Genomic DNA, 72,089 nt, shown 5'->3' on the forward strand with positions numbered 1-72,089 from the left:
AGTTTCAAGAAAGTTTTGTGCATGCAAATGACAATAACCAAATCATGTGCTCTTCACCAACATTTTAGTAAAAAAATGCTTTAGACATTAATTGATACTTATGATCTGAACACATCTTCACTGATTTTTTAATTTTTTATACATCTTTTATGTTTTAAAATAGTTTTACTGACATTTTGAAAAACACTGTTACAAATTAAAGTTTTTCTCAATAAAATATTGCATTTATTACTATCAATTAAGTCTTAGTTGATAACTACTACTAATAAAATATCACTAGTTAGTTTTTAACCAATTTTTAGTATAATAATTAACAAAATCTATGTTTATTTTGAAGATCATGTCAAAATTTTGAATGATTAGGCGTTAATATTATTTTTTATGTTTGTATTTCGTTCCAAGTAAAGAAAATATATAAATGTTACACTTTCAATGCAACTTTAAATAAGTTACTTATTATACTCTTTTTAATTTTCCTCTTCAAATAATTTTTAATGCATGATAAAAGTATAATTGAAAAAAATCTAGTTACTTTTGAATTTTATTCACACTAAAATCATTAAATAAAAACTAATTTTAAATATAAAAAATAGTTAATAACTATATTTACTAAATTAGATGTTAAGTTGGAGACTAAAAAATTATTAATATCTAATTAGTTATCAAAATTTTAAGTACCAATTATTTAGATTCTAAAGTTAGTAGTTAAAATCTGAATAGTTAATTAGATACTAATTTATTAATAATAGAAACTAATTTAGATATTAATAATTTTTTTAATCTCTAAAATAATATCTAATTTAATCAATATAATATTTAATTATTTTTTATCTCTAAAATTAGTTTTTATTTAATATTTTTTTAGTATTATAGTATCACTACAAGAAAATCATGAAATATAAATCAATTTTTAGAGACCAAAATAATTAGTTACAATAATAACTAAATTAGAGACCATTTTAGAAACTAAAAAACAAATTGGTTTCTAAATTAATTTCTATTATTGTTAAATAGTTTCTAAATTGGTATCTAGTTAGCAACCAAAGTTTTAATTATCAATTATTTAGTTTCTAAATTTGTTAGAAAAACATGGTTGCTAATTAGATATCAATTTAGAAACTATTTATCAAAATAGAAACTAATTTATAAACCATTTTTTTTTCTAAAATGGTCTCTAATTTAGTTACTATTGCAACTAATTTTTTTGGTATCTACAAATTAGTTTCTATTTCATGATTTTTTTTTTAGTGTATCATATAATTACTTAGTTAGTGACACTAAAATAGTTGATTGGTTAACTAATTCTGCAGAAAAATAAAAGTAAACAGTTGAATAATGAAAGTTAATTTATTGTATAAATTAGAATTAGATTAGTTAAAAATGCAATTTGTGAATAGTAAAAGAGAGTTATTGGTGTCATAAACTAATGCCTAACAAATAATCAAAGTCAAACAGTGCTGCTGAAAAAGTCAATGGATTCTTTCACATTGTTAAGATTCCTTCTTAGGGTTCTATAATATAATATTATTATATACTTTATATATTATAATCTTAAAGGTTACTCAAAACATTCAACTTCATAGAAACTATATACATTTACTAAATGACATAAAAAATATATTTTTTCATACTTCATAGTTAATTTTTTGAATCTAGAAAAATGAAGCATCCTTTAGAATTTAGTTTATGAAGTTAATTATGCTATATTATTATTGTAAAAAAAAAGTACACCATTTAACAATATGCTATTCTATTGTTTTAAAAATTTAATATGTTGTTTAATTAATAATATAGTGAAAATTTATATTTAGAGAAATATACAGCAAAATTCAAAAGCCAAAGTTTTTTTAATTTATTCAAAGTGAGAATGCAAGGGGAAGATGTCAAATGTACGAAACTGAAGCTTTATGTATAAATAAAGTGTATGCACGTTTAAATATATTATTAGTTCATACAAATATTTTTTTATTGCAGTTAAGAAATTTAAAAATAGACCTATTAAAATATTGTTCTCCTTTTGCTGTGTATGGTTTCAAAAATAAAGAATATGGACTATAAGAATAGAGAAAAAGATAATAAATTAAGAAAAGGTGAATAAATAATAAATACATTAAATATTTAATTATTTAGTAGAATAAAATAGAAAAAAAAATTAAAAATGATATAGTTCATTACAAGAAAATCATGAAATAGAAATCAATTTTAGAGGCAAAAAATAATTAGTTGTTATAGTGACTAAATTAAGAAACTATTTTTTTTTTTTTCTAAATTAGTTTATTATTCTTAAATAGTTTCTAAATTAGTATCTAATTAGCTACCAATGTTTTAACTTTCAAATATTTAGATTCTAAATTTGGTAGCAAAAACCTTGGTAACTAATTAGATACCAATTTAGAAACCATTTAACAATAATAGAAACTAATTTAAAAACAAAATAAAAATTTGGTTTCTAAAATTATCTCTAATTTAGTCAATATAGTAACTAATTATTTTTGTCTGTAAAATTAATTTTTATTTCATAATTTTCTTGTAGTGATTTAAATAATTTAATAAAACGTCAATATAGATAAAAAAAAATAATATAGCAATCACATATATTTTTAAATTAAGTTTCCTCTTTAAAATCAACTAATTATTTTTTTTCCTTTTTTTTTCTATCTCTACCAATCAAACCCTTAATTTCACCATCAACCATTTTAAAAAGACAAAGGACTGCAATCTTTTTCTTCACACTAAACATGTTTAGTGTCCACATCTTGAAATTAAGATAATTAAAATTAAAACATTTAGCATCTCATGGCAATGAAAAAGTATTTACTTTCCATATGAAATTATTATCTGTGTTTATTGTTTTATGTTAAACTTTGATAAGAGTTAGTAAAAAATAAATTCCCATGAATTTTTTTACCATAGAAAGGAAAATAATAAGGAACATTCACTTGTTATTTTATATTTGGAGAGACAAAGATAGAAAAGGAAAAAAAAATATAGACATAGTAGCTAATATGATTTGATTGGTTGGAAGAAAAATAAATGTTAAATAATATTTAAATATTAGCATTTATTAAGAGTGTTTTAGTAAAAAAGAAAACTTTTAGTTTCCTATAAATCTAGAAAATTATGTTGATTTATTTTTAAAATATAATATTTTTTAAAATTACATACAATTTAGAAACCATTTAACAATAAAAATTAATTTAAAAATTAGAAAATTTTTGTGTATCTAAAATTGTCCCTAATTTAGTAGCAACTAATTTTTTTTTTTTTATCTGATTTTTATTTCATGATTTTTTTAGTGATAAATTACAAATTTAATAAAAAAAAAATATTACTATTTATTTTAAGAACATGAATGTTTTCAATAACCTTTTTTTATCAACTAAATAGATTTTACTAATAGTTTGGAATCATAATTCCAAAGATTTACTATTTTCAAAAATCATGATTCTTAGGGTATGAAAAAAAAACAAATCCTTAAAAAAAATCATAGAGAAACCAATTTTTAAAGAATAACAACAAAAATATTAAAAAACCCAAATCGTTAATCAAATGTACTAATTTATTTAAAAAGAACTGAAATAGTCAACTAATATACGATTTCATTAAAACCCTAAATTAATGTAGGATTACATTAAAATCATAAATTAATGTGCGAATTTATTTAAGAAATTTCGACAAACGATTTATAAAATTAAAATATGAAATTACTTTTTTAAACACAATTTCAATAAAAAAAATTTGAAAACGTACTTTGAAATATAATTTTAACCTTGTAAATGTGTATGTTTCAAATCATTCTTATTTATATTATAAAATCATATTTTAAAGCACGATTTACTTAATATTATAATTTTAAAAAAAATATCTATTTACGTAATTTTGAATATAATGGTACCAGTTTCATAAAAAAAAATCACAATTAAACATTAGTTCTGCAACATAACTTCATTGTTACTGAAGAATAGTTGTGTTTCAAATTATTCATTTCAAATTATTTTTTGAGATTGAGTTTCTAAAATTTTATATACCATATATGCTATTTTTTTGGTAATTTAAACAACTGCAATCAATTTTTGTTTTACAAATATTGAGATAGTATTTTAAAATATCTTTTTTTAGGTGTGAGTCTTCTGTTAAATGTTTGAAGAGTAGAAATTCTACCTCCACTCAAATCAATTAAGAAATAAATGATATAATAAATGTTTATAAATGTGCTATAAATGAATAATATATATATATATATATATATATTTATTGTTATCTATTTATACTTTTTTAAGTGGACTTTTATTTGTTTTAGTATTACTATAAATTCTTATAAATTCATATTGACTTTTGTTAGATTTAAATTCAACATATCATTTGTTTTATTTTGATTGTGTGGTTAAATAATTAAGTGTAAAACATAATTTTATATGTATCAAATCATTAGATATAAAGTGTTTAGTTTAGTCCGATAATCACAAATTGTGTGGTTCAACAATTGTAAATATTTTTTAATGTGTTTCATTTGACACACATAAGCATTATGCATATGCTCTTTGTCTACTAAGATTTTACTTAGACAAACAATGAATATACTTCATATGACATAAGGAATCCTAAAGTAGTTTATAGTACACATTAACCTTATAATTGTTTATTTTATGCCCATAAGAAATGTACACTCTTTATTCTTCTAGGAGGATCTTGCAACGTTTTATCAATGTCAGATCTTTTGAAAAACATGTTGAAAGTTGCTTTACACGAACAATTTTTTTGGAAAAGACACAGTGTAGACCCTCTAATTTTTCCTCAAAAGATAGAAAAGACTACATGCCTCAGCTTAAGAAGATTTATGTGTTTTAGAGGTGTTATAAAAAAAGTCACACATATTTAATGTTAAGTCAAGAGTATTTATTTCACTTGAGCTACAGGTGTGACCAAACGCAATAGGAAGAAGTACCAAAATAAGATACTCACAATGACTTCAATGGTTTTGCAACAACTCTTTTCTTCTCGAGCTCTTTATAAAAAATATTTTTTTTAAAAAGAAAGACTAACAAAACTCTTGCAACAAGAACATGCCAAATCTCTTATTTTCTTAAGCAATACTTAAACCTTGTAGTTATGAGGAAAAACAACTGTTTTTGTTCATAGTTGTTTAGAAGAGTGTGATTTATCGTGTATCTATCGTAAATATAAAATATCTTTGTGCAAATCTCTTTTCTACCTTATTTTTTACGTTTTTTCATCACATGTTACTCTGAAAGAAAACTACTTCACAAATTGTTTATCAAATATAACTTTATCTATTAAAACTTGTTAGACCAAGTTTTTCAAAAAAAATTCAAATTTCTTAAAGTAGTGTTCAATGCTCCTTATTATGTTTTTACCTCTTTTTAACAACTTAATCCAAATATATTCGAAACTCATACGTTTTTTTTACTTATATATCTTCTATAATTTCAAATTTACTTAAATTGTTATATGTTTAAATATTGGGAAAAATGATTGTAACTTTGATTGATTTTAGAGAAGATCTTAATTTCATAATAAATTCCACTATTTGTAAAATTAGCTATTTTTAGGCGGTTTTGGAAAATCACAGATAAAATATTATTATGTTAAATTATTAAATTTAAATTCGACTTAGTTATAATGTAATGAATGGGTGATTGTCAATAGGTTATTTGTTTTAAATTTTTAATCAATAATTATTTTGTATCAACATTATGAATTGACTTTGACATTTTAAATATAAATGAGTTTAATTTCTAGTATAAACTTAAACATATTAAGTATAAAATTATAAGTGTATATAATATATAGAATTTAGTGTGATTAATAATGAAAAGTGATATTTACATTTTACTTTACCAATATTATCGTACCTAACTCATGAACCAAGTATTGGTTCCATACCTTCTTTGATTAGTTAAAAGGGCAATTTCTGATTGCATAAAAGTAAACAAGAAAAAGTTATTGCTATCATAAACTACTGCCTAACAAATTAATCAAGTCAAATAGTGCCTAACATTTAGATTTTGCTACTTTATAATAATATGCAATGTTATTACAACATGTTTTAATCTTTAAGTAGCATGATTGAGAAATTACATATTTTATGTGATTATATAATAAAATTTTGTCTTAAGAATCAAAACCAGAGCTTTTAATGCATAAAAAAAATATTGAAATCCACCAACTATAAATAAAAACATTTCATAGTATATAAGTAAATCAAAACATCTTATAAATTAAAATTATTTATGTATTTTATGTTCTGAACATGCATTCTTATATTTTTATTATGAACTGGTGATATGACTTCTCATGAATATAAAGTGAAGGTAGGGAATTGTATGGTTAAGTATAATAGTATAAATTTCAGAATAAAATACATTATTAATGAGGGTTGGAGTTGTCTCTAATGGTGGTTGACTTTTTTTAGAATATACCCTCTCAAAGGATATTATCACAGTATAGCAATTTGAGATTGTAGTAAACTATAGTTTTCAACTTTAGTAATTTCACAGTTTTAGAAGTTAAATTTGCATTTTAAATAGTATAACTTTAGTAATTTGGGTGATTTTTAACATTGGAGGAGCGAAAATAAAATATGTATTTTTGACAATCAAGAATACCTAATCAACGGGAAAAAAATGTTACGTATTATCTATTTTAAAAAATTGTTTTAGTAGTAATATATGAAATAATTGTAATGAGCAAGGAGTTTTAGAGTAATTTATTAGATGAAGTGAATATGTTTAGAGGTAAAGGGGATGTTAATGAAATTGATCATTATGTCAATCATGATTCAACTAAAAATAAAATAATATAAGAAAATTGTAATGATGTTTTTTACGATAGAAGTGGTAAAACATATATATTTTTTTTAATTATTTATACTTTAAAAAAAGTTTTATATGATAATGTTGAAATATATTTTTGAAGGTGATAAAACATACTTTTTGTAATTATTTTATACTTTAAAAAATTTATATATGATAATGTTGAAATATATTTTTGAAGATAATTTTCTGAAACATAAGAGATCACTGTCAACAAAAACTTACCTGCAAAATATTGTGTAAGTATCCTAGGATACAACATGACTTTCTCGGATAAAAATCAATAATATTAAAACTAGCAAGCAACTCTTAAAAAAAAAAGCAAGGATACTGAAAATATCGTGAGAGATGTATATTTGAAGCAAAATGGAGGCACAAATGTCATGAAAAACAAGTTTATAACTTACAAAAGTTGCGTGCCACCCGTTTGTCTGGGGATGAGGGAAGCAAAGTAATTCGGCAATAAGTGACTCGTGTCACAAGGTACTGTACACAATTTCTAATAATTTTACTTTTTAAAATTTAAATTTAAATAATTATTCATAACAAAAAAATTAGTTACCTAATAAAAAAAGTTACCTACAATAAAATTAAAATAATTTATTTTTATAATTTTAAAACATACTCTTATTTTAATAATGATAGTAATAATATATTATTATTATCATTTATGCTCTTAATAAATAAAAACTCAGTTATTGATCTTTTAATAAATAATAAATAATTTTAAGAAGATCATAATTAATAATTATAAAATTATATGTGTGTGTATATATTAAATTATAATAATTTTTCTACTTTTTTATTAATTACTTATAAAAATAATATGTATTTTAACGAAATAAAAATGTGAAGAGCTATGCATGTATTTTTACTAGTCGTGAGATTAAAATAATTATAACATCTAGCATTCCCATGGTGATGGAAAAATGTATTTTTCATCATTTTTCATGGACACCACCTATTTACTGTTTTATGTTCAAATTTATTACGAGTCTGTAATAAAGAAAAAAATTGGAAAGAGTTCATGATAGGTAGATTTCAATGATTTTTTTACGTATAAATAAACAGAGATTATTAGATAACACGTCACGTCATCAGAAATTTGAATTATATAAAACATAATTTGCTATCAATAATAGTTAATTAGTATTTTAAAATTCATTTTAAAAGATTTAAATGGTTACTCACACATTTATGATGATCTTAGTTAGAAGTTTGTCCATTCCATCTTATATGGGCACTAATTTACAAAATTCAGAACTTTTTCATCTTTCCATCTCTATCAAGTATGTGACGTGCCAATTATCTTACCTTTGATGTTCTTTGAATCATAAGAAACCTTTTCTAAATGAACTAGTTGATGAGGAGGAAGTTATTGGGTCAAAAGTAGCTACATAAATTGGGTTTTCTACTCACTTCTAAGGCATCACATCATCTTTGAAGAAACTGAGTCAAAAGTAATTCATGTCAAAATTCAGGAAACATTGAAACTTCTCAACAAATGATTAGACAGCACCTACGTTCATTTACAACCTAAACTCCTAGAGTGATGGCAAAGTTAATGCCACCATTTCATGGGTGAATGTACCCAACTACTCTGTAAAGTTAACAAATGTCATTACGCTACTCACCAAATCTCCATTTAAGAGTAACGTTTCAAACCAGACATACAGATTCAGCACAAGACTATGCGTAGGAAAACTGGACCAATTTCTGAGAAAAGAAAAAGACAAAAATAGAATGGGGGAGAGTCCCATCTATGAAAGTAAGTTTCTCACACAAGAAATCTTCCTTCGGGGGTTTGAAGGCTTCCTCTGCTCCATATTTTCAGATTATTGAAGGACTAATAACCATATACTTTCTAACACATTCATTTTAATGCAATTTGAATATTATTGACATTTATTGAAAATTACAAAATAAAGAATTGTGAATAAATTTCGACTAACAAGAGGGGGGAAACTCAATGCATTATAGCTTTGGCAGCAATGCATCAGAAGGATTTATTGGGTTAGCAGAAAGGAGTATAAGGGAGAAAGGACAGGAGTCACGTAATAGAAAACAAAATTAAGAAAATATTGAACCAATAGTAATGTACATATCATCAATAGTAGCAGTAATATAAATTCTATCCAACCACCTTTCTACTCATCCACGTGTTGGTTTTTTGTGCATTGTGGACCTACACATCTTTTGCTTAAATTTTTTATTACTTATACACACACTGTTTTAATTTTCTTTTTCTGCCTGTGCGTCGGACAGGTATTGCTCTAGTTATAGAAAGAAAGAACTCAAAACATGGTGGACAGTTGCGTAAGTTCATTATAATCCAATAACATTTTCAACTGTCACGAACCACTAATTGATATTTAACATCATTTCTATTCAACAAATGCTGCAAATTTGAAAAACTCCACATACCTGCAAGAAAGTTGAGAAAAATGAAAACCTGCTCAAGTGTATGGCATCTGAGAAGCAATATCACGAAAAAGATGCTAACTACATTGTAGCATCCTGTAAAAGGTCAAGAACAGAAAATATAAAAGTAGCTTAAAGGACATCTAGAAGTGGTTACGTTGCTTATTAAAAAAAAATAGAGAACGCGCTATCAATAGCATAAACAGTAAAACACTCAGTCCACAAGTAATGGCCTTGATCTTTGAAATTTAAAAACTCCCAGTGATAAATAACTAATCTAACTGTAACACTACATTGCACGATTTGACTTTCTTTACAATGAATGTCACTGGCAAGAACAATACCCACTTGTGAAGATAGAATTGACATTGATAAATAGCATATAACATTTTGTGGCAGAGATGGCTCACGTTTTTCATAGGAAATTTTGACTTTTGTTTGTAAATCAGCAGATGAGAAATACAGAAACATCAAAAGACGAAGATCGTAGATAGATAATTCATACAAATAATTTCCACAATTCATATCTTCAAGAAACCAGGGCCGCCCCTAAAGCAAGCAAGCATGACTTCTATAAAGTTCAACAATGTATTTCATATTTAGAGGTGATAAAAATCATATATTTGCTCAACTGATGTATTTCATATATATATAGAAAAAGAGAGAAGAGTAAAATACAAGGGATAGCTATAGCATGTAACACTCCATCCTTAGGATAGGCATATACACCCAAAAAAACAGGTTTATGAAAGCTCTATAATAAAATAATAACACAATCTCAACACTTCCCTTCAAGCATGAGCATATAAATTGTATGCACCAAGCTTGAAATATATAAACTAAGGCTCTCCCAAAGACTTGGTTAGAATGTCTGCAAGCTGGTCATTAGATCTAATAAATTTGATATAAAGTTCCTGGATAACAATTTCTCGTTAAGAGAATGACAATCGATCTCTATGTGTTAGCTTCTCTCATGAAACACTAGATTGGAGACAAGGGCTGGTTGATTATCACAATACAACTTCACAAATTTTCAGCTTTGAAGGAGTTGCTTAATCCACACAAGTTCATAAGTGACCAAAGTCAGATTTATATTTGGCTTCTCCACTGGACCAAGCAACATTTCGTAGACAGTATTACCTCCAATGAGAACATATTATCCTGAGATGGATCTCCCTATTAATGGGACAAACCAGCTCAATTTGCATCACAACACCTTATAATTTGAGTATTTCCCGTGTCCTCATTTAACAATCCTTATCCTTGAGCCTTTTTGATATATTTGAGCGTTTTCGTTGACTTCATACAACAATTCGCATAAATTGACAAACAACTCCAATTGCATAAGAGATACTAGGTCTCATTATAGTAAGTGTAAGATAAATAAGTTTTTCCACTAGCCTCCTATATCTCTTTGGATTTTGAAAATTTTCACCTTGATCCACCATTAACTTTTGATTTGGTCCATAAAACTATCAATACGTTTGCAGTTTGCCATCCTTGTCTCCTCAAGAATATCAAGAACATATTTTTGTTGTGAAATAACAACACTTTCCTCTAACGGAGACACTTTTCAATACCCAAAAAGTATTTCAGATAACTAAGGTCTTTGGTCTAAAAATGGCTGAATAAGTGTTCTTTTACTTGAAAAATCCTAGTGGCATTGTTTTCTATAATAACTATATCATCAATATAAACCATTAGATGAGCACACTTTCCAAGAGAAGTATGACAATAGAAAACTGAATAACCTTCCTCACTTTATTTTAATCTAAAAGTTTGCATAGTATGATATGACTAAATTAACCAAACCAAGCTCGAGGTGATTGCTTCAGCCCATAGAAATAGTGGTGTAATTTACATATTAAACTATACTCTCTGAGCAACAACTCTAGGAGGTTGCCTCATGTAAATTTCTTTCTTAATATCACCACAAAGAAAAACATTTGTAGTGTTAGTGGTAAAGTGGCCAATGGTGAATGACAACCTTGGCCACAATAGTCAAGTCCATAAATTTAGGCATACCCTTTGAATACTAACTGAACTTCAAGACAATCAACTGTCTTCTTCCAAGGGGAAGAGGAACAAGCCTCCATGTGTCATTGTTTGCAAGAGCCCGCACTTCATTCATAGCATGTCATATTTCAAGATGATTAAGTGCCTCATGGACATTTTAAGGAATAGGAGTACAAGATAAAGAGAAAACAAAAGAGAGTATGATGGAGACAAGCGAATATAAACAAGATATGGATTACCAGTAGATTGAATACCTTTCCTAAGTGCGATGGGCCATTTTGAAATGGAGTCATGTGAAGGAGTAGATAGAGAAGGATCCATGACATGGGAAACTATTGGAGGAGGATATTAATCTCGAGAGACTTCAAGAATCGTGAGACGATCTCTCTGTGTCTTGCCCTAGAATGTAAGGAGGGGTAGTGGAGCTACATCAATTGAACAATGAAAAAGGGATGAAGGCAAGTTTTCATTGAGATTGGAGTGAGAAGAAGTCAAAATCATCAATGGACCAAGGATGAAATATTGAGAATTTGTTGAAAAGGAGTTTCCACGGGGGATGAGAAGAAAGGTGTCTCCTGAAAAAGATAACATCATCAACCAACATATAGTAAAAGTATCTCGAGCCTTCTTCTGAAAAGTATCTCTAACACATTGTGTTAAACCTATTGTCATAAATCAACACATATATGGAAGTCAAGTTTTTGCCACCAAGATTTATTTTTAGTAGGAACAACATTGACTTCCTTCTCCAAATGGTCAACATATCCTTGACCAAGGAACCATAACTCTACAAAAAGGGGGGAGACTAGACCACCTGTCCAAGGATGTTGAAACAGGGAACCAAGGGCAGAAACATGTGCAAAAGATGCTAACTAGATGAATGGCGGTGGTCCAACGGATTCTAGCCACATGAAGACAACATGTGGAGCACACAAACTGTGCAAAACACCAACAAGATCAACCCATGGAAGTGTGTCTCGGAACTTTTGGTCATGCAAACACCGGGGGTTGGGTTGCACTCCTAGGGCACACCTAACCTTAACTTTTCCAGACAAAAAAAAATTGCTGGATGGTGGCAGCGGACAATGACAGTTTGACAATGAGAAGACAAAGCAGGATCGTACCCACTCTAATACCTACTTAAATTTAGAGGTGATAAAAATAAGTAGTTATTGTGCTCAACTGATGCATTTCATGTATGCAGATAAGAGAAGAGTACAATACAAGGAATAACTACAGCCTATAACACTCAATCCTTAAGATAGGTACATACACCCAAAAAACAACTTTATGAAAGCTGTACAATAAAACAATAACCACAATTTCAACAAAAAACAGAAATTTGAGAATTTAAATCTTCCAAGAACAAGAGGATACCGTTCAATAATAGATGAATATATGAACCATATTATTTTATTATCTATATAGTCCTTTAGATTTGAAAATAGAAAATCAGAAGCATATGAAGCCATGACCTTAAATGATGAAGTAAAGTTTTAAAGAACCCTGTATAACCGTCATCAAATATAACTACCTGCCAAATTAAAAGGGCATGGTCCAATCCAATTCAAATTCACTATAGGGCAACAAGTATGCCATCTGGATCAGGCAGTACAGAAAATTTCTTGTAGTCTGTGTCATTTTAAATCTTTGATAGTGGCTAGCTCCACAAATGCTAGGTATAGTGTATAGCAGAATAACTACAAATTTTTAATTTTTTATATTGTGCATATTATATACTTCTAAATTCTAAAGAATGATAAATTGACATTAGTGATATTCATAATTAACAATAAGAAGTCATAGTTGTCTTAAACAAAAACATACAAGTAAATAGCAGCAAAAGTCAGAACAAGTTTTACCTAGATAGGAATCCCTAATCATCCTCTTCTAAATGCAAGTATTTTTTAACATTTTCACTGTTATTACATTTATATATTTCATTTTTGGAAAATAAAATATAAAAAATAGCCTTCCAAAAATGTCCTAATGTCTCTGATTAGATGGCTATTTTAGAATCAACACATACCACCTGCTGAGGCCTGCAATGGCTGCCACACTAAACTGCTAAACTGAGCAGCCTCTATGAGTAGTGGATAGGGGCAACTCTTACCTCTCTATTTGAAACCCTGAAAAAATCAATTGAACAGGTTTTCCAGAGTATTATAGTCTTAATGTAAACTGTGTGTGTATACACACACACATGTTCGTTAATTACCTAAAAATGGATTTGTATACTGGCTTGTTTTATTTGAGGCTTATTTCTCCACAAGCTTTTATAGGAGATAAAATTGAAAAGAAAAAAAAAACGAAATTAACTTCTACAAAAGCTAAAATTAGCTTATGTACAAGTTAAAAATAAAAATTTATAGAAGTTATAAGAGAGTTTCTACAAGTTAGTTCATGTATAAAACTAATTTTAATTTATGGAGAAACTAATTCCAGCAGCCAAGCACAATCTTCCACACATCCCAGTTTGTCCACAACCTACATCTCACAATCTTTTGATAATATTTATGGTAATATCTCCTCGTTCTCTTCTATTTCTTCTCCAAAAATTCCTCACTTCATAACCTTAGTCAACGGATCCAAAATTTAGAGATGTTATAGGAGAAAGTTGGTAAAGTTTTACTTTCTCCTTCTTTAAACTTAAAAATCTGTTTTATTTGTTCTTGCATGCCTCTTTAATCTTATCTCTCTAAGTCAATTAACTAAGTAATTAAATAGTTTTGTAACCTTTGATGCCAACTCATTTGTTATACAAGAAGATGGTACAGGTAGACTGATCAACAAAGGACATAAAGTGCGAAGATTGTACTATTTTGGGACCAGATCACTCATGTCTTGTATTGCATTTCCTTCTCCTAAACTTTTGCAAGATCGCTTGAATTATTCATATTAAAACAAATAGTTCTTGAACTCGGTAACCTTCAAGTCCTAGAGTATGGGTCATGTCAAATTAGAAAACATGTTAGATCCTCTTTTCTCAAGCTAAATGAGTTAAGATGTAAATTTTTTATCATTCACTTCAACATTTGGGGACCAAGTCGTGTTTACATACTCTTGGTGCACTTGAGCTTATATAATGAAAGATGATTTTGAACTTTTGTCTATCTTTATATCTTTCTCGAACAAAATAAAAAAATCAAATTGGACAAGTTATCAAAATCCTCATAAGTAATAATGCCAAAGAATATTTTTCTTCTGCATTTTCTACTATTGAATTCACATAGAATTTTACATCAATCTACTTGTCTACATACACCTTAGCAAAATGGTATATGATAGAGAAAAAATAGACATTTGGTTGAAACTACACACCTTATTACTTGTTACAAATATAGTTCATCAATGGAGTGATGCCATTCTTACAATTTTCATCTTATCAAAGGAATGCCTTCTTCATCGATTGATAATAAAATTGCATATTCCATTGTGTTCCCAAATGAACCTCTATTTCAAGTTACTCTTCGTGTTTTTGGATGTTTGTATTTTGTAGATGACTTATCTTCAGTCTCGACAAACTACCGACAAGAGCCATCAAATGGGTCATCCTAGGATATTGTGTTTCCAAGAAAGATATTGTTGTTATTCTCATGAAACAAAAAGGTATTGTATGCCTACAAATATCACCTTTTTTGAAGACATATTTCTTCCTTTTCTTCATGAAGTTGATTATGTCCAACAAGTCTTCCCCATTATAGTCGTTGAACCCTAGTTTTTCCATGCTCTTCACAACACTCCAAATTCCTCTACCACTTTAAACCCACCAAGGTCATCATCATCGCCCATCAGCACTTACCAATGCAAGCCACAACTGATTGGTCTCATAATACATGATGAATCCTCTTCATTAACTCATTCACAATTATCACTCAAAATTGTGACTACGAATAATGAAGATTCTGGTTAACCCATTTCTCTCTAGAAAAGTTCTTGTTCTATCCGTAATCCTAATTCTATTTACAATTTTCTAGACTATCATTGGGTATCCCCTTCCTATTTCTCACTTATTTTCTGTGTCTTCTATTATCATTTCAAAAATGTGATGGAAACACTTAATCATCTTGGAAGGCGACAAGCCATGATTGTTGAAATGTAGGCTCTTGAACATAATCACACATGGCACTTGGTTCCTATGTCCCCCAAAGTAGGAGACAATTGATTGTAGATAGGTGTAGTCCATTAAAGTTAGGTGTCTCAAATACTTCCTAGGCATTGAAGTGGTTCAATCAAAAGAAGGTATTGTGATTTCTTGAAAGAAATATGCGTTAAATATCTTGAAAGTTTGAGGGAGAGTGTTAGAATTATTTATATTATCATATGAGCAAAAGTTGTTTTGTGTTGTATCTATGTAACCTAGTGTCCTAGAGGTTTTTTTTTTCCTCTTTCCTTAAGCTTTTGTTGTAAGGAAGGAACTGATCTTTATAAATATATGAATCTAAAAAAGTAGAGAGATAAGTTAAGATCTCTCAAGCTATTTTACTCATATTTTCTTTAAGTATTATCAACTTGCATCTAGTAACGATCCTTTCGTGAGGATCATGTATGAGAAAAAGAAGAATATATAAGAATTTTTTCCTATTTCATTCCATTAGTCTCTCTCTATCTGTGTTACATCCCGGAAGTCTTGTATCCAGAAAATGTCATAAATATGTTTGGTATGCTTAAAATATTCTTCGGGATTAGAGACAAAATTGTATAAAAACATCATCCCTTCACGGAACTTGCCCCATGAGAAAGTTTTTATGGGAAACTTAATTAAAAACAATTTCAGGAAGCGTTTAGGTTCCAGGGAATTAATTTTTAAATTGTCCTACCAAACATAAAAATTTAACATTCTCAACCTTAAGATTATAGGGAAGCTTGAAAGAATCCCCCCACCAAAACCCCCAACAGAGTCAGTGTGTCCATCTCCAAGTAGCTCATTATTAGGAAAATATATGATATAAAATAACTGATTCTGCAATAGCAAATTTATTGAAATATGGACGTAAATATTACACATTTAATGTACATATAGATTGATTGAATAATAAATATAGACTTGTTTGTAAGAAATCCCAAAAATTAAGAGATTGGGATTAGGAGATTATTTGGTAGATTTGCTCCAGATTTAGAGTCTTTATTTCTGGAGATTTATTTCCTTTTATGAGGATTTTGTTTTTGTTAAATACCCAAGTATTGTTTCTTTTTGAAATCAAAAGAAGTAATTCCATAATTATTTCTTACCGTCTACACAAATTTTCACACATTTTTGGATTAATGTTCAAGCTGAGAGGTTTGCATAAAAAAATGACTGTTGATAATCATGTATCAGGACTTACAAGTATATATTTCATAGTTAGAAACTGCATGACCATACTTATGCATTAGAAGTATACATCATACAATAGGTTGTGTAATTAAAAGGAAATGCACAGTTTGTGAACAGAATATTTTTCATAGTAGACTTTTGTCTCTGGTGTAGCAAATGTATTGCTGTACTACGTGTTATTTTGGTATTCAGTATTACATTTTATTACTTTATCAGTTGATTTTTTATATGACAAAACATAAAATGATTTTATAGATATTTTGGCTTAAATAAAATAGGGACTAGTTGTTGGAATATAATCGCTCAGACTTCCTGAATGGCACTCTAGCAAAGTGCGGTCTGTTGAAAAAGGAAAGACCTTCAAATAAACACTTTCTAGAGATAAAAGGTTTTCTTAGTATCCATATCCTTCAGATTTAGCCAGAATAAAATAATAACTTACTTTTAAAAAATTTATACACTACTGAATATTTGGTATTGAAGGAATTTTCATGTTGCCAGACAGACAGGAAATTTTAATTTTGACTTTAGTTGAGCACTATTGACAAACTATATGAGCAGCACCAAGTTATTAACCGGACAAATGTGCTACTATTTCACAAATTATACTTCACATATTATGCCAGGGTGAATGACAAAAGCTATTTATCCTCAACAAGAGTTGATGGATGGGAGGAAGCAAAACATATAAAAAAACTTACTGAAAAAAGTATATGATAAAGTATCAAGAGAAGTGTCGTACAAGGCTCAATTTTGAGTTCTAACTTATTCAATATAGTTTTAGATGTCCTTACCAAAGATATGCAAAAGATTAACCCCAATTTAATTCATATTTAGGGATTAAATAGTTTTGATTGAGGAATCAGGGAAAGAGATCAACTCTAAAGAATTTCGGAGATAGATATTAGAAATAACAGAGCTATTACTTGAATATGACTCGGACAAGGTAGATGTCTTGAATTTTATTACTTTGAAAAATTGGTTTTTGATCAAGCTCAATGACGTCATGTGATCTATATCACCAACTTCATCTAGTGGAAGAAGACTTTTGTTGTAGTTGCTTTATATTTGTCCATATCAAAATTATCTTATACAAATGAAATCATATGAAACAGAATGCAGGGATACATTTGGTCGACTAATGGGATTAACAAGGTGGATCAAGTAGTCTACAAGTTGGATAGAAACTCCTTATTCCATTTATCCAATAAGTAGGACCACCAACTAATTAGTCATTTAACGGATACTTGATTAAGCACATTAAATATTTAACTTGGCAAAATCACATAAAAAATAGTATTTTTTTTAAGTGCTCAATACTCTTGATCATAGTTTTTTTATCAGAAAAACTACAACTTCCTAAATTACAACAGTGCAATATGGATCTCCTTGATCGCCAAGAAGTAAATCATTTTATAAAATATACCCACCTGATGGGATGCATTTCATTTGATCTTAGCATTCTAGTAGATCTTTTTCCAAGCAAAAGGAAGCATACGCCCAACCATTAGACACGCACATTATGAAAAGAAAGTTCTAATCATGGAGGTTCAAGCTTGATTTAGTAGTGGGTAGCTCCTCAAACTTATACAGTACGAGATATAAAAAGAAAAAACTGTGGCAATGCTATATTTATCTCCTAGGAGGTAAGAACTAAAGTCTGCCATAAATCATTATTTAACTCATGACTTATGCTTTTCAAGTCAGAAAAAAGAGAAACCATATTCACATCCTTTGGTCCACTTCTACAATTAACAAATTAATAGAACAAATCTCTTCATATTTTACACCAACAAAGAAACATAAAAAAGATAAAGTAGCAGCAGAACAACTACTTAGCTGAATTTGTATGTTTAGAAACGACACTATTTCATTGATTGAGGTACCTAGATCTATCTAGTCACCTAATGGCTAACGTGCGACAAATTTTAAATCATACAAACTATCCTAACAGACACCGGACAATTAAATTCAGTCGAGGAGAATCACAAAGAGCCAAAATAAACTAGCATATCACTATAATAACCCAAAGCCAAACAAAGCATAACGGAAGACTTTTATTCTAATTCATCATCTTAGCTACGCCATCAGAAACAGACAACAGCACAATGCAAAACCTTGATCATAATTTGCAAAAAGCAAAACATCCAACAGAACAAAAATTCAACACTCAAAAGAAAGAGGTAACATCCAAACTTACATATCAAACACGAGTGCTTCTCAATCTAGATCTTCCTGTCTGGTCTCCGACTCAAAATTCTGATTCCCCCTATTTCCAGAATTCGATTGCCCACTATTGTTTTCCCCACTATTGACATTACTGTTATCATCATTGTTGCCACCGCCAACATTACTTGTCTCAGCACCAGAAGAAACAGATTGCCTGAAGGGCCACAACGAAGACACCCTAAACCTCCTCCGCTGCGAATTGTCTCCGCCACCAGACGAATCCGCAGAACCACCAGGCCCCACAGCCAGGTTCCAATTCACCTGGGAAGCCACCCCACTGCCGGTACCACCGCTACCACGTTGAGCCCTCTGCTCGTAATCAGGATCATCTGTGGGCAGCTCATACCGACAAACTGGACAGGAATTATGCATTTCCAACCAAGGCAAAATGCAGTCCGCGTGATATATATGCTTACAGGGCATCTGCTTCGCGGTTTCACCGAGTTCGAACGTGTCTTTACACACTGCGCATTGTGAGGAATCCGATGCAAGCAGCTCCTCGGTGACCGAGACGTCCGGCAGCCCCTCGACGGCCGTCTTAGAAGCCGGCGGGGTGCCATAGCGGTTCGGATCGTTCTCGGCGAGGTGCTGGATCAGCTCCTCAAGGCCCGTCCCGAAGAAGTAGTCGCCGTGGGTGATTCCGGGAAACCGGAACGCTCCGCCGGGGTCGCCGGACTCAATCACAAGTTGAAGGTTGCCGCCGCCGCCACCGGCTCTTAGGGTTTGTAAGTAGTTCTGGAGGAGGACAAAGGGCGCGAGGGCAGTATCGGCGGTGGCGGCGTCAGATCGAATGCCAGAGAGCGTGGAGAAATCGTCAAAGGGCTGGCCCGCTCCTCCTGGGAAGACGAAGGGAATGGCGGTGGCCCCAGCGAGAGGGAAGTCAGGGAAGAAAGGATTGGATGGGGTAGGGTTAGGGTTAGGGATTTCGAGTTCTTCGAGGAAACCGCTGTTGCAATCGGGGCAGATGAGATCGGAGGAGGGGGAAGGGGTTACAGAGACGGTGCGATTGCACTGGTGGCAGAAGTATTGGCGAGGCTCACCGGAGGTACCGTCGCCGCCGGCAGAAGACATGTCAACGGATAAAGGAGAGAAAAGAGAAAGATAACGAGAGAAGGAAATGGGAGAAGAAATTGTATCGACACAAACAGAACAGAGAGAAGGGAAAAAGAGTGGTGGCAATATCGTAAATATTCTGAACGTGCAAAATCTGAGTCGGTAAACGGACGATGAAGTCACGCGCTATCTTAGGGAGTTGACACTAAGCGCGGACTTGGACCAGACACGACCTTTAACCAAACAAAATAAAATAATTTTTGTCTGCGTTTCCCATTTTCTTTCCAAAAATTACACACTGCTTTCCAAAATTAGGTTAACACTGCTAAATAGATTGTTGAAATTAAATTTAGGAAGTCAATTTAGTCTTTGTTGTTACTCATTTGGTTAAAAAAATGTGTGATGTGAGATACTATATATTTTGAGTTCCTAGATTACTTTACATGAATCTTAATAATTGGTTCTCATCAATAAAACATTCAAAAAATTATATGATTATAGTCATGAATTGTTTTTTTCTCCACACCAGTAGTTAAAGTCACATTTTTAGTTATGAATCAATGACTAGTTATGGTTGGACCAAAAAGGTTTCAACTTGATTTAGTCTTTTCAAAATGAGAGATACCCATGTATCTTTTTTCGTGCCTAGAATTACAAGGTTTGTGAAAAAGATGAATTGATAGAATTGGTCCACTTTAACAAATACATATTCCATGACCCTATAAGGATTTTTGATGGAATGATTCTTGAGTTGTAATGTCATTCATGTACTCTCTTCCTTCAAGCTTAGTCAACATAGAAAACAACATTAAGTTGGTGCATGTTTTCAAATTGTAGAATGCCTTACTCAACCAAAACTCTTAACTATGAAAGGAAGAGTTAAGCTACCAAGATCTTCATGTTGTGTTTAGATTTGCAGTAGTACGATTTACGAACAAGGATGAGCGTGAATGAAGCATGTTTGGATTAGTGTATGAGAACGAAAGAATGAGTGAATGAGATTTTTGCATCTTCACTCAAGTACATAGAAACTCGAAGAAATACGAGTAAAAAATCACTATCATATTCAGGTTTTACTTCATTGTCCTTGTTTACTGTGCATGACATTCATTTTTGTCATTATGTGCATGTGAAAAGTAATGCATTGAGACACTGTCATGAAAGAATCCCCGTAGAGTCATGAAAAAGGAAAGGAATCCAATATTGAAACTTGGAACCAAGTGAACCATAATTGATTATGTGCAATAGTACACTAAGGTCCTAATCAATTAACCCTTTATTTCTAGTAGATAATTGATTATGTATGAGAAAATGCATGCAAATTAACCCTTTTTAATGTAGATAATTAATTATGTATGATAAAACACAGGTAAGATAATTGATTATGTCCTATATTTTTTAAGCAAAATTGATTATGTGGTGTCTTCAACCTCAACCATAATTGATTACCAATTGTTTTAAAAGCTATAATTGATTATGTTCGGTGTTTATCTTTAGGTATGTTGGACATCCCACATCGACTAGAGATTAAAGTCTTTCATAGTATATAAGTGGGTGCAAACCTCATCTCATGAGCCGGTTTTATGGGGTTGAGTTAGACTTAAAGTCCACTTCTTAATATGATATCAGAGTCATTTCGAGCATATCCTAGCGAGTATTTGTGTTGGGCCTATTGTGTCACCCGCTATCGGATCACCCATAATATATAGTTCCACGTACGAGTTGACAGTCTCGGCGTGAGGGGTGTGTGTTGGAGTTAATAACTGATTATGTTTATATTTGGTAAGCTTGCAGTGAAGCTTGGTTTGGAGTTATGTTGAGTTGTTTTAATTAATGTGTGTTAAATAATTTGTTTTAAAAAAATATTCATTTAATAATTAGTCACTATGTAGATTTATGCTTTGTATATAATTGGTTATATAATTGATTTAAGGTTCTTGATAAATAAATTAATTTTTTAACTTAGTATTTGAAAACAGTGAGTCATTTGGTCTTTAACCCTATACCTTAAAATTTTATTGAAGTGTATTAAAATTAGTTATAAATTAAATTTTCTGCATTGAATTACATATAAATTAATTTTTTTATTATAATCAGTTAAAAATTAATTCTTGTGTATTATAAACAATTATAAAAAATTGTTGTGTATTACTGGAATTGTTATAATTTATTTTTATGTATTATATTTTGTTATAAATTTATTTATGTGTATTATAATTTGTTATAAATTTATTTATGTGTATTATAATTAGTTATAAATTTATTTATGTGTATTATATTTAGTTATAATTTTTTTTAATAATATAGTTAGTTATGATGGTAACCCTACCCCTAACCCTAAACCATAACTCTAATCCCTAATATTCTCCAAGTGTAATTTTAAGGTTAATAATTTTGATTATCCATATCTATGTTGTTTATTATGAAATTAAATAATTATCCATATTTGGTATTAACAACTTATAGTAGGAAATCTCTTGTTTATGAGTTTAATGAAGGATCATCACAACCATTTATACTATCACAACTATTTCTTAGTACATTTTATTCTAGTTGGTAGTAGATTACAAGGGAATTCTTTTTTAATGATATGGTTCATGTACTCCTATACTATTTCACATGCAAGTGTTTTATATGATAGTATCATATATATATTTATAGATAAGAATATTAAAGAATTTAAGTAAATTAAGTGAGATTTTGATTGAGAATGTGGTACTACAATCTCATTAATAAATTTATGCAAACTCTTCCTACTCAATGGGATATCAAGAAACAACTTGGCGTTCACCTAAGAATCTTGACAAGATTTTCTTAAAAGAACTTGAATCTTGAAAGTGTATGAAGAAGTGCTTCAACAAGATGCTTAGAAGTAGAAAAGAACCACATCATCCAAGGTGCCAATGGTAACTTTAATGATCAATATTTTTTATGACTTTGATGATGAGCTAGACTTTAATTATATTTATTCTGTTACTCAAGCATATTATAAGGATATTATTATGAAGTTATTTCTAATACTTCCAAAATGACTAATGTTTTTTAAATGTCTTTAAAAGGTTTAAAAAAAATGTGTCTAAGAGCTTGAGCTTTTAAAAACCAAGTTTGAAACATCAAATGATTTTATCGAGAAAAAACCTTAAGTTCAAACAGAAATGGAAAACTTCATGAAGAGAAAAAAATCTAAAACAAAGACTTGACACCTAAAGCACATAATTTGAAAAATTAAAAAAGAAAGTTATTTGAAAATTGAAGTTCTTGGAAAACGTTTTATACTGATCGAAAACACTTTCTTAAGGAAAATCCTATTTGAATCTTATATAGGTGGGAAGTCTTTTGATCTTATATATAAACCCCATGATAAAACCAGTATTGGATATGAGGAACTAAATGATTCATGATAGCAAATGTATATTTATCATCCTTTTATTGATGAATTCTCCAGTCGCATAGACGTATCAAACAAGATTTTACAATTAATGTAGTGTTAGAGATTAACTTAAACTGTATTCATAAGGAGTATTAACATTTAATCTCATTTTCAAATTCAATTTCAGAAATAGGTTTAGAGATTTTTTATGAGGTTTTAATTATTCTAAAGTCTATGATTAAAATCTATGAAAAGTAATGATTAATTAGGTTGAATATCCACTTGCAAATTAAGGTTTTCACCTTAAAGTCAAATCTTAATTAGACCCAAATGTAGTTACTTATGCTTATATTTTTACAAAAGAAATTATTAATCCTATACAAAAATATTTTATTCCTATTTACATTTTTACAAGGCTAGAAAAATGAAAATGGGCCTAATATTTTTTTTAGATCTCAGAAAATAATTAATTTTTAAAAAATCAGAAACTAAATACAAAATTAAAAAATCAAAAACTAAATACGAAATTAAAAAATCAGAACAAAAATAAAGTTGAGTATAACACAAAACAATGAAATAAGAACCAAAATACAGATTAAGAAAAAAAAAAGGACTGAAAATAGAGTTAATTTATTTCCTAAAATAGTAAAACCAAAAGACTGAATATGAAAAACGAGAGAATAATAGTGGTTTTAAAAAACTAGAAATAGAAAAGGGAACAAAAAGAAGAAAAAGAAAATAAATGAAAAAATAAAATACTCAGAAGGAGGTCCTGATATTATAATGGTTCACAAATGCATAAGAATGAAAAAAGAATTAATTTATTTCATAAAATAATAAAACCAAAGGAAAAAAAAACAGTAGTTTTGGAAAAGTACAAAAAGAAAAGAAATCCAAAAGAAAAAGTAAATAAATGAAGAAATAGAAAATCTTAGAAGGATCTTGCGATGAGAAAAGTATAAATAGTGTAATGGATGCATTAAGAACACATTAGATTAAGTTTAATACTAAAACCGTGATAGCAAGTGTTCAAACACAAAGGTTCTTAATTTGGTTTTAGATAAATATAAACCCTCTAAATCTTAAAATATTTAAGATGCGTATTAAAAATTTAATATAATTTTATTATTATTAGCATAAATAATTTAGAAAGTAGAAAAACAACTATAAAAATATAAAAACTTGAAAATGCCTAAAATCATGAAGATACATACATTATTAGAGCTCAATATGGACACAAGTTGGGTTTATGAGAATCAAAACAGATCATTGTTAATATATGGAAATATCTCACTCAAATAAAATAAAAAATAAAAGCAAGAAAACAAAAAGAAAAAAACCTAGGAAAAATTTGCATGTAGTGAACAAACCTATGCTTTGTAACAAGGAGAGGTTTTGTGATTGAGAACCATTTAGATATTTGTCTACTTTCTTGTTGCTATAAGGATCATCAAACCGAATGTCCTCCATGATGTTGTTTTCCTCTTTGAATACATGGATTCCTGTTGCTTTAATAATTGAGGTCTCTATCACACCTTCATATGTAACCTCCACATGCTTCCATTCCTTTGCTAAAGGTACTTTAAACAAACTACCATAGTAAAATCCCACTTGTAGATCAAAGAGGTATGTGTGATCCAAATTCAACGGCCTCTCTATTTGATTGAAACGATTGAATTTTGATCCTTGAACTTTGCCATCAATGAACACCATAGGTCTAATGAAACCTAAATCACCCACAGGTGCAATAAGAAGAGAAAGAACTTTGGCAGGAAACTTATTACGAAACCAGAAAGAACACGAAGGTCCACTGCTTTGGTGATCAAACCACTCTGGAATACTTGCTCCTGGAAAATTGAATTGAGTTTCTTGAGCCTCGTGCTGTTGCTGTTAGTCATACATAATTCATAAAGAACTCATTAGCTATAACAAACATAAAGAGCACTACGTATTATCAATTAGAAAAGTATTTAAAAAGCAAGACAAAACCTTATTCAGCAACATGCTTCTGCTCGAGGAACTCAAGGATATACAGTTTTTTCCCATGAAACACATTAATTTTGGTGGAATCCCTCTAATTTCCTGAAGATGCTCGCAATAACTCACATTAATAGTGTTAAGGTTGTGAAATTCTTTGATGCATTCCGGAAGGAATTTGAAATTACTTTCACTTAGACATAAATAATAAACTTGTGTCAACTGCATGAAACCTGCTGAGAAGAAGTGATCATCAAGGTTGCAAAACATGGCTATAAACAATTTTCGCGTCCTAGAAACCATTGAGCTTGTGTTATCTTCATCCTCTTCTGATTTTACCCATTGCCACTCGTTGCAATTAGCAACCTTAATAGCCAACAACTTAGGCATCATGAAAATACTACTTGGTAAGTGAAGAATTTCACATGACAAACTTAAGTCTTCGAGTTCAATAAGGTTTTGAAACGAAACTGGCAATTCTTTTACGGAAAACTTCAATTCAAGTTTCCTTATGTTTCCCATCTTTCCTAGTATTTCTGGAAATTTCTCTAGATTCGAACAATATGAAAGTTCTAGACTTTCAAGAGTGGGCAAGTTGAGAGGTGGAAAACTCATAAGCTTCCTGCAACCTTCCGCATTCAATATTTTCAGTTTAGTCATAAAACCAATTGAGTCGTGAACTGCAACTAAACTCTCACACCCTTTGAATGAAACTTCCTCCAAATTTGGAAGATTAGACATATCAGGTATTTGTGTTAAAAATTTGCAATAGTCAAAATTCAAGACAGTTAGATTCTCGAACTTCTGCAAAGAAAATAAAGAGAAAGAAAAAAATTAAGAATCTAATGAATAATTGTTTTTATCAGTTTACAATAAGGGGAAAACACTCTTTAAACTTGCCTTCAACGAGCCATGGAACCCAAATGACACAAGGTTGCTGCCAGTTAACTTGCAGATGACGAGTTTATTTGGAAGAAAATTTGATGGTAAACAAATTGAATGGTATCCATGCCATTCCAGAACGCTCAAACTTTCCGGAAAATAATTGGGACCTTTGGAAAATTTACTATTTCTAATGATAAGTATTTTAAGGTTTTTCATCCTTTTGAAGGCGTTTGCATTCCATTCTAGTGTTTCTTCTTTCTCACTTATAGACAAATTCAGACATATGATTTCAATTCTGCTAGTTCCCTGTTGATGCAAAAGTCATCACATTCACGAATCAACGAAATCCACATGTTGAGAGAAGTTTAAAAATCTATTCAGACAAAATAACTTTGCAAATTGTCAAGGAAAAAAGAATACTATGGTGTGAAAAGATGACAGAAAAATATTGAATCAAAGATATTAAAGCAAATCACTTACTGTGTTGTGTTTTAAAACATGAATGATATCTTTAGGTAACCATAATCTCCTGCGTTTCCCTGGCTCTTTGGGTGACTCTTGCTGGTCAATTTGCCTACCCATGTCCTCAATCAAGTCGTGCATTTCAACAACACTACGCCTTCCACGCCAAACCTTTATGAGAGATTTTTCTACCAACACCCCAACATGATGTTTCATGTTGTTATCATAAAGAGCACCAAGTATATGTTCAACTTCTGTCAAATTACTTCCTTTGAAGCAACAAGCAATGTCAAGAAAAACACTTTTTTCTTCTTCCCCCAAAGCATCAAAGCTTACTTTAAGTATCTTTAGGATTTCACGATCAGGAATTCTTTTGTAATGTTCAATAGCAGACTCCCATTCCTCCACACTTTTTCCAACCAAGTTGGAACCTATTACTTCTAAAGCCAATGGGAGACCAGAAGCATAAGTTGCTACACATTCCAAGACATCCTCGTAACTTGGATCAAAATTTTCCCTTTTGAAAGCATTCCATATAAGCAATTGAAGAGAATCATTCTCGTTCAATTCCTCCACCTCATAAGTTCTTTCAACCTCATGAGATTTTAGCAGATGTTTGTCCCGAGTGGTAATGATAACTCTGCTGCCGGGACCAAACCAATCGGATTTTCCAGCAAATGCTTGTAACTGCTTTCGGTTGTCAACATCATCTAGAATCAAGAGAACTTTCTTCCTACGAAGCCTTTGTTGTATCACTGAAATTCCTCGTTGCACACTTGCTAAGTTGATGTTTTTCTTTCCAAGTATGTCGAAAAGAATGAGGCTCTGAAGGTGTTTTAACCCATATTTTTCTGATTCTTCTCTAACATTTTGAAGAAAACACGAGCCATCAAAATAATGAGCAATCAAATTAAACACTTCTAGAGCAAGTGTTGTTTTTCCTATCCCTCCCATTCCATGGATCCCTATCATGTGGACAACATCATCACATCCAACATCCAAAAGTTCTTTCACTTTTAGCACTTCTGACGACAGACCAACTGGGTGATCCGCAACATGTAAAGGAACATGATTAATCACCTTAGAAACCCATTCAACAATTCTCCCAATAAAATGGTGCTGGTATTCATATCTGTTTCAAAATATTAAAATTTATGAAGTTAAACTATAGTCATTATCGAATGGAATGATTCTCAATAAGATATCTTTAAATCAGAATCAATCTAATAAAATTGAATTATAAGATTAGGTCACTCATTTATATAATATAAAATATAATATGAAATGTGATAATTTCTAATGGTGGGATCTCAACATCCAATAAAAGTTAAAAAGTAAAAAGATTGGTAAGGTGGGTACCCTTCTTTAAAATGATGATGACCAGATAAGTCAGCAACTTGACGCAGAGCCAGCTTCCATTTCTGCAGCTTCTCCTTCTCAGCTTTGAACCTCTTCTGATGCTTAGCCAGTGCTTCTCCATAGCTACCTTTCTGATGTCTTACATGAGAAGGATCCACGTTATAAAAGACGGGTATAACCAACATCCCTTTACTCTTACAGTGAAGGATGGTAGCGAGTTCATCCAAGCAAAAGGAGGAAGAAGCATAGTTGGGAGAGAGGACAACTATGGCAATCCTAGACTCTTCAATTGCCTTGAGAAGTGTTGCTGTTATTTCTTCTCCGCTTTCAAGTTTGTCATAATCAAAGAAAGTGTGAATTCCCTTGTCAGAAAGAGCTTTGAAGAGATTGGCAGTGAAAGCATAACGCGTGTCTTTCCCTCTAAAGCTGAGGAACACATCATAGGTGAATCCATGGGAACTTGGAGTTGCCATTAGAACAAAATGTATAGAGTGATAATGGTTATGCAGATGGAAGCAAACTTTGAATAAATATGAAAATGGAAGACTGAAGTAGCAAACAATAAGTAGCGTGGGTCCTGTTGTACAATAAACGCGTGAAACAATAGTCTGCTACTGTCTTTCTAACGTGCTTCACTTTTTGGTCAACAGTCAACACAATAATTATCAATTCACTTTATTAAGATTAATTGTGAGTTTTTTTTTTGTCGCATTCATTATTTACTATTGTTTTTTAGTTTTCGCTCAATCCTGATTTTTCTTTTTCTTTTTACCTGGGTACTCTAAAAAATATTACACATTTATAATGAATTTTCTACCAATTTAAAGCTTAATCTAATAAATAATATTTTTAAAATAAATATAGTTTATCTTGATTTGAAATGTGATGCTATTCTTGTTTGCTTTTCTGCATATCAAAATCTTGATATCCACAGTGTCCGTAAGTTCAATTGTAAACATAAATCCAACACTTAATCTTGAGAAACTGAAAAAAGTTTGAATAATTAAAAACCTATTATTAGTTTGTAAATTTTGTGTGGAATTTTGTTCACTTGCTTACTTTTTTTTCCCTTTATTATATGTCACACGTTTTAAAAATGTGTTTTAAAGACTACTAAATATCACGTTTACGGTTAATTATTTATATAAAAAAATTAGTGTTGCTTTTAAAATGTGTTTTTAAATAATAAATTGTGATCTAAAAGTGGTCACAGTTTTATAAATATGGTTTAAAAGTGAAAAAAAACAACATTTGTACAATTGTGGCTCATGAATCAAAATAAAACACATCTTTTAGATTATGAATGTTTAAGTCACAAATTTGTGACAATGACCTTTAAAAATAAGAATAAATCATGTGACCTCAAATAATAAAAATATAATCTTTAGTTGTAGGTATTTTAAAATCATACTTAATTAAAGTTGCATTTAATATAGGCAAAGTTATTAGAACATTGTTACTTTAATTCATGTTTTTTAAATTATGGATATTGTAAACAACATTAATTAATTAATTGATAAATTTAGAAGAAAAAAAACTATACTTTCATATTCCAAATGTACAGGATACACGTTCCCATATTTAAATCACAAGCTTCCAACAATTTACAAATTTAAATCTAAACTAAGCCTTGGTTGTAAAATCAAAATTCAAATTATTATCATTAATATATTATATTTTTATTATTATTATTAGTAATATTAATAATATTATTATCAATATTATTAATATTTTTATATATTATTGTTAATGATAATAAAAAAATTAATAATGATATTATGGTGGGTCTTGTCAATTTTTTTTACGTGATAAACAGATTTTTAATATGCGTTAGTTAGGATGTTAAAATATTAATGTTATAATATTATAATAGAATTTATGTTAATCATTCGTTTTTTTATCTGCAATAAATAAATAAAATAAAATGAGACACTTTAAGGGTGTCCTAAATCTTATATTGACACTTCAAGGGTGTCCTAACCCTTATATAGAAAGTGACTAAGGCCAACATGCTCAACACCTGATCTACAAACATTCATCAGATTCTAGAAACCACCAAACCAATCCTCAAGAATAAAAAGGAATGGTAGGCCACATTAAAAGAATTCAACATCTATCCTATCAGGGTCTTTATAACAAATCTTTAGTCAAAAGAGGGCAAAACATAATACAAACAAAACATCCCCTAATACAACCAGAAGCCCTCAATAACATTTACTCATCAAATTCCCTCACCCAAAAACAAGTCCCACACAAATCTACTCAAAAGTGAGTTCGCTTTCTTCAAACCTAGAAAACTTTACCTGCTTACTAACCTGCTTGGGAGCCACAATATCCGTTTATAGCCTCAGCTACAGTATCACAAGAACCTGCACAAAAAATCCAACCGTCCTGGACATATAGAAATTAACATTCTGGACAATGTCATTTTTTCAAATACTTCATACAACACTTGGGATCCAAGCACCAATCCGAGTAAGAGAAGTTTGTCAATATTTCCTTAACAGTAATCCAAGACCAAATTTCCTTTGAGCCATAGTGAAAAGCTCCAAAAAATCTACTCTCTCATTTTTAAAAATACATTTATTCTTTTGATTCTATATTTCACCTACAAGTACTACCCAAATCCCCCCAGCATATAATGAAAGCTTCATCCAAACCTACAGGCTTAAACAACATGAAATGCATTTTTGCATCAGAATGATACACTGAGTAGAACCCAAGTCACTCAAAATAGACTTGAGTTAAAACACTCTTGTCCCTTTATCCTTCCATACCCATTTATCCCCCATCTCCAACTCTATCCTCCTATTAGAAACCGTCTCTAAGAGTTGGCTTACTTGATCCTCCTCCCAAGTGAACAAACCCCTTCTCCACCTTAAGTTTCACTCCCAGATTCCGTTAATCCTTGATCCACATTCACATATGTTTGCTTCCTTAAGAACAGATAAAGAGATAAAGAGAATATATAACCTTGGGAATCTACTTTTCAAATCTCCAGATGTTACCCAATTATCTGACCAAAACAAAACGTCTTTCCCATTTCCAACCTCCCAATTAATACGATCTTCAAACTTCCTTCCCCGCTCCTTTGAACTCCATACCTTCACCAGATCTCTCCACCATAAAGAAAATTTGTTGTTATCATTCTGAAGTTCCTTCAGGCCTCTCCATCCACGTACTTGGATTCGATTACTTCCCTCCACAACCCTCCCTCATTGGTGCAAAAAGGAAAAACGAGTGCGGCTATTTTAAATTTATAATGGCGGCTGTATAGCCGCATTTGATCAGCACGCACTTGTATATCAAAGAGATAAGAGTGCGGCTATATAGCCGCACTTGTAAATACCATTTATAAGTGCGACTATTTCTTATAGTTGCACTTGTATATGCCAAAACATTAAAAAAAAATTCAAAAAATTTAAAACATCGCCAATCTTGTGTGAAGGCAACGTTGATGAAGAGTGGCACGGGAGCGCCAGCAACGGCGACAGCGGCAACGACGACGGACAGGGAAGCAGCGACGGAGCAAACCAAAAAACCCGCAAGAACCCACGAAGGTAATGAAAGAGTACTAAGCAATGCAAGAAACCAAACAATGTAAGAAAAACGAAAAAGATTTATACATGAAGAGTGGCACGGGAGCGCCAACAACGGCGGCAACAGATAGGGAAGCAACGACGGAGCAACGAATGCTAGCCAATGAAATAGTGCTTCGAGACCACCAAGGCAATGTAAAAAACATATATAAGAAAAACGAAAACATTTATGCATATATTTGTGAAGATGAAGAGGAAGAAAGAGAGCTCAAGAAACTTACATTGGCATAAATGGAATGCAGATGCAGTAGAAGGAGATGAACTCAGAGCGCAAACGCGAAACGAAAGCAAAGATGAGAAAGAAAGTATGAAATTGTGTGTGGCGCGCTTCAAAATTTAGGGTAAAAAAGGATTTACGAATGCGGCTAAATGTAAAATCGCATTTGTAAATCAAAACGCTTTGATTTACAAGTGTGGCTATACAAATAGCCACATTCGTAAATCAAACGCTTTGATTTACAAGTGCGGCTATACAAATAGTTGCATTCGTAAATCAAGCGCTTTGATTTACAAGTGCGACTATACAAATAGTCGCATTCGTAAATCAAAATAATTTCAAAAATACCACTGCATTTTTTACGAAAATGGGTACCGCAAAAGCCGCACTAAATAAAGAGTATCATTTTCTTCTTTTTGCACTAGTGCCTTATCCGAGTTTAGACGCCAAATCCATTTTCCCAATAAAGCAAGATTAAAACTTCTAACGTTAATAATGTCTAGCCCGCCTGCATCCTTGGAATTACAAACCTTATCCCAAGCAACCCATGCAATCTTCCTCCCATCTACCCTCAACCCCACAAAAAATTTCTCTGTAAACTCACAATCTTCTTTAACACCTTAGACGAAATCTTGAAAGGAGAAAGGTAGAACAGAAGTATAAACGATAAAACAGATTAAATCAAACAAATTTTCTCCGTCATCGATATGTAACATCCAAGGTGTAACTTGTGCGGTAACTTAACCATTAGAACAAAATCTATAGAGTATCAAACTTTGAATAAATGTGAAAATGGCAAACTATAAATAGCGTGTGGGTCCTGTTGTACAATAAGCGCGTGAAACTTTTGAAAAAAGTATTTTTTAATTTGCTTGACTTTTGGTCAATAGGCAACACAATAATTATCAATTCATTTTATAAGGATTATACAATATAAACTCACATATTTTATATATAGAAAATAGTTTTTGCAACAATATTTTCTGAAATGTAAAACATTTACTTTTAGTAAGTGATTTTATTTAGATTAATAATTGTGACTTTTTTTTGTCACATTCATTATTTACTATTAGTTTTTGCTCAATCCTCATTTTTCTTTTTCTTTTTACTTAGGTACTCTAAAAAATATTACACATTTATAATAAATTTTCTACCAATTTAAAATTTAATTTACTAAATAATATTTTAGTTTATCTTGATTTCAAATGTGATGCTATTCTTGTTTGCTTTTCTGCATATCAAAATCTTGATATCCACAGTGTCCGTAAGTTCAACTTATAACCTAAAATTTAGATTTCTAAATTAATTTTGTACAGCATATGTTTCTAAAATGTCATATTGTATCTTTATATCTCTTTTTTTTAATAATAAATAAGAATACTAGGTATTTCAACTCGTATAAAACAAACCTAATTAATAAATTTCGTATAAAAAAACCTAACACTGTGGATCAGCATGATTGAGTTTCCTATGAAGCTTCGTATATGTTTATTTTTTTCCATGTTGGTAGCACACATTTGCCTTCTGTATCCATTGGCAATTTTGTATACTTAGAACCAAGTATATATATATATATATATATATATATATATTAATTGAGTTTGCTTCCTAAACTCAATTTGTGCACATTCTAACGGTGTAAATGAAAATTCTTCTCACCATATCACAGAATTCAGAACATAACAATGATACCAATAAATAACAATCATACCAATCATTATACTTTATATTTATGTTAACAACGAAAGAAATTTTTGCATAGGTTAGTATAAACAAGGAGGTTTAATGATAGTTAGTTTCCAGCAACACTATGTGAACTAAAAATATGTGTTTGTGTCTATTATAAATCAAGTGTTAGTACACAGTCATACTGAACAGAGAACTTGCTGAATACACTAGTGCAGATAAGTTAAACAAATGCGGCTATTTTAAATTTACAAATGCGGTCATAGAACCGCATTTGATCAACACGCATTTGTAAATCTGGAATTTACAAATGCGGTCCTATGACCGCATTCATAAATCACATTTACAAATGCGGTCATTTTAGGTAACCGCATTTGTATATTATTCTGAATTAGGGAGTGGGTTTGGGGTTTAGGATTTATGAATGCGGTCTTGGTAAAAACCGCATTCATAAATCACTATTTACAAATGCGGTCATTTACTAAGACCGCATTTGTAAATGCGAATTCACTATTTACAAATGCGGTCTTGGTAAATGACCGCATTTGTAAATAGTGTTTTTTTTTTTTTTTGGTACATCCTGTTTTGTGCAGAAACCATATATTTAAATAACCTGCATAATGATTAAACCCAGCCAGACAAATACAAAAATGTAGTAACCAATTGAAATCATCAAAATGTACATTTACAAGTGATCAAATTACATATAATAAAACCACTAATGTTGTTTACGTATGCTAGAGTTATAAAAATTAATGAAGTATGTGGACCAAGAATCTCTAACATATGAAATGCCTTCCTCACTCATTGGTGTTTCTTCTGTGAATAACTGCATTGCAAAGTTGACATAAATTAGTTTCTAGATATATATATGTTCAAGAATTATAAAAATGATTTAACATATACCTCCTTCCAACCAGTTTTAACACCTAGTCTTATAATGGTAATCATCCATTGCATAATGTAATAGCCACACTCATAGCTTCCTGGTTGTTTATTACACTATATAATTCAATAAAAAGTAATATGTTAGTATATTGATAAACAATGATAATAGAGAAAGAAAAAAATTACAAACCTTTACTCTTATGTAGTTCAAATTATTTGAACTGGATCGACCTTTTAGGATGTTATATCCACGCCATGAACTGGTTAATACAAAAAACCTCGTTAGTAGATGGTTAATTAGTAACATATACAAAGTTAAGTTTATACTATACTTACGTATCAATGATATCCTTAAATTTTGTGGGCATCTTCTTGTGTAGGGAACAGAACCATACAGCAGTCTTATCAACCATTGATAAGACAAGTAACTGCCAATGATGCCTATATGATCATTGAAAAGAGTTAGTAAATATTTAAAACATGAAATAATAATAATTGATGACATATAATTAAACTTACTCATTAATGTAAGGGCATAAATAAATTTGTTTTCCCTCTTTTCCAGGATGTTAGTGATGTATGCTTGAGTCTCAGTTGAGTTTGGTCCAACGGGATTAGTATATGCAGGATCTACGAATCCATACATATTTTCCTTCCCCTCAGTGATACAGACTCTATGCAAAAACCTACAAGTTTTTAGTTAAAGCATAATCAATAATAATTTAACATAAAGTAAATTGAATAATAGGTAAAGATACTTACATCATAAAAAATTGAATTATACTTATATTGAGCTCCTGGTTCCCAGATATAAATTCTGATAAATCTGTGTTGTAAATCATCAGTGGCAGTTCAGTGTTGATTTGAAAAAATGTATTATCCCACGGAACTGGAAAAGGATCATTGCCAATCTGACTAGCAATGAGACGTAGGGAAGCCATAGGATCGTCAACTGGAACCTCACGCTTCTTTTTCGGAGTTGGTGGCTGAAAAGGTTCCTACAAGATAAACAACATTTGTATTAAATTATATGTAATATATAAATATAAATAAAAATAATATAATGAAACGAAATTATTACATGAGGTTCGGGCATAGATCGAATGAGCTCTCTGGGCCAGGCAACGAATGTCTGAAATGCATCGGCCACAGTGGTTACCTCATCTGAAGGTAGTGGAACACGAGCATCAGGAAATCGTACTTTTTCAACAGTTACCTTCGCCACATCAGGGGAGAGAGGAACGCTATGTAAGGTGGTGGCGTTTTTATAGACTTTTCCAAGTGCCACCACCCGAGGAAGTTTGCCGCCCACTACCAGTAGCTCACAATCCTCTGTCTGCCCATTGATATCATCCCCTGATGTTGGAGGAGCCGCACAACTCCCCTTTGTGCTCTTGGGAGTGGGACTAACAAGGGGTTCAATCGGCTCAGCACAAACTTGTTGCGATAGAAACTCTTGTCGCATTCGATCATTCTCCTTTTTCATCTCCAGCCACATCAAATCAGTCTCCTTTCTCATCTCCTCCATTATTTCTTCACGTAACTTAGTCTTCATTTGAGTTTCCTTCTTGGAGGAGGAGGATGGCTGTCGTTCTGAAACTCCAAAAAAAAGTTTAATTCCGACCCCTTGTCCAGCGGCACGAACACGACCAGAGTGTTCAGGTCGTCCAATTGCTTCAACCAGGATATCGTGACGACCTTCAGCAACAAATGTACCGTCGGATTCCAAGGAATCCTGCAAGAGTACACAAAAATCATATTTTCAATCATTAATATAATTAATGCTTTAAAAAAATTGAAAATAACAAAAATAACTTACAATTTTTTCGATTATAACCCCGGATTGCTCGGAACTTGGTGCACCGGACTTTTTAATTCGGGCCCTCTTCCATTTTTGATGGCGAAAAGGTGGTGGAGGAGAAGTGACCCCTGTTTCCACATTCTCAGAATACGTCCCCTGTTGAGATTTCTCCTTTTCCACCATCAGTGTTTGCTCAAGTTTTCTATACCCCGAACGAGACATAACGTGCGGGGTAAGATTCTTCAAAGCTATCTCTTGAGCTTTCTTCCGACGATCCTGTCATAATTGAAATAAACAAACTGAAGTAAATAAGATAAACTTATTAATGTTATATAAACAAAAAGTTACTTCACTTACCATCCAAGCCTCATTTTCACGGCTTTCTCTAAAAAGACGCCATGTCTCTTCATCAATATGTTGGTACTTTAAACATGGATTTTCGTCTTTAAGGTCGCCAAAAATGTATCTCGATGTCAGTCTTGACTTAAAGGTACGAAATTTAAGTGCGATATTGGATAATATCTTTGATCGAAGCGGTTCCACATCAGGAATGTCAAAGTTTGCCTGCAAAATAACATCATGAAATTAAAATTAATTAATCAATATTAAAAAGCATTATATGATAACAATAATAATGTAAAGCTTACCAGAACATCCTCCCATAGCATGTTCCGATCAACCTCTGAAACCTCATCCCATGAATTAATCAAAATGGAGAGCCTCTCACGAGAAACAACTCCAAGATAGCTCATAAACTCATCTGCCTTAGGACCAAAAGCCACTCCAGTGTTGACGTCAATGTCAACATGTGTCTTCTCACCAGCAGCACGTCTCAATGCAAGACGCTTCAATCTAGTAGGTCCTCTACTACCTCGCCCAGATCGAGGTCTGACTGGAGTCTGGTCGTCATCCATGTCTCTGTTAAAAAAATTAGGTAACAAACATTAGTTAATGTGCATCGAATTAAAATCATATAAAAATAATACATAAAATTATAAATGTTTATTTACATGTTGCATGTGGATTGAATGTTTATATGTAAATTCCTTCACTGTGGTCTTTACGGGTTGCATGTACATCATCAAGTACATCGTCATCTTTATTAGTTATCATTGGTGTGAATGAACGAGTTTCGCCATATTCAATATCATCTATGGCTTCCCCTTGTTTTTTCCCGTGTAAAACGACATACCAATGTTCTGACGTAGGATCTTTCACATAGAAAACCTGAGATGCTTGTTGAACCATTATAAATGGCTCATCTCGATACCCTATCTTTCGAAAGTCCACTAGTGTGAATCCTGATTCATCAATTTTAACCCCACTTTTATTATCAACCCATTTACACTTGAAAACTGGAACGGAAAACTTAGTGTAGTCAATCTCCCATATCTCTTCTATAAACCCATAGTATGCCATTGATCCAAGTACTGGATTTGTATCTTTCGAAGTCGAAAACTGCATTGACTCGGCTTCAAGAGTAACACCAGAATTTTGAACTGTACTCTTTTCATCCAGGGACTTCGTGTAAAATATACAATTATTCACTTCGTACGCTGTACATGAAATGACATCAAACTTCAATCCAGCAGCCAACCAAGTCAAGGTCTCTGATGCCGTTGAATCCTTGAACACCTCATCTTTAAACCAAGGCATGAAAGTTCTATTATGTTCCATCAAGACCCATTTCTCTGCTTGTCTTGGGTTATTTGCCTTCACAATGGCTTTATGAGCTTCTATGTAAGGTACAACTTCATCTGTGTTATTCAATATGTACAAATGTGCTTGCAAGACTTCTGATCGAGATTTGCTTACAATATTCACACCACGTAAACATTTACTTGTAGAACGCCTGTGGTGCCATGAATTAGCTGGAACACCTATTGGATTTGCTTTTGTCATGTACTCTGAACAAAATTCAATACTTTCTTCAGCTATGTACCTTTCAATCATTGAAGCCTCTGGACGATAATGATTTTTCACATAACCTTTCAAAATTTTCATATACCGCTCAACAGGATACATCCATCTTAAGTACACTGGTCCACACAATCTAACCTCTCTTACCAGATGCACCACTAGATGAACCATGATGTCAAAAAAAGACGGAGGAAAAAACATTTCCAATTCACACAAGATAACAACAATTTCATTTTGAAGTTCATCTAGTTTTGAGGGATCAATGACTTTACAACAGATGGAAGAGAAGAATGAGCACAAACGGGTTATGGTGTGTCTAACATTTTTTGGTAAGATCCCACGGATAGCTACCGGCAACAATTGTTGTATCAAGATGTGACAATCATGAGACTTCAACCCAATTAACTTCAAATCTTGCATTGACACTAGACTCTTCACATTTGAGGAATGTCCTTGTGGCACTTTCACACCCTTTAGACATTGACAAAAACTAATTTTTTCATCTTTTGACATTGTGTAACAGGCTGGGGGCAAATATGTACGCTTACCCATTTGTATGGGTGCCAACTCGCCGCGTATGTTCATCTCAATCAAATCTAAACGAGCATTTAGACCATCCTTCGTCTTCCCGTTAATGTTAAGAAGTGTACCAATTAAGCTATCACACACATTCTTCTCAACATGCATTACATCTATACAATGTCTGACTTCTAACCTCGACCAGTACGGAAGATCAAAGAAGATTGATTTCTTCTTCCAAATATTTGTCACAGATGACTTTTTTTTGGACTTGCCGAAGGTGTGGTCTATGTTATTTACCTTTTCGTAAACCTCAACACCGGTTAATGGAGTTGGTGGACCACTACCCTCTTGGTGTCCATTAAAGGCTTTTTTCAACCTCCGGTAAGGATGATGACTTCTAAGAAACCTCCGATGCCGAAGATATACTGTTTTCCTTCCATGTTTCAATTGTTGAGAAGCAGTGTCTTCTTCGCATATTGGACACGCTTTGTGACCCTTAACACTATAACCAGATAAGTTACCATATGCCGGAAAGTCATTGATGGTGCAAAATAACATGGCATGAAGCTTGAAAGTTTCATTAGCAAATCCGTCAAATACTTCGACACCCTGGTCCCACATTAACTTCAAATCTTCAATTAGGGGACTTAGATAAACATCAATATCATTCCCTGGTTGTTTCGGACCGGATATCATCATAGACAACATCATGTATTTTCGCTTCATGCACAATCCAGGAGGTAAGTTGTAAATAACTAGTAATACAGGCCATGAACTGTGATTTGTACTCATATTACCGAACGGATTCATTCCGTCTGTAGCTAAACCAAGTCGGATATTTCTTGATTCTTTACCAAATTCTGGAAAGTCATCATCAAATTTCTTCCATTGAATAGAATCAGCTGGATGTCGGGACATGCCATCGCATTTCCTCTCATCTGCATGCCATCTAAGATTCTTAGCATCGTCTGGGTTTGCAAACAAACGCTTCATCCTTGGAATGATGGGAAGATACCACATAACCTTCATTGGGGGTCCATGCTTTTCCATGTCATCAATAGAATCATCATCTTTTTGTTTCAACTTATAACATGATAACCCACACCTCAGACAACTTTTCAACAATTCAAAATCTTTCCGGTATAATATACAATCATTAGGACATGCATGTATCTTTTTGAACTCCATACCCATTGGACAAAGAATCTTTTTTGCCTCGTAATTACGATTAGGTAGACTATTTCCCTCTGGAAGCATATCCTTCAACAGCTGGAGCAATTCCGTGAAGCTTTTATCAGTCCATCCGTTTATTGCCTTCAAATTCATCAATCTTAACACCGCCGACAACCGTGTGAAGTTAGTTGATCCAGGATACAAAGGAGTCTCTGCATCTTTTGACATACTTTCATATCCATGCGCTTTTGCAAAACACTCAGCTCCCACATCACGAATCATGTCCTCCAATCGATCATCATCTCCATCATCGTGTACTGCTTCATCCATGGTAGAACCCACATATTCTTTAGTTACGGAAACACGTGGTAAATTTAATAATTCACCATGCCATGTCCAAGTTGTATAAGATCGAAGAAACCCATCACATAGCAGGTGTTCCCTCATGATATTCACATCCAGTATCCTTCCATTCAAACAGTTAACGCACGGACACCTGATCTTTGCTCCATCATGACCACTAATAATCGCGTTACGCTGTGCAAATTGTATAAATTCCTCTACTCCCCTTTCGTACTCATCACTTATACGAACAGCATTAATCCAACTTCGATCCATTATATATTCTGGAATATAGTTAGGATTTTCTAATAATTAGTATTCTCTTCAATCTCACACATTTGCCGAGGGTCGAACACCCCCGGACTCAATCCAAACACGATATTTCTATTCTAAAAGTAACAATAACTAACATAACATAAAACTTTTATTAAAATGTAATTAACAACTAACTAAATATTTCACTTCTAAAATTAAAATTCTAGAACAAAGTTTAATACACTATAGAATTATAATTCCATAAAGATTAATATCATATTCATTTTTATTTAAGTAAAAGTAGTTTAAAGTGACAATTATAAAAAATAAATGATGCCAGGGAAAAAAAGAAAGATATGCAAAGAGAAAGTGCAAAAAATAAAAATAATTACAAAAATAGAATTTATATATAATATAAATTTAAGAAAATAGAAATTATATAATACAAAAATTCAAAATACACACAAATATATAAATTATTAGTTATTAGTTATATACATTCCAAGTTATATTAGTTATTAATTAAATATATATTATAATACAGAAAAATAAAAATTCAAAATATTAAATATGAATTCAAAATTTTAAATATAAATTCAAAATATTAAATAAATACAACACCAACCTTTAGGTTGATGGTGATCGGAGACGAAGACGAAGGCGGTGGCGGAAGCAGTGGCGGTGACGGAAGCAGTGGCGGTGGCGGAGCAGAAAAAACCAGAGAACCAATAGAACAGTAACCACCTATATGCAGAAAACGAGTAAGGAAACGAAATGACAATGCCAAGGAAGTGAATAATGAGAATGACAAAAACGAAAACGAAAACAAACGTTGAAGAAGAGAGAGCTGAAACTTACAATGCAAAGCGGAGAGAGCTGAGAACGTTGAAACGAAGAGCGGAGAAGACGAAAGTGAAAGTGAAAACCAGTGGCGCGCTTCTATTTTTAGGGTAAAATTGATTTACAAATGCGGTTCTAGGGTAAGACCGCATTTGTAAATCAATTAAAATGAATTACAACTGCGGTCATAGTAAAGACCGCATTTGTAATTCATTTTAATTGATTTACAAATGCGGTCTTACCCTAGAACCGCATTTGTAAATCAATTTAATTACAAAAATGCCACCGCGTTTTTTACAAATGCGTTTAAACGCAAAGCCGCACTAAATAAATAGTCGTTGTTTTCAAATTTTGTACTAGTGATAAACTTTCAATCTAACCAACATAAATATTTACTATATATTCTAACACAGTCAAACATTTCTTACTCATGTCATACAAGATCACAAATATAAGATGGTCTTCCATATTCAAAGGGATATTGGCTTTAATTTTCAATGACACAAATCCACTAACAAAAAAGACCCCACCTACTTCATCATGCAGATACATATTTAGTAGTTTTCATAATCTAAACTCAAACACTAAATCCTTCAAATATAGATACATATATAGTTTCTGCACTTAACATATATAAATACACTATTTTCTTTTTCTATCACAGAATGTACTTAACATACAACATCAAAGCCTTCCAATGAAGAGGAACACGATAAACATAAAGGGTGGAAATAAAAACATACAACATGTGATAAATAAGACTATCAAAACAACTAGTACTGCAATACCACAAGAAACAAAGCTACGTTGTTTCATCAACAACCAATTGATCACACCCACCCAACTGCAAAATGACTACTGTTTTTAAATCTCTTTAAAAGGTTTTAAAAAATGTGTCTAAGAGCTTGAGCTTTTAAAAACCAAGTTTGAAACATCAAATGATTTTATGGAAAAAAACCTTAAGCTCAAACAGAAATGAAAAACAGCATGAAGAGAAAAGAATCTAAAACAAAGACTTGACACCTAAAGCACATAATTTGAAAAATTAAAAACGAAAGTTATTTGAAAATTGAAAGTCTTGGAAAACGTTTTAAAGTGAAAAATACTAGTTAGAGAATAGACGGTCTACTGGCTAAAAAAACTTCCTTAAGGAAAATCCTATTTGAATCTTATATAGGTGGGAAGTCTTTTGATCTTCCTATAAACCCCATGATAAAACCAATATTGGATATAAGGAACAAATTGATTCATGATAACAAATGTATATTTATCATCCTTTTATTGATGAATTTTAGGTTTTACAATTAATGTAGCGTTAGAGATTAACTTAAACTCTATTCATAAGGAGTATTAATATTTAATCTCATTTTCAATATACGGAAATTTTTCACTCATACCCTAGGTGAGGGTTCTCAAGCTAGTAAATAAAAAAAAACAAGAAAACAAAAAGAAAAAAACCTAGAAAAAATTTGTAGGTGGTGAACAAACCTATGCTTTGTAACAAGGAATGGTTTTGTGATTGAAAAACATTTAGATATTTGTCTACATTCTTGTTACTATAAGGATCATCAAACCGAATGTCCTCCATGATGTTGTTTTCCTCTTTGAATACATGGATTCCTGTTGCTTTAATAATTGAGGTCTCTATCACACCTTCATATGTAACCTCCACATGCTTCCATTCCTTTGCTAAAGGTAATTTAGAAAAATTACCACAAACATGTGGCGCTTGTAGATCTAAGAGGAATGTGTGATCCAATTCAAACTTCTTCTTTAGTTCCTTGGAATAAAAGAATATTGATTCATGAACTTTGCCATCAATGAACACCATAGGTTTAATGACACGTGACTCATCACACATAGGTGCAATAAAAAGAGAAAGAACTTTGGCAGGAAACTTATTACGAAACCAGAAAGAACTTGAAGGTCCACTGCTTTGTTGATCAAACCACTCTGGAATACTTGTTCCTGGAAACCAGAATTCAGTTTTTCCAGCCTCGTGAAGTTGCTGTTAGTCATATATAATTCATAAAGAACTCATTAGCTAACCAACATTAAGAGCACTACGTATTATAAATCAGAAAAGTAAAAAGCAAGAGAAAACCTTATTCAACAACATGCTTGAGCTCGAGGAACTCAAGGATATACAGTTTACTGCCGTGAAATGCTTTAATTTTGGTGGAATCCCTCTAATTTCCTGAAGATGCTTGCAATGACTCACATCAATAGATTCGAGGTTGTGAAATTCTTTGATGCATTCAGGAAGGAATTTGAAATTATTTTCCCTTAGATATAAAATATGCACTTGTGCCAACTGAATGAAACCTGCTGAGAATAAGTGATCACCAAAGTTGCAAGACGAGGCGAAAAACCAATCTACCTTTGAAGAAACCATTGAGCCTATGTTATCTTCACCCTCTTCGGATTTTACCCATCGCCACTCCTTGCAATTAATAACTTCAAAAACCAACAACTCACGCATCATGATAATGTTACTTGGTAAGTGAACAATTTCACATGACATGGATAAGTGTGTGAGTCGAATAAGATTCTGAAACGAAACTGGCAATTCTATTATGGGAAGATCATCCAATCGAAGTACCTTTACGTTTCCCATCTTTCCTAGTATTTCTGGAAATTTCTTTAGATTCGAACAATATGAAAGTTTTAGACTTTCAAGAGTGGGCAAGTTGAGAGGTGGAAAACTCATAAGCTTCCTGCAACCTTCCGCATTTAATATTTTCAGTTTAGTCATAAAACCAATTGAGTCGTGAACTGCAACTAAACTCTCACACTTTTTAAACGAAACTTCCTCCAAATTTGGGAGACCAAACATATCAGGTATCTGTGTTAAAAATTTGCACTGGTCAAAATTCAAGACAGTTAGATTCTCGAACTTCTGCAAAGAAAATAAAGAGAGAGAAAAAAAATTAAGAATCAAATGAATAAATGTTTTTATTAGTTTACAATATGAGAAAACACTCTGAACTTGCCTTCAACGAGCCATGGAATCCAAATGACGCAAAGTTGCTGTCAGTTAACTTGCAAATGACAAGTTTATTTGGAAGAAAATTTGATGGTAAACAATTTGAAGGGTATCCATGCCATTCCAGAACACTCAAACTTTCTGGAAAATAATTGGGACCTTTGGAAAATTTACCATTTCTAATGATAAGTATTTTAAGGTTTTTCATTCTTTTGAAGGCGTTTGCATTCCATTCTAGTGTTTCTTCTTTCTCACTTATAGACAAATCAAGACATATGATTTCAATTCTGCTAGTTCCCTGTTGATGCAAAAGTCACATTCATGAATAACCGAAATCTACATCTTGATAGAAGTTTAAAAATTTAGTCAGACAAAATAACTTTGCAAATTGTCAAGAAAAAATAATACTATGATGTGAAAAGATGACAAAAAAATATTGAATCAAAGATATAAAAGCAAATCACTTACTGTGTTGTGTTTTAAAACATGAATGATATCTTTAGGTAACCATAATCTCCTGCATTTCCCTAGCTCTTTGGGTGACTCTTGCTGGTCAATTTGCCTACCCATGTCCTCAATCAAGTCGTGCATTTCAATACGCCTTCTAGGCCAAACCTTTATGAGAGATTTTTCTACCAACACCCCAACATGATGTTTCATGTTGTTATCATAAAGAACACCAAGTATATGTTCAACTTCTGTGAGATTACTTCCTTTGAAGCAACAAGCAATGTCAAGAAAAACACTTTTTTCTTCTTCCCCCAAAGCATCAAAGCTTACTTTAAGTATCTCTAGGATTTCACCATTAGGAATTCTTTTGTAATGTTCAATAGCAGACTCCCATTCCTCCACACTTTTTCTAACCAAGTTGGAACCTATTACTTCTAAAGCCAATGGGAGACCAGAAGCATAAGTTGCTACACGTTTCAAGACATCCTCGAAACTTGGATGAAAACTTTCCCTTTTGAAAGCATTCCATATAAGCAATTGAAGAGAATCATTCTCGTTCAATTCCTCCACCTCATAAGTTCTTCCAACCTCATGAGATTTTAGTAGTTGTTCGTCCCGAGTGGTAATGATAATTCTGCTCCCGGGACCAAACCAATCGGATCTTCCAGCAAATGCTTGTAACTGCTTTCGGTTGTCAACATCATCTAGAATCAAGAGAACTTTCTTCCTACAGAGCCTTTGTTGTATCACTGAAATTCCTCGTTGCACACTTGCTAAGTTGATGTTCTTCTCTCCAAGTATTTCGGAAAGAATGAGGGTCTGGAGGTGTTTTAACCCATGTTTATTTGATTCTTCTCTAACATTTTGAAGAAAACACGAGCCATCAAAATCATTAGCAATCAAATTATATGTTTCTAGAGCAATTGTAGTTTTTCCTATCCCTCCCATTCCATGGATCCCTATCATGTGGACAACATCATTAGATCCAACATCCAAAAGTTTCTTCACCTCTTGCACTTGTGACAGTAGACCAACTGGGTGATCCGCAACATGTAAAGGAGCACGATTAATCACCCTAGAAACCCGTTCAACAATTCTCCCAATAAAGTTGTGTTGGTATTCATCTCTGTTTCAAAACATTAAAGTTTTATGAAATTAAACTATAACAATTGTATCACTGGAATGACTCTGATATTATATTTAGAAGTAATTTTTAAATGTAAATCAACCTAATAAAATGCATTATAAGTTGAGTTTGCACTTGTATATATAAAATGTCGTAATTATATAAAATATCCTAATTTTATAAAATGTCCTAATTTATAATAGTAGAATCTTTAACATCCAAAAGTTAAAAAGTAAAAAGATTGGTAAGGTGGGTACCCATCTTTAAAATGATAGCCAGATAAGTCAGCAACTTGACGCAGAGCCACCTTCCATTTCTGCAGCTTCTCCTTCTTATCTTTGAACCTCTTTTGATGCTCAGCCAATGCTTCTCCATAGCTACCTTTCTGATGTCTTACATGAGAAGGATCCACCTTATAAAACACGGGTATAACAAACAACCCTTTAGTCTTGCAGTGAAGGATGGTAGCGAGTTCATCCAAGCAAAAGGAGGAAGAAGCATAGTTGGGAGAGAGCACAACTATGGCAATCCTAGACTCTTCAATTGCCTTCACAAGTGTTGTTGTTATTTCTTCTCCGCTTTCAAGTTTGTCATCATCAAAGAAAGTGTGAATTCCCTTGTCAGAAAGAGCTTTGAAGAGATTGGCAGTGAAAGCATAACGTGTGTCTTCCCCTCTAAAGCTCAGGAACACATCATAGGTGAATCCATGTGAACTTGGAGTTGTCATTACAACAAAATCTATAGAGTGATAATGGTTATGCAGATGGAATCAAACTTTGAATAAATGTGAAAATGGAAAACTAGAAATAGCGTGTTGGTCCTGTACAAAACTTTGAATAAATGTGAAAATGGCAAACTATAAAAAATCTAATAAATTCGTATAAGACTTGATCAGCATGATTGAGTTTCCTATGAAGCTTGTATATGTTTATTTTTTCCATGTTGGTAGGACGCATTTGCCTTCTGTCTCCATTGCCAATTTTGTACACTTAGAAGCAAGTATATATATATATATATATATATATATATATATATATATATATATATATATATATATATAGTATATATTAAACTGAAGAAGATACATTGTTTCCACTATTATTTAATTAAGATTTTTAAAATGAAAACAAAGAAGTCAAGTCAATAAATAAGGGAAATAAAATATAAATGATTCATCCATATTCATGTCGAAATCATATAATGTTTTTTTTGCAATAAGCAGGGAAAGAAAAAAAAAGTTTAAGAAAAAATAAAATGCCAAGGCATCTTAATGACTGCATTTTAGACCATAAGGACAAGTCATGGAAATTGCAAAGTTGAAAGAGAGGACAAAAAACCTCAATTTTTTTAAAAAACATAATAAATGAATTATAAATATGACTTTATTTTAATTATAAAATATTTCGAGTCTATGGGAGTTTATTATATATATATATACACGTGATTTATAAATACAACACAAAATTAATGAATGGTTAAGGTGTCTTTCTTGAAAATTCAGATCATTGACTCAGTAAGATGTGAAATAATTTTTAAACTAAACTAGGTCCACATTGTTACATAATAAATAATTGCATATTCATTGAATTGAAGTTTATAAACTTTTGTTTGTTATGTGGCTGTAACATCATCACCTTCCCAAAAAACCTTTTTTAATAATAATTCCTTTTAAAAAAATAATATTGTAAAAATGTTACTAATGTATGTTAACGACCATGAAGAATTTTTTGCATGAATAATTGGTTAGTATAAACAAGGTTAATGATAGTTAGTTTTCAGCAACACTATGTGAACTAAAAATATGTGTTTGTGTCTATTATAAATCAAGTGTTAGTACACAGTCAAACTTTGTGAACAGAGAACTTGCTGAATAAACTTTCAATCTAACCACCACAAAGATTTCTTACAAGTCATACAAGATCACAACTATAAGATGGTCTTCCATATTCAAAGGGATATTGGCTTTAATTTTCAATGACACAAATCCATTAACAAAAAAGACCCCACCTACTTCATTAATGGAGATACATATTTAGTAGTTTTCATAATCTAAACTGAAACACTAAATTTTTTTTTTTATCAGCAATGAATAAATAAAATTAAAGGAGATACTTCAGGGTATCCCAACCCATATACATTATCCAGAACTGGACTTCCTAAAAATAACCAACATCGGCGACCACCGACTACACCTATGGGTAACGCCGTTTCATCGATCGGCGATCATGTTGACAGAATGCCGCTTCATCAACCGGCGATCATGGTGACCTTTGCTTACCTACGGCGATCACCGACTACACACATGGAGATCGCCGTTTCATACCGGCGATCATGTTGACCTTGTATAGCTTCTGCACCCTCCGACTACACACAACCAGCGATCATGTTGACCTTTACATACCTACGGCGACCACCAACTAAGCACATGGAGATCGTCGTTTCATCGACCGGCGATCATGTTGACCTTGTATAACTTCAGCAACCTCCAACTACACATAACCAGCGATCATGTTGACCTTTGCATACTTACGGCGACCACCGACTACACACATGGAGATCGCCGATTATGTTGACCTTGTATAACTTCAGCAACCTCCGATTACACACTTATGGAGAGCGCCTCTTCTTTGATCGACGATCATGTTGAATGGAGAACGCCGCTTCATCAACCGGCGATCATGACAACCATACAAGAGGTCACTAAGCTTAGAAGATGTCACTGGTCTCCTCTCGCTTAGAAGAGGTCACTACGCTTGACGTGTATGAACGTATTTTCCTGCATCCTCATCCACCCCTGCCACAACCGAGTGCACACTATGCCCTTCCTACCCAACTGAATACTTCAAATATAGATACATATATATAGTTTCTGCACTGTAGGCTCCAACACCATTTTCTTTTCTATCACAGAATGCTCTTAACATACAACATAAAAGCCAGGAAAAAAGCCTTTCAATGAAGAGGAACACAATATAAACATAAAGGGTGGAAATAAAAACATAGAACATGTGATGAAATGGCGAATGAATTTACAAATAGGACTATCACAATGCTGCAATACCACAAGAAACAAAGCTACACTGTTTCATCAACAACCGATTGATCACACCCACCCAGCTGCAAAATAAATCACCTTACAGCACCTTACAACATGCACATGACTGGTAACAGTTGCATTTAAATTATTAGCAGAAGAACCAAATAACCTGAAAGTTGTTATCCATTAATCAACACTGTAACAATGTTCTGATATAAACAAAATCTGACATTAAACTAAACCATGGATTCAAATAGTTCCATGAGAAAACTCAATAGAAATACTTGTCAATACAATGCAACAGTAGAACTATTGGCATTACAAATTGCAAATATTGTGGACAATGTGAACTTTTGGTTTACGTTTTCCTATTTGTTTCCTTTGCACTGATTTCTCTACTGGTGTCAGATGGATTTCATTAACAAACAATTAAAATAATAAAACAAAACAAAGGAAACAAAATACTTATATAGAATCAACAATAACCAAAGAATTCTTATGAATGAAAACTATGACCTTATAATAGATTACAAACTCATGCTTATGCTGAAAAATATGTGATAATTACAGATAAAATTTCACTACATAATTTATTTTCATGCTAAGATGAGATCATGGAAAATAGCTAACAACTTTTGCTCATAAGTGTCCACAACAGCATACAAAACCCATAAGCTTTATAGAATAATAGAAATAATGAATGGGGAAAGTAAACCTAAACACAAAACAGCTATAAAAAATAAGTGCATGACTAAATGGATATATAAAGATAAAATAGAGATTGCATACATGCTTGTTAAGATCTAATTAACTGAACATAGGACACCACCTATAATTATGATATAAAAGTACTCTAATAACAAATAAAATAAAATAAAACCATTCATGCATGTTGTATAACTCTGCCAAGTGATAAATGGCATCCAATTCAGAAAGAGGTCAAAAAGTCAAGGAATTTTCCTGAGTCTTTTATTTTAGGGCGATTAGGACTTGGGAAAACGTATACTCTATTACTTCTCACCCTTCATTTATTTCTTTTCGTATCATCAATTAAACTATTTTCTATGTTTTCTTTATGATTCCCCATATCTAAGAGTAAAGAGAGTGGTTCTGTTTGAGAGTATTGCACATACATATACTCATGTTGGTTTTGGTTTTTCTAAATGAGTTCTAAAATGATGAATGAAAATCTATTGTGTTGATCTTAAACTGTTGAGACTCAATATTCCTTACTGGAATCAGACACACAGGTTTTGATCTTTTGGTTTGTATGTATTCAATTTATTTAGTTTTGATATGAGGATTGATCCTTGTTATTCTTTGTTATTTTGATAGAGATAGGTTTGACTTTAGGAGGTTTTGTTGGTTGATTTGTAGTTGGAAAGGTAATTTGTGAACATCATTTTACTGGTATAAGGGTTGGATCATCCCTGAAGTGGTCCCATTTAATTTCATTGCTATTTGTTAAAAAAAAAGTTTTGATCTAACCCAGTAGAGAAATCAGTGCAAATCCTTTATGATGCAGGTATTAGTAATATCAAGAAGACACAAGTTTAAAGAGTCAAATACCTCATTAACTTCAGCATGTTTCATTCATATCATGCTATTGGGAACTGTTAAAAAATCTGAGAAATATCTAACATCTTTCTATATCTGAGACTATTTAAGAATGTCCTAGATTATCTATTTGGATTTCTTTTTATTTTATGTTTTATTATTTAATTGGGATCTTTGTAATTATAGGTCAATTTTATATTGTAAATAGGAAAATTATCTCCAATATTTATCGCATTAAGTCTATACAAAGCAGAATCTATTTGTTGTCATGGTTTTAGCACCTCTGCATCAGTTTTTCTCTCTTTCAAATAGAACAATTGTAATAAAATGATCTAATGGATCATAATTTATTCAGGTTCTTAGCTAATAACTTTATTTTTTAGTAATAATTCAATAACACAGAATAGAATGGTACATATGCAGCAAAGTTCCTCAATTTCAGAGGTTTAGAAACACGTCAAGGTTTTACTGGCTTTCGCCACAAAGCTCTTCATGACAGTGGAATCCACGTTTTCATTGATGATAAGGGCATTCAGAGTGGACAGAAAATTAACAGTGCCTACTAATACACTTTTTTGAACCTACTAATTGTGCCTTAACTTGTAAGGATGCCAATGTATGCACTGCAGCTTGCATTTTCTTGAGAAGTGTCTCTCTCTCAATCAAGTTATGTTCAATTTCTCATGAAACTATGTACAGTTTAATTCTCATGAAACTATGTACAGTTTAATTCTCATGAAACTGTGTTCAGAATTTGAGTGCAAGTCATTTTATGAATGAAAGAGTTTTTTTTTTTTTTTTACTTTGGTATGCACAATAATATGGAAAGAAAATAGAAAAAAAAAGGAAAAATGCACCTCTAGTTATAGATGTGTTTCCAAAAAGAAGCTAGGAGTTGTTAAGTGTATTCATCTCCATTTTTGCTTTCATACCAAACTTGTTTGCACATGTATTAACTAATCAAATATTAATGATCAAACTAAATTTTAAGAAAAAAGTTGTCACAATTTCTAAAACAAAAATACAGAGAAGTCTTCCAAAAATTTTCCCATAAATGCTAAACCATTCATTAAGTAACATTTAATGCATGACTACAGGTTCATTAATAATAGCATAATCAGTTTCTATTTTCTCTGCACACATCATTGCACACCATCCTTCAAAACTGCACTTGAACGAATTCATACAGTAAAATACTTAACATGTTTTGATACTTTCAATGTGAATATGGGTTGTGTTTTTAGGAGGTAGTATGTTGAAAATCCTAAGTAGAATATAAACATGACCAATTTAGGTTGTGTTTTTTTTTTTAAAAAAAAATAGTCTCATTCACAATTAGAAATTTTATGATGTGCTTCCTTTTCATATTATTGCAATGCTAAAGCTGATGTATGCAGATGAAAAAAAATTGATTTCTAAATTAATTTCTATTATTGTTAAATAGTTTCTAAATTGGTATCTAATTAGCTATCAAGGTTTTAACTACCAATTATTTATATTCTAAATTTGGTAGCAAAAATCTTAGTTGCTAATTAGATACCAATTTAGAAACCATTTAACAATAATATAAACGAATTTAGAAACCAAAAATTTATTTAGTTCCTAAAATGGTCTCTAATTTAGTTACTATAGCAACTAATTATTTTTTGTCTCTAAAATTAGTTTTTATTTTATGATTTTCTTGTAGTGACTTGTACCTTCTTAATAAATAATTTCTTTTTACTACTAATAAAAATGTTTAGTTAATTTTATCCACTAGGTAGATATGAAAGACTTTAATCAAACACTAGAATTATGTACAAATTATTTTTTAAAATTTTCTTAATATAATTTTTCTTATTTTTTTTTATAAATTCATTTTAGTTTGAAGACAAATTTATTTTATTTTTCTCTCGTAACTATTTTTCTTAAACAAAAAATCGATAACCATGTTTTCGTAAAAATTATAGGAAAATTTATATTTTAATTTATCTGTAAGTTAATTGTATCTTATGAAAAATATTATTTTATTTTTTATATTTTTCTTCTAAATCTTCTTAATTTTATATTTTTTTTCCTTAAGCACTACACAATTTTAGTTCATGAAATGTACATGGTAATCTTAGAAGGTGACATTAGAATTTGTAGTGGTAATGTTAGAGGTTCCTTTCTCAATGAATTGCTTAAGTTTTATAAGTTTTATGTGATACTTCATTCATTAGTTCCATAACTTAATTTATTTTATTTGTTCTAATTCTTTTCACAACTATTACTTTTACATGATTTTAGGAAAATGGTGAAAAGGAAAGACCATGCCGACCATGGATGTGTACACTTTCAAAGATTTGTTTTCAAAGTGATATTTTCAAAGATTTATTTGTAGTTAAGCAACTATTTTCCAGACACAATAAGAATATTTGAAACCTAGAGTATGTAGACATATAAAAACGTGATAAGATATTATAAAAAAGAATTGTTATGGTCTTAACTTTTAGAGAAATCGCAATTGTATAACAATGTCAATCTCTATATGTGGTTTCCAAAATTTATTCAAGAAATGGAAACAAGATAAGTAGTAGTAAAATATATAATGCTTCATGCCATGGTCTAGGCCTAGTGCACCCACAGAATTTCAATTTCTACAATGAGCTCCTTGCTTACTTGGCTTCATGTGGAGTAAATATTGCATACTAAATCAAGAAAATTGTTTATAATGGACTTGTATTAGACATTGAAAACCTTAAATCCACTAAATTGTTCAATAAGATAAATTTAATTTTGTCCTAAGCAAGTGAAAAGTTTAATTATATAATATTGATCAACTCATAAACTATGTAACACAGACACTGATACTGACAATGGTACGACACAGATACGGACACAAAGATACGTAAAATCTCTAAAATGTAGGATACGAGGATACAAATCTATATATTATATAATTATGAATTATATAAATTGACAATAAAGATTTATGTGCACAAGTATGTTTCAGATTATTTTTTAGAACAGAAAGATGTTTTTCATGACTGATTCACAAGGATTTGTTTCTTATTTTTATAATCATAATAACAATTTATACAATAAAGTTTGAATTTTTAGAAAATTAATGTATTTTTCCTTTTTAAAATTGTGTTAGAACCGTACTACAATTGTCAGAAATCTAACAAATACTTTTTGAATTAGACACTTCACAGATACGTGTTCTACAAGTATCATACGAATGTCGGTGTCCGATACTATCAGACACCGACACACCATTTAAGAGGAGTGTCCGAGCTTCATAGCTCATAAGTGAAGAATCTTGTATAGTTTTTTATTATGTTATGTCCTCTAACAAATGATACTTTTATGTTTACATTAGTTAATCTTTTATCAATGTTACATTAAAGTATAAATTTTAATTTTTTTGCCTTATATCATGTTTCAGCTGTTTATGGAATTATTTGTATTAAAAAAAACAACTCATTTTCAAGAAACGCAACCCATTTTAAAAAAATGAATTTAACGAAGGTTTGGAAACTCCTGAAAGTAACGGGAGTTTGGAAAACCTCTGAAAATAACGAAGGTTTACAAAACTGCCGGAAAATAATGGTTATTCCAGGGGTTGCTAAAAATCGCCGGTAATTCATTACCGACGCTAGATGTTTCAGGAGAAAAATAAACTGCGAATAACGTACTTAGTGAGAGTTAAAATTGCAGAAAATGGCAAATATAACCTCCGTTAAAAATAATTTTTTTTGTAGTGAATAGACCACATCTTTCGGGTCATGTTTAAGTCACAATTTTGTGGTAATGACATTACAAAAAATCATGTGGCCTCAAATAATTAAAATGTGGTATTTAGTTGTAGGTATTTCAAAATCATATTTAATTAAAGTTGTATTTAATATAGGCAATGGTCCTTAGAACATTGTTACTTTAACCCATGTTTTTTAAATTGTGGATATTGTAAACCACATTTAATTAATTCATTGATAAAATTAGAAAGAAAACTATACTTTTGAATTCCAAATGTACAAGAATTTGCTTTGTTTTCCATTAACTAACACGTTCCCAGATCTGAATCACAAGTTTCCAACAATTTACAAATTTAAATCCAAACCAGTTGTAAAATCAAAATTCAAATTATTATCATTAATATTATTATTATTATATTATTATTATTAACATTATTATCAATATTATTAATATTCTTATATATTATTGTTAATGATAATAAAAAAATATTAATAATAATATTTTGGTGGGTCCATGTCCGTTTTTCTTACCTGACAAACAAATTTCTAATATGGATCAGAATGTTATAATATATATTGTATTGGTTCTTTAAGAGAAAAAGAGAATTATTTGGGATGAGTTAAGTGAGGTAAGAAAGAGTCATCCAATAAAGATGTGGTGTGTACCTGTAGATTTTAATTCTATTAGATTTGTTGGGAAAAGAAGATGAGCTCTAATTTCAATTATAGTAGTGAAATATGAAGTCTTAATAATTTTATTGAAGCTTCTAGTCTGGTGGATATTCCATAGGTGGGTAGAAAATATAAACCCTCCAAATCTTAACATACTTAATATGCATTTCAAAAATTTAATATAATTTTGTTATTATTAGCATAAATAATTTAGATACTAGAAAAACAACTATAAAAATATAAAAACTGGAGGAAAGACCTAAAATCATGAAGATACATACATGATTAAAGCTCAATATGGAAACAAGTTGGGTTTATGAGAATCAAAACACATCATTATTAATATATGGAAATATCCCACTCATACCCTAGGTGAGTTGGTGCTCAAAATAAAAGCAAGAAAACAAAAAGAAAAAAACCTAGGAAAAATTCGCATGTGGTGAACAAACCTATGCTTTGTAACAAGGAGTGGTTTTGAGATTGAGAAGCATTTATATCTTTGTCTACTTTCTTGTTGCTATAAGGATCATCAAACTGAATGTCCTCCATGTTGTTATTTTCCTCTTTGAATACATGGATTCCTGTTGCTTTAACAAGTGAGGTCTGTATCACACCTTCATATGTAACCTCCACATGCTTCCATTCCTTTTCTAAAGGTACTTCAACCAAATTACTATAGACAATTAGCTTTTGTACATCAACGAGGAATGTTTGATCCAATTCAATCATCCTCCCTGTTTCGTTGAAACAAAATGTTTTTGATTCTTGAACTTTGCCATCAATGAACACCATAGGTCTAATGAAATCATAGTCATGCATATCACACACAGGTGCAAGAAGAAGAGAAAGAACTTTGGAAGGAAACTTATTACGAAACCAGAAAGAACATGAAGGTCCACTGCTTTGGTGATCAAACCACTCTGGAATACTTGTTCCTGGAAACCAGAATTCAGTTTTTCCAGCCTCGTGCAATTGCTGTTAGTCATACATAATTCATAAAGATCTCATTAGCTATAACAAATAACAAACATCAAGAGCACTACGTATTATCAATCAGAAAAATATTTAAAAAGCAAGACAAAACCTTATTCAGAAACATGCTCGAGGAACTCAAGGATATACAGTTTATTGTCTTGAAACGCTTTAATTTTGGTGGAATCCCTCTAATTTCTTGAAGACGCTTGCAATGACTCACATCAAGAGTGTGGAGGTTGTGAAATTCTTTGATGCATTCATGAAGGAATTTAAAATTATTTTTCCTTAGCAATAAACTACGCACTTGTGCCAACTGCATGAAACCTGCTGAAAAGAAGTGATCATCCAGGTTGCAAGACGAGGCCACAAACCAATTTACGTTTGAAGAAACCATTGAGCCTATGTTATCTTCACCCTCTTCTGTTTTTAACCATTGCCACTCCTTGCAATTAATAAAAATAATACCCAACAACTCAGGCATTATGACAATGCTACTTGGTAAGTCAACCATTTGACATGACAAGGTTAAGTATTCTAGTCGAATAAGGTTTTGAAACGAAGATGGCAATTCTTTTATGGGAAGCTCCGCCACTCGAAGTACCCTTATATTTCCCATCTTTCCTAGTATTTCTGGAAATTTCTCTAGATTCAAACAATATGAAAGTTCTAGACTTTCAAGACTGGGCAAGTTCAGAGGCGGAAAACTTATAAGCTTGCTGCAACCTTTCGCATTCAATATTTTCAGTTTAGTCATAAAACCAATTGAGTCGTGAACTGCAACTAAGCTGTCACACTCTTTGAATGAAACTTCCTCCAAATTTTGGAGATCAGACATATCAGGTATCTGTGTTAAAAATTTGCACTGGTCAAAATTCAAGACAATTAGATTCTCGAACTTCTGCGAAGAAAATAAAGAGAGAAAAAATAATAATTAAGAATTGAATGAATAAATGTTTTTATCAGTTTACAATATGAAGAAAACACTATTTGAACTTGCCTTCAACGAGCCATGAAACCCAAATGACACAAAGTATCTGTAGTTAACTTGCAGATGACGAGTTTATTTGGAAGAAAATTTGATGGTAAACAATTTGAAGGGTATCCATGCCATTCCAGAACGCTCAAACTCTCTGGAAAATAATTGGGACCTTTGGAAAATTTACCATTTCTAATGATAAGTATTTTAAGGTTTTTCATCCTTTTCAAGGCGTTTGCATTCCATTCTAGTGTTTCTTCTTTCTCACTTGCAGACAAATCCAGACATATGATTTCAATTGTACTAGTTCCCTGTTGATGCAAAAGTCACATTCACGAATCAACAAAATTTACATGTTGAGAGAAGTTTAAAAATTTAGTCCGACAAAATAACTTTGCAAATTGTCAAGAAAAAACAATACTATGATGTGAAAGATGACAAAAACATATTGAATCAAAGATATAAAAGCAAAACACTTACTGTGTTGTGTTTTAAAACATGAATGATATCTTTAGGTAACCATAATCTCCTGCGTTTCCCTGGCTCTTTGTGTGACTCTTGCTGCTCAATTTGCCTACCCATGTCCTCAATCAAATCGTGCATTTCAACTACACTACACCAAACCTTTATGAGAGATTTTTCTACCAACACCGCAATATGATGTTTCATGTTGTTATCATAAAGAACACCAAATATATGTTCAACTTCTGTCAGATCACTTCCTTTGAAGCAACAAGCAATGTCAAGAAAAACACTTTTTTCTTCTTCTCCCAAAGCATCAACACTTACTTTAAGTATCTTTAGGATTTCACCATTAGGAATTCTTTTGTAATGTTCAATAGCAGACTTCCATTTCTCCACACTTTTTCCAACCAAGTTGGAACCTATTACTTCTAAAGCCAAAGGGAGACCAGAAGCATAAGTTGCTACACGTTTCAAGACGTCCTCGTAACTTGAATCAAATTTTTCCCTTTTGAAAGCATTCCATATAAGCAATTGAAGAGAATCATTGTTGTTCAATTCCTTCACCTCATAAGTTCTTTCAACCTCATGAGATTTGAGCAGTTGTTCGTCCCGAGTGGTAATGATAACTCTGCTGCCGGGACCAAACCAATCGGATCTTCCAGCAAATGCTTGTAATTGCTTTCGCTTGTCAACATCATCTAGAATCAAGAGAACTTTCTTCCTACGGAGCCTTTGTTGTATCACTGAAATTCCTCGTTGCACACTTGCTAAGTTGATGTTCTTCTCTCCAAGTATTTCGGAAAGAATGAGGGTCTAGAGGTGTTTTAACCCATGTTTATTTGATTCTTCTCTAACATTTTGAAGAAAACATGAGCCATCAAAATCATCAACAATCAAATTATACACTTCTAGAGCAAATGTTGTTTTTCCTATCCCTCCCATTCCATGGATCCCTATCATGTGGACAACATCATCAAATCCAACATCCAAAAGTTTCTCCACTTTCAGCACTTGTGACAATAGGCCAACTGGGTGATCCGCAACATGTAAAGGAGCACGATTAATCACCCTAGAAACCCGTTCAACAATTCTCATAATAAAGTTGTGCTGATATTCATCTCTGTTTCAAAACATTAAAGCTTTATGAAGTTAAACTATAATCATTGTATAAGTGGAATGACACTGATATTATATTAAAAAGTGATTTTTAAACTTAAATCAGCCTAATAAAACTGAATTATAAGATGAAGTTTGTATTGACTTATATATTATGAAATTTGTATTCACTTATATATTATGAAATATTCTAATTTCTAATCGTATTAAAAAGATCGGTAAGGTGTGTACCCATCTTTAAAATGATAGCCAGATAAGTCAGCAACTTGACGCAGAGCCACCTTCCATTTCTGCAGCTTTTCCTTCTTAGCTTTGAACCTCTTTTGATGCTTAGCCAGTGCTTCTTCATAGCTACCTTTCTGGTGTCTTACATGAGAAGGATCCACGTTATAAAAGACGGGTATAACCAAGAGGCCTTTAGTCTTGCAGTGAAGGATGGTAGCGAGTTCATCCAAGCAAAAGGAGGAAGAAGCATAGTTGGGAGAGAGGACAACTATGGCAATCCTAGACTCTTCAATTGCCTTCACAAGTGTTGCTGTTATTTCTTCTCCGCTTTCAAGTTTGTCATCATCAAAGAAACTGTGAATTCCCTTGTCACTAAGAGCTTTGAAGAGATTGGCAGTGAAATTATAACGCGTGTCTTCCCCTCTAAAGCTCAGGAACACATCATAGGTGAATCCATGGGAACTTGAAGTTGCCATTAGAACAAAGTCTACAGAGTGATAATGGTTATGCAGATGAATCAAACTTTGAATAAATGTGAAAATGGAAAACTATAAATAGTGTGTGGTCCTGTTGTACAATAAGCGCGTGAAACTTTTGAAAAAACACTGTTAATTTACTTCATTTTTGGTCAACACAACAATTATCAATTCATGTTTTAAAGATTATACATTTATTTTATATGTAAAAAATCTTTTTTGCAACAATATTTTCTGAAATGTAAAACATTTATTTTTACATAAGTGATTTTATTTAGATTAATTGTGAGTTTTTTTGTCACATTCATTATTTACTATTATTTTTTAGTTTTTGCTCAATCCTGATTTTTATTTTCTTTTTACTTAGGTACTCTAAAAAGTATTACACATTTACAATGAATTTTCTACCAATTTAAAACTTAATCTACCAAATAATATTTTTAAAATAAAAATAATTTATCTTGATTTCAAATCTGATGCTATTCTTGTTTGTGTTGGAGATCCCACATCGATTAGAGATTAGAGTGTTTCATTGTATATAAGTGGATGCAGACCTCACCACATTGAACCGATTTTATGAGGTTGAGATAGACTTAAAGTCCACTTTGTAACAGTTTATTTTTCTGCATATCAAAATCTTAATATCCACAGCGTCCGTAAGTTCAATTTAGAAAAAGCCTAAGAGTGTGGATGAGCATGATAGAGTTTCCTATGAAGCTTCCTTTACGTTTATTTCTTTCCATGTAACACGCATTTCACTATTGTATCCATTGCAAACTTTGTATGCTTCGAAGCAAGTGGATACATTGTTTCAACTATTATTTAATTAAGATTTTTAAAAGGAAAACAAAGAACTCAGGTTAATAAAAATATTATTAAAAATATTTAATAACCTTTTTTAATAAAGAAGTAACGTTTTAAAAATATTAGTAAAGTAATATTTTAAAAAATATATAACATTATAAAAATATTATTAAAATTATAGTGATTTTTAATAAAAAGATGACATTTTAAATTCTTTATTAAAAATGTTTAGTAATATTTTTTAATAAAGGTAACATTATAAAAATAACACCAATATACATATTTTTTAACATTTAAATAAGTATTATTAAATTGTTTAATAGAAAAAAAAATGTAAAGATATATGCATATTGGCATTAAATTGATTTCCATATCAAGTAATATTTCAGTGTTTTTTTTTCTATAAGTAAATTAGTAATAAAACTTTGTCAACATAAAACTAGTATTACTTTAATAGATTTTGAATGTTTGAAAGTGAATCTTTACATGTACTCTATCAATAGTCACTCAATCAGACTTCCAGAAAAATAATGATTAATTATTAATTTTATCCTTAGTTCATTGCGTATCATTTAATTTTAGGATTATTTATAACCACATAAAAAGCCTACATTAATTCATAAAAAATTCTATTTGAAATAAGTAATAGGAATTGATCCAGTGTATTCAATCCAAATTAGAGTTATGAATTTAATTAAAAAAATAATTGTTGAATCTTAAATTCAATTCAATACCTAATTGGAAGATTTTCAACGAACAAAAATCAATTACACTTCAAAAACATTGAAATCTGAACATTTATAAACATACCAAAAAAAAAATCAAATCTCAACCAATGATCTAAGAATCAAATAAGAAAATTAACCTAAGAATCTAAAAAGTATTTATAAGTATCTGACCTAAATGGAAATACTTAATATATTTTGATGTCAGAAATAGGTTTTGATATATCAAATGCTTTATAACACTTTCTCTTCATGCTAAGAAAAATGCTAAATATCTAAGGATTCAGTTTTAAGAAGAAGATCTTATGAATTTCATATTTGAGGAATCAATGTGAATGATTCTTTTTGTTGCATCAATATCGGGTAGTTCAGAGCATTATATGTTTTATTTATCCAAAATACAAACGAGTGAGAAAAATTAACTTTAATCCCAATCCTGTTAACTGAACTTTCCTAACCATTTACTTTTGTTTTTATTTAAATATAAATGCAAAAATCACTTAGACAATGTCAATATATATTGAATCAAATTATTGTACATATTTTAATATTTAGTAAGTGTTACGAAGTAAAATTTTAAGAGAAATTGTTCCCATTGAGTTTGACATCCATCTATTTAGACAAAATATTGCATCTGACTCGGTACACTTGCAGAAATAACAAACATGAGACTTGTGTGTTGACCTTATTGACCTTAGAGTTTTGACTTCCTTAATAAGCAAGGTTGAATGTTTACTTGCAAAATAGGATTCTGAACTCCAAGTCAAATCCTAGTTAGGCCCAAGAGTAGTTCACTTATGTTATGCTTATAATTTTTACAAAAAAGAAATTACTAATCCTATACAAAAATATTTTATTCCTATTTACATTTTTACAAAGCGAAAAAAAGAAAAGTGAGGTTAATAATTCACACTTCATAAAAGAAGATGATTAAGAACCTGATGACAACTATGAAGATGGTTGGGACTTTGACAATATTGATAACTAATGTATAATATTTTTTCATATTATTTGACAACCAATATGAGAATATACCCAACTTAATAATATGGAAGATAACACATTCACATTTGTTATTGCTACAATATCGTTGTAGACAAATATAAACCTAAAATCTTAACATATTTAAGATACGTATTAAAAACTTAATATAATTTTGTTATTATTAGCATAAATAATTTAGAAACTAGAAAAACAACTATAAAAATATAAAAAAACTTGAGAAAAGGCCTAAAATCATGAAGATACATACATGATTAAAGCTTAATATGGATACAAGTTGGGTTTATGAGAATCAAAACAAATCATTATTAATATATGGAAATATCCCACTCATACCCTAGGTGAGTTGGTGTTGAAGCTAGTAAATAAAATAAAAAAGAATAAAAGCAAGAAAACAAAAAGAAAAATACCTAGGAAAAATTTGCACGTGGTGAACAAACCAATGCTTTGTAACAAGGAGTGGTTTTGTGATTGAGAAGCATTTAGATCTTTTTCTACTTTCTTGTTGCTATAAGGATCATCGAACCGAATGTCCTCCATGATGTTGTTTTCCTCTTTGATTACATGGATTCCTCTTGCTTTAACAAAGGTCTTTGTCACACCCTCATATGTAACCTCCACATGCTTCCATTCCTTAAACTTGTAGATTCTTGATCCAAATATAAACAAATTACCATCCTCACGTAGCCCTTTTTGATCAAAAAGGAATGTTTGATCAAATTCACGCTTCCCCTCTTCGTTGACACAATATAAGCCTGAATATTGCCTTTCACCATCAATATACAACTCAGGTCTAATTACATGATACTTCTCTTTACCCTCAAAATGAATAACAAAATTAAGAACTTTGGCAGGAAACTTAGCACCAGACAAAGTACTTAAAGATCTTTCGAGATCAAACCACTCTGGAACACTTGTTCCTGGAAACAACAATGCAGTGTCTCCAGCCTCGTGCAATTTCTGTTAGTCATACATAATTCATAAAGAACTCATTAGTTATAACAAACATCAAGAGCACTGCGTATTATCAATCAAAAAAGTATTTAAAAAGCAAGACAAAACCTTATTCAACAACATGCTTGAGCTCGAGGAACTCAAGGATATACACTCTGCTGCATAGAAATGCTTTAATTTTGGTGGAATCCCTCTAATTTCCTGAAGACGCTTGCAATGACTCACATCAAGACTGAAGAGGTTGTGAAATTCTTTGATGCATTCAGGAAGGAATTTGAAATTATTTCCCTTTAGAGATAAAACACTCATATGTGCCAACTGCATGGAACCTGCTGAGAAGAATAGATCATCCAGGTTGCAAGACTCGGCCCAAAAATGAACTACCATTGAGCATATGTTATCTTCACCCTCTTCTGATTTTACCCATCGCCACTCCTTGCAGTTTCTAACCCTAATATTCCACAACTCAGGCATCATGACAATGCTACTTGGTAAGTGAACAATTTCACATGACAAGCTTAATTCTAAGAGTCGAAAAAGGTTTTGAAATGAAACTGGCAATTCTTTTATGGGAAGCTCTTCCAATCGAAGTACCCTTATGTTTCCCATCTTTCCTAGTATTTCTGGAAATTTCTCTAGATTCGAACAATATGAAAGTTCTAGTCTTTCAAGACTGGGCAAGTTCAGAGGCGGAAAACTCATAAGCTTACTGCAACCTTCCGCATTCAATATTTTCAGTTTAGTCAAAAAACCAATTGAGTCGTGAACTGCAACTAAACTCTCACACTCTTTGAATGAAACTTCCTCTAAATTTGGGAGATCAGACATATCAAGTATGTGAGTTAAAAATTTGCAATGGTCAAAATTCAAGACAGTTAGATTCTCGAACTTCTGCAAAGAAAATAAATAGAGAGAAAAGAATTAAAAATCGAATGAATATATCAATTTACAATATGAGGAAAACACTCTTTAAATTTACCAAATGACGTCAAGTTGCTGTTAGTTAACTTGCAGATGTTGAGTTTATTTGGAAGAAAATTTGATGGTAAACAATTTGCAGGGTATCCATGCCATTCCAGTACACTCAAACTTTCCAGAAAATAGTTGGGACCTTTCGAAAATTTGCCATTTCTAATAATAAGTATTTTAAGGTTTTTCATCCTTTCGAAGGCATTTGCATTCCATTCTATTGTTTCTTCTTTCTCACTTATAGACAAATCCAAACATATGATTTCAATTTTGCTAGTTCCCTGTTGATGCAAAAGTCACATTCACGAATCAATGAAATCCACATGTTGAGAGAAGTTAAAAAATCTTATCCGAAAAAATAACTTTGCAAATTGTCAAAGAAAAAGAGAGAATACTGTGATGTGAAAAGATGACAGAAAAATATTGAATCAAAGATATAAAAGCAAAACACTTACTGTGTTGTGTTTTAAAACATGAATGATATCTTTAGGTAACCATAATCTCCTGCGTTCCCCTAGCTCTTTGGTTGACTCTTGCCGGTCAATTTGCCTACCCATGTCCTCAATCAAGTCATGCATTTCAACTACTCTACGCCAAACATTAACCTTTATGAGAGATTTTTCTACTAACACCCCAATATGATGTTTCATGTTGTTATCATAAAGAGCACCAAGTATATGTTCAACTTCTGGCTGATTACTTCCTTTGAAGCAACAAGCAATGTCAAGAAAAACACTTTTTTCTTCTTCCCCCAAAGCATCAAAGCTTACTTTAAGTATCTCTAGGATTTCACCATTAGGAATTCTTTTGTAATGTTCAATAGCAGACTCCCATTCCTCCACACTTTTTCTAACCAAGTTGGAACCTATTACTTCTAAAGCCAATGGGAGACCAGAAGCATAAGTTGCTACACGTTTCAAGACATCCTCGAAACTTGGATGAAAACTTTCCCTTTTGAAAGCATTCCATATAAGCAATTGAAGAGAATCATTCTCGTTCAATTCCTCCACCTCATAAGTTCTTCCAACCTCATGAGATTTTAGTAGTTGTTCGTCCCGAGTGGTAATGATAATTCTGCTCCCGGGACCAAACCAATCGGATCTTCCAGCAAATGCTTGTAACTGCTTTCGGTTGTCAACATCATCTAGAATGAAGAGAACTTTCTTCTTACGGAGCCTTTGTTGTATCACTGAAATTCCTTCATGCTCACTTGCTAAGTTGATGTCCTTCTCTCCAAGTATTTTTGAAAGAAGGATGCTTTGGAGGTGTTCTAGCCCATGTTTGTTTGATTTCTCTCTCACGTTTTGAAGAAAACAAGAACCATCAAAACACACAGCAATGAAATTATAAACTGCTAGAGCGAGTGTTGTTTTTCCGATCCCTCCCATTCCATGGATAGCTATCATGTGGAATCCATCACCAGATTCAACATTCAGAAGCTTCCTTAGTTGTAGCACTTGCGGCCCTAGTCCAACTGGGTAATCCGCAACATGTAAACGACGAGGATTAATCTTGTCGCACACCGAGTCCACAATATTCCCAATAAACTTGTATTCGTATCCATCACTATTTCAAACAAAAAGGTTTAAACGAAGCCCTTTAGTCCATGTCATTAGAGAAGTAAAACATAATCCAATAAAAATTATAAAGTAAAGAGATTAGGACAGTGGTGTACCCGTCTAGGAAGTGATAGCCAGATAAGTCAGCAACTTGACGCAGAGCCAGCTTCCATTTCTGCAGCTTCTCCTTCTTAGCTTTGAACCTCTTTTGATGCTTAGCCAGTGCTTCTTCATAGCTACCTTTCTGGTGTCTTACATGAGAAGGATCCACGTTATAAAAGACGGGTATAACCAAGAGGCCTTTAGTCTTGCAGTGAAGGATGGTAGCGATTTCATCCAAGCAAAAGGAGGAAGAAGCATAGTTGGGAGAGAGGACAACTATGGCAATCCTAGACTCTTCAATTGCCTTCACAAGTGTTGCTGTTATTTCTTCTCCGCTTTCAAGTTTGTCATCATCAAAGAAACTGTGAATTCCCTTGTCATCAAGAGCTTTGAAGAGATTGGCAGTGAAAGCATAACGCGTGTCTTTCCCTCTAAAGCTGAGGAACACATCATAGGTGAATCCATGGGAACTTGGAGTTGCCATTACAACAAACTCTATAGAGTGATAGTGGTTATGCAGATGGAAGCAAACTTTTTAATGCATATGAAAATGCCAAACAATAGCGTGTGGGTCCTGCTGTTACAATAAGCGCGTGTAACTTTTGAAAAATATCTTTGTTACTTTCTTTCTAATTTCCTTCAATTTTGGTTTCAACACAATAATTATCTATTCATTTTATAAATATTATACAATATAAACTCACATATTTTATATGTAGAAAATATTTTTTGCAACAATATTTTCTGAAATGTAAAACATTTATTTTTACATAAGTGATTTTATTTAGATTAATTGTGAGTCTTTTTTGTCACATTCATTATTTACTATCATTTTTTAGTTTTTGCTCAATCCTGATTTTTCTTTTTCTTTTTACTTAGGTACTCTAAAAAATATTACACATTTATAATGAATTTTCTACCAATTTAAAACTTAATCTACTAAATAATATTTCTATATTAATTTTGTACATCATATGTTTCTAAAATGTCATATTGTATTATCTATCTTCTTTCTTTCTTTTTTTATCAATAATAAATAATATAAATAATAATAAAAATAATAATATTAGGTATTTCAACTCTAATAAAACAAACCTAATAAATTGGTATAGAAAAAAGTCTAAGAGTGTGGATGAGCATGATAGAGTTTCCTATAAAGCTTCCTTTACGTTTATTTCTTTCCGGTAACACGTATTTGACTATTGTATCCATTGCCAATTTTGTATACTTCGAAGCAAGTATATATATAAACTGAAGAAGATACATTGTTTCCACTATTATTTAATTAAGATTTTTAAAATGAAAACAAAGAACTCAGGTTAATAAAAAATATTATTAAAAATATTTAATAACCTTTTTTAATAAAGAAGTAACATTTTAAAAATATTAGTAAAGTAATATTTAAAAAAATATATAACATTATAAAAATATTATTAAAATTATAGTGATTTTTTAATAAAAAGATGACATTTTAAATTCTTTATTAAAAATGTTTAGTAATATTTTTTAATAAAGGTAACATTATAAAAATAACACCAATATACATAATTTTTTAACATTTAAATAAATATTATTAAATTGTTTAATAGAAAAAAAAATGTAAAGATATATGCATATTGACATTAAATTGATTTCCATATCAAGTAATATTTCAGTGTTTTTCTCTATAAGTAAATTAGTAATAAAACTTTGTCAACATAAAACTAGTATTACTTTAATAGATTTTGAATGTTTAAAAGTGAATCTTTACATGTACTCTATCAATAGTCACTCAATCAGACTTCCTAAACTCAATTTGTGCACATCCTAACGGGAACAAATGAAAATTCTTCTCACCATATCACAAAATTCAAAACATAACAATGATTTATACTTGATATTTATGTTAACGATCGACCAGAAATAATTTTTTCATGAATAATTGGTTAGCATAAACAAGGGGCTTTAATGATAGTTAGTTTCCAACAACATTATGTGAACTAAAAATATGTGTTTGTGTCTATTATAAATCAAGTGTTAGTACACAGTCACAGTAAACAGAACTTGCTGAATAAACTTTCAATCTAACCAACATAAACATTGACTATAAACATTTCTTACAAGTCATACAAGATCACAACTATAAGATGGTCTTCCATATTCAAAGAGATATTGGCTTTAATTTTCAACGACACAAATCCATTAACAAAAAAGACCCCACCTACTTCATCAATGGAGATACATATTTAGTAGTTTTCATAATCTAAACTCAAACACTAAATCTTTCAAATATAGATACATTTATAGTTTCTGCACTGTAGGCCCCAACACCAATTTCTTTTTCTATCACAGAATGTACTTAACATAAAACATCAAAGCCTTCCAATGAAGAGGAACACAACAAACATAAAAGGGTGGAAATAAAACATACAACATGTGATGAAATGGCGAATGAATTTACAAATAGGACTATCACATTGCTGCAATACCACAAGAAACAAAGCTACACTGTTTCATCAACAACCAATTGATCACACCCACCCAGCTGCAAAATAAATCACCTTACAGCACCTTACAACATGCACATGACTAGTAACAGTTGCATTTAAATTATTAGCAGAAGAACCAAATAACCTGAAAGTTGTTACCCATTAATCAACACTGTAAGAATGTTTTGATATAAACGAAATCTGACATCAAACTAAACAGAAATACTTGTCAATACAATGCAACAGTTGAACTATTGGCATTACAAATTGCAAATATTGTGGACAATATGAACTTTTGGTTTACGTTTTCCTATTTGTTTCCTTTACACTGATTTCTCTACTGGTGTGAGATGGATTTCATTAACAAACAATTAAAATAATAAACAAAACAAAGGAAACAAAATACTTATATAGAATCAACAATAACCAAAGAATTCTTATGAATGAAAACTATGATCTTATAATAGATTACAAACTCATGCTTATGCTGAAAAATATGTGATAATCACAGATACAAATTCACTACATAATTTATTTTCATGCTAAGATGAGATCATGGAAAATAGCTAACAACTTTTGCTCATAAGTGTCCACAACAGCATACAAAACCCATAAGCTTTATAGAATAATAGAAATAATGAATGGGGAAAGTAAACCTAAACACAAAACAGCTATAAAAAATAAGTGCATGACTAAATGGATATAAAGATAAAATGGAGATTGCATACATGCTTGTTAACATCTAATTAACTGAACATAGGACAACAACTATAATTAAGATATAAAAGTACTCTAATAACAAATAAAATAAAATAAAACCATTCATGCATGTTGTATAACTCTGCCAAGTGATAATATGGCATCCAATTCAGAAAGAGGTCTAAAAGTCAAGGAATTTTTCTGAGTCTTTTTTTTAAGGGCGATTAGGACTTGGGAAAACGTATACTCTATTACTTCTCACCCTTCATTTATTTCTTTTAGTATCATCAATTAAGCTATTTTCTATGTTTTCTTTATGATTCCCCAGATCTAAGAGGAAAGAGAGTGGTTCTGTTTGAGAGTATTGCACATACATATACTCATGTTGGTTTTAGTTTTTCTAAATGAATTTTAAAAGGATTAATGAAAATCTATTATGTTGATCTTAAACTGTTGTGAGACTCAATATTCCTTACAGGAATCAGACACACAGGTTTTGATCTAACCCAGTGGGATAAGGGTTTATTGTTGTAGTATGCAATCCTTTATGATGCAGGTATTAGAATTATCTTAAAGAGTCAAATACCTCATTAACTTCATCATATTTCATTAATTTCATGCTATTGGGAACTGTTAAAAAATCTGAGAAATATCTAACATCTTTCTATATCTCAGACTATTTCAGAGTGTCGTAGATTATCTATTTGGATTTCTTTTTATTTTATGTTTTATTATTTGTTTTCTTATTTAATTGGGATCTTTGTAATTATAGGTCAATTTTATATTGTAAATAGGAAAATTATTTCCTATATTTATTGCATTAAGTCTATACAAAACAGAATCTATTTGTTGTCATGGTTTTAGCACCTCTGCATCAGTTTTTCTCTCTTTCAAATAGAACAATTGTAATAAAATGATCTAATGGATCATAATTTATTCAGGTTCTTAGCTAATAACTTATTTTTTAGTAATAATTCACTAACACAGAATAGAATGGTACATATGCAGCAAAATCCTAAACTAAATAAATCAATATCAAAAGTTAAAGGAAAGAAAACATAACAAAACAAGAAACATGTAACACATCATGCCAGTTTCTTTGTGGATACCGAAAATAGAAAGGAAAGGAAAAAACAGAATAAGAAAAAAAAATATCACTACAAAAAATTCATTAAATAGCAAAGAAAAATAGTCACTATAGATACTATTACTTTAGGTTAGAGTTTTCTGTATATTGAGGCTGATGTACTGTTTCAAATCAATCAATTGAATAAAAAAATCATTCAGATTAATCCTTTCCAGTTCCTTAACATTTATGGAAGCTTACATAACAATTTCTTCAAATCTCCACGAAACATTTCTTTGAAATGGGAATAATAGGCGATGTTCACATGAACAATGTGTTAGATGCGGTGGAAGAGGAAAGCTTGGATTCCTTAAAAGGATGATAAAGAGAGGAAAAGGATGCAGGTTTGCATCATGTTCTTGAAAATTCCATTTTTTGATTGATTCATTCTATGGAACTGGACCATTCCTATTCTTATTGACAACCAAGTGTAAGACTGATAGAGACCAACTACGATCCCACTTTAAAAAAAATTCATTTGATACTTGTTGAGTATAATATATTCAGAAAAGTGTTTTCTATAGAGAAACTTATAAGAATCTGTCTTGTTCTGATACTTTCTTACTGATATGTCATTCAGAATGCAGCTGATGGTAGTAACATTTCTCCTACTGTATTCTGGGTTTGTGTTCGAATCAAAGTAGAGTTTGTGCATAGCTTATCAATTTCTGCCCTTTAGTTAGGATGATTAATGTAGTAGTACTTACTTTAGTAGTAATTCTAACTAATAGAAACCTAGATCTTCTGCATCTCATCCTGTGTTTCTAGAGCTACTCCTTAAATGCATATTCTGTTTAGACACAAGCAATATCCTTTTGGAATATTCTTAAAACAAATTTATCTATTCTTTAAGCTCTTTATTTTTATTTTTTTGTATCCTTTGAAGTTCTTTCGAGGTCCTCATAAGATATGTTTATAACAAATACACAAAATCACAACTGTTTCCCTGCATAACAATATTTGTCTAATTACTTGGTTATGTTCTCGTCCTAATGCAGAAAATTTCAGAATATTTGACTCGCTTAGTGATCAGTGTTTTGCTGAAGTAACTACAAACAGTATTTCCATGTTGCTTAGTTTTGGAGAAGCTATTGCCAAAAGCAAGAGATCACCTGAAAATTTATTTGTGCTTTTGGACATGTATGAAATATTGCTAGAAATCCATTCGGAGGTATTTTCTTTTAAAATCCAAATTCTTGAATCTTGCTGCAACATTGAGTCCACTGTGAAGGTTTCATAAAACTTATAAGGTTAAGTATAATTTATTTTATATTCAATAGCCAATTTTGAGAGGTGGCACATCTGTAGAATAGTGTGTTCCCATGTTTGACACTTTGGATATGACACTTTATGTCTGTTTTTATGTGGTTAGGAGGCACAATTCAATTGTAACATATTCTCAACTTTTTCTACGGACAATTTGCAGATTGAAATACTCTTTAAAGGCAGAGAGTTGGTTCATGAGTCCGAAAACTCTTTTGCCTGGAAATTAATATTGGTTAGTGCAAAATAGAAATTGGAAGTAAAAAAGTTGTGTTTTTGTAATTGGTACAGGTTTGGGGAAACATTTAGCTTGCATGTGCTAGAAAGATGATTCCTTGAATATCACTAATAATTTTTATGGATGATCTCCTGCAAGAATAAACAGGGAGATGCTGAATTGGCATAAAATTTCCCAATTCTGATAAGATCAATCGTGACTGTGAAGGGTACTGTGCTGCAGCATGCATGTACTTTCACTAACTTGTGTTCAACAATGTCTGGTCTTTTACCAAATTATCCATTAGATTTTTGTGTTGTACTAGTTTGAGTTTTGTTTTCCAAACCCATGCTTTAATTTTAAGTTAACTGAAACTACATATATCAGCGACTCAATTTCTCACACTTTATGTGAGGATAATGCTTCAAGAGCAGTTGTGTTCTCAGGTTTAAGACATTCAATATTATGTTTGAGGAACTTCATCAGAAACAATCTCAGTGGACAGTACCGGACTCAGAGTTGCAATATCATGGTACACTATCATGATAGACTCATTATATTAGAAGTGAGACACTCTTAATTTTGTGATTCTCAACAATTCCATCAAATAGTTAAGAATATGTTAAGAGAGTATTATTAACATTTTTGTAAATATTTATTATGATTGCTTGATTTACTAAATTAAACTAATTGCAACCCCTCCCTTCCTTCCTTCAGAGATTAATTTGGTATTTTTTAGTCAAATTTGTGGTCTTTAGATGGTACTCCATCAATTAGTTGACACATCAGTTCTTGAATTGGTCAATAGTGATGTTATCGAACCAATACGTGATAATAATGACGTGAATGAATCAAGCGAAAATGATTAAGAACATGATGATTGAGACTTTGACAATACTTATGATTAGTGTATAATATTTTTCCATATTATTTGACAACTAATATGAGAATATACCCAACTTAATTGATTGTATAACTTTTTTGCAAAATAAATACTTAAGACTAGAGGTAGGGATAATTTTATCATCAAACATAATCATGCTATTGTGAGTTTTGACAACAACACATAATTGTCTTGCGATAAAAAGTTGGCTACATCCCTTATTCTAGTCCATCACCACAACCTCACTTTTCTTATTCCTAAAACATATAAGATAACACATTCACATTTGTTATCATTAGAGTATGGTTCTAGACAAATATAAACCCTCCAAATCAAATGTGTATAAAAAATTAAATATAATTTTGTTATTATT

The 72,089-nt window shown here is 31.4% G+C and overlaps 5 protein-coding genes and 1 pseudogene across 6 annotated transcripts; all 6 read right to left on the reverse strand.

Annotated features, from left to right (window-relative positions):
• Positions 1-8,891: 8,891 nt before the first annotated feature.
• Positions 8,892-20,148, reverse strand: LOC137837838 (E3 ubiquitin-protein ligase RING1-like). 2 transcript variants are annotated; one of them, XM_068646986.2, is made up of 2 exons: positions 18,788-20,148; positions 8,892-9,257 (listed from the first exon to the last, which is right to left on the reverse strand). In XM_068646986.2, exon 1 carries the CDS (start codon positions 19,885-19,887, stop codon positions 18,808-18,810), a length of 1,080 nt encoding a protein of 359 aa, XP_068503087.1. In that variant the 5' UTR covers positions 19,888-20,148; the 3' UTR covers positions 8,892-9,257; positions 18,788-18,807. The 2 variants fall into 2 exon arrangements, with proteins under 2 accessions (XP_068503087.1, XP_068503089.1); XM_068646988.2 differs by having other exon boundaries at positions 8,892-9,350; positions 18,788-20,027.
• A 4,258-nt stretch (positions 20,149-24,406) lies between these two features.
• On the reverse strand, positions 24,407-28,450 carry LOC137837839 (disease resistance protein Roq1-like). The gene is made up of 5 exons (XM_090301845.1): positions 27,923-28,450; positions 26,582-27,695; positions 26,117-26,407; positions 25,229-26,020; positions 24,407-25,126 (listed from the first exon to the last, which is right to left on the reverse strand). The coding sequence occupies exons 1-5, from the start codon at positions 28,393-28,395 to the stop codon at positions 24,530-24,532; spliced, it is 3,267 nt and encodes a 1,088-aa protein (XP_090157971.1). The 5' UTR covers positions 28,396-28,450; the 3' UTR covers positions 24,407-24,529.
• A 1,619-nt stretch (positions 28,451-30,069) lies between these two features.
• Positions 30,070-37,124, reverse strand: LOC150028130 (uncharacterized). The gene is made up of 8 exons (XM_090301065.1): positions 36,761-37,124; positions 36,471-36,677; positions 36,132-36,389; positions 35,394-36,047; positions 35,075-35,310; positions 34,832-34,998; positions 30,238-30,291; positions 30,070-30,107 (listed from the first exon to the last, which is right to left on the reverse strand). The coding sequence occupies exons 1-8, from the start codon at positions 37,025-37,027 to the stop codon at positions 30,070-30,072; spliced, it is 1,881 nt and encodes a 626-aa protein (XP_090157191.1). The 5' UTR covers positions 37,028-37,124.
• Positions 37,125-42,537: 5,413 nt separating this feature from the next.
• On the reverse strand, positions 42,538-46,508 carry LOC137837840 (disease resistance protein Roq1). The gene is given in 5 exon segments (XM_090301379.1): positions 42,538-43,173; positions 43,270-44,152; positions 44,154-44,449; positions 44,620-45,727; positions 45,985-46,508. Coding segments are annotated over 5 exon segments (3,348 nt in total). The 5' UTR covers positions 46,455-46,508; the 3' UTR covers positions 42,538-42,582.
• Positions 46,509-55,096: 8,588 nt separating this feature from the next.
• On the reverse strand, positions 55,097-58,945 carry LOC137838889 (disease resistance protein Roq1-like; annotated as a pseudogene).
• Positions 58,946-61,766: 2,821 nt separating this feature from the next.
• Positions 61,767-65,573, reverse strand: LOC137838890 (disease resistance protein Roq1). Its single transcript, XM_090301380.1, is given in 5 exon segments — positions 61,767-62,436; positions 62,539-63,398; positions 63,401-63,680; positions 63,855-64,965; positions 65,075-65,573. Coding segments are annotated over 5 exon segments (3,351 nt in total). The 5' UTR covers positions 65,545-65,573; the 3' UTR covers positions 61,767-61,806.
• Between the last annotated feature and the right edge of the window lie 6,516 nt (positions 65,574-72,089).

This window comes from Phaseolus vulgaris, chromosome 4 (genome assembly GCF_051622355.1).
Source record: "Phaseolus vulgaris cultivar YP4 chromosome 4, ASM5162235v1, whole genome shotgun sequence".
Lineage (NCBI taxonomy): Eukaryota > Viridiplantae > Streptophyta > Magnoliopsida > Fabales > Fabaceae > Phaseolus > Phaseolus vulgaris.

Bases quoted from the DNA above. Each gene is read 5' to 3' on its own strand.
- LOC137837838 (XM_068646986.2), bottom strand. From the start codon at position 19,887: ATGTCTTCTGCCGGCGGCGACGGTACCTCCGGTGAGCCTCGCCAATAC.
- LOC137837839 (XM_090301845.1), bottom strand. From the start codon at position 28,395: ATGGCAACTCCAAGTTCCCATGGATTCACCTATGATGTGTTCCTCAGC. The intron at 27,696-27,922 runs GTACCCACCTTA...ATTTTGAAACAG, and splicing joins CATCATCATTTTAAAGAAGG to ATATGAATACCAGCACCATT. The intron at 26,021-26,116 runs GCAAGTTTAAAG...TTTTCTTTGCAG, and splicing joins GGTTCCATGGCTCGTTGAAG to AAGTTCGAGAATCTAACTGT.
- LOC150028130 (XM_090301065.1), bottom strand. From the start codon at position 37,027: ATGGATGACGACCAGACTCCAGTCAGACCTCGATCTGGGCGAGGTAGT. The intron at 34,999-35,074 runs GTAAGTATCTTT...AAAAACTTGTAG, and splicing joins ATAATTCAATTTTTTATGAT to GTTTTTGCATAGAGTCTGTA. The intron at 30,292-34,831 runs GTAAGTTTAATT...TTTTTTGTGCAG, and splicing joins TTATGCCCTTACATTAATGA to GTTCTTGTGATACTGTAGCT.